This window comes from Nelumbo lutea, chromosome 2 (genome assembly GCF_056320005.1).
Source record: "Nelumbo lutea isolate HS-2025 chromosome 2, American lotus-T2T, whole genome shotgun sequence".
In the NCBI taxonomy this organism is placed as follows: Eukaryota; Viridiplantae; Streptophyta; class Magnoliopsida; order Proteales; family Nelumbonaceae; genus Nelumbo; species Nelumbo lutea.
Window position 1 is genome coordinate 105,177,067 of NC_142685.1, and position 66,888 is coordinate 105,243,954.

A 66,888-nucleotide genomic window follows, 5' to 3' on the forward strand; every position below is an offset into this window, starting at 1 on the left:
CCTCCTCCCACAAGAGCCTTTTCCTAGCCCAACAAGTATTTAGAACTGCAGTTATTTTTAGGGTTTTAGTGGCCAAAACGTATGGATGTAGAACTGGTTAGGGTTGGATTGTTGGGTTTATGATATTGGTTGTTAAGGTGTCAATGAGTCATGGTTTGATAGTATAATGCTACAAACAACCTTCCTCATTCTCTCTTTTCTTATGCTGTTCCTTTTTAGTGTATATCTGTCCTATTTATGGTGGCACGTCAAATGGGTTTTCGTCATATCGTTATTACTTTTGAAATTGAAATGGTTGTTAGCATTGTGTTGTCACTCCAACTCTAGACAAAGCACACATAGAACTGATCATTTCCCTACCAAATCTTACATGGTGTTAATGCTCTTCCCTAAAGTTTGTTTAGTTGGTTGGAAAGAAAAGAACAAAATGAAAGTTATACTTGCACAACACAAGACTGGTAGATAGATCTACCTTGTCATTATGGGTTAGTTATTGAATAAGGATTAGGGTTAATGTGCCCTTTAGTTGGGAGAGAAGCTAAGAATTTATTAGTGCTTTCACCATTTCAGTTACAAATGAGAGTTATCCATAACATACAAGATTCGTCAGATGGTAAAAAACCGTTGATTTGGTCAAAAACTGTTTGACCCGGCCGATTTGACCACTGACCCATTCGGCCTGGTCATTGAGTCACGGGTTGCACACTCAATGTATGCAAACTTTTGGAGGACATAACTTTGCACTCCAATATACGATTGGGATGATTTTTTTTTTGGAGGGGGGTAATTTTTTGAGATCTATGCATTCCAAGGAGTCATAGGAACATTGCCCCGCTATTTTCGCAACAAAAAAAAACCCTTTTGTAGCCTTAAACTGTAATTTTTAATATTTTTTATAAATAAAAAGAATTAAAAAACATGAATTATATATATATATATATGATGTGGCACGATATGAATCGTTTGACCTGGCCGGTCGAACCAGTGACCCACGACCCAGAGGTAAAAGGGGTTCAGCCTCTCGGTCGTTTTTTAAAACATTCCTTGGAAGATTCCCAGGTCGTTTAATGAGAGGCTCAACTAGAAAACTAGAACCCATTATTTACCAGTCTATCCTAAGGGCCAAACCCATTTCCAAACTTCTCTTGGTCTAGCACTTTGTTCCAGGCTTGAGATCAGCTCAAAGCTCTCAAACCCAAGTACTAAGCCAACCACCAACCTGACCTAAATCAGGCACAGGGCATCTTTATAGCTCTACACTGTAGTTCTTCCCTATTAATAAATGAAGTATCCAATGGTGGACCTGTTCTTTGGCTTTGGACATCCTCTTCCTTAATGAGGTGCCAAAATCCAGGTGAAAATAGAACCATATTTGATGGTTAAAGGGGAAAGATCTGTCATGTGGTCTTAACATTGGTTGGAAATTTGACTGCGTAGTCCATCAGACCAGCTGTTGAAGGGTCCAAAGAACTCAAATTTGGAAACTTGGAATCTGCTGGGATTGGAGTCTGGGAGAACTCAGCGATATATCTGGCCTAATTCCAATACCAGTTCCATGTACAGAGATGGATATATTGAATCTCTATGTAGGAAAGATAATAATATATAACAATACATTCTATATGTTCACTTATACCAAACTGATACAGACAAATTACAAAGAAAAAATATTCAAAAGGTGTGGCTCTGAATCCATGGAGTGTCAATTTCCTTCTCAGCATGCCCATCGCATACAGTTTGCTGATTTCGAATAATCCAAGCAACACTGAATTTCATATGCCACACTTGATGCTAACAATAGGAGAGGAGACCACCAATTTCCATAAAAAAACAAGGAATCAAGCAAACTGTACCCTTACAAAGCAAAATCATGTTTCTTTCTTTTCTTTCTTGCTTTTTCTTCATGCTAAGCCAAGAAGGATATATCACAACCATATAGTAGGGCAAAAATCAACACCTTAGAAAGTGCCAAGGTCCAGTTCCAGTCCCTATCCTGCAAATGTAGGCCAAACCAAGTGTAAGTCCTGGGTTTATATAGGAAATTTTCTGAATTTTACTCACTAATTTAAACCTCTAGTTCACGATGTTGGCTTTCTAACATTTCCAAGTTCAAGAAACACTTGTATGACTCTGTTTGCAGTGTAAATCTGAACCAGATAAGATTTTTGGTTCAGTTTTGCATACATGTGTTTGTAAATATCATTTTTACTCCTACCTAATGCAAAATTTGCACCTTTTGTCTCATCCGCACTCATTGGCTGTGCAAATTTTACATCCATAAAACTAATGCAAAATTTGCACCACCTTCCTTCTACCTTAATTATCTCTCTTATACTGTGGGGACCACATCAGTTTGCTTCCTACCTTAGCTAATCTTCCTAAGAAATAACCTTCCTCCATTCTCTCTAATATAAAGTACAGGACTGCATCGTTTTACTTACCATTCTATTTTTGACAAACAAATAAGGCAGGCAAATCTGAAGCAAAAGCTAAACCAGAATTTACACTCAGCCAGTTTGCACTCCCTTGCTTTTATGCCAGTGCAAATGAAAATCACACTATAAAAACTATGTAGATCATGCCTTTTAGCATAGGACAACCTGGTTCCTACCTAAATAGACGCTAATCTTCCAGTGCCATCAAATGCCACTTCTTGTAAGGTCATTATTGAGATCCGAGTTAATGGTTTCTGTGGACAACTCTTGGGCCTGAAGACACAATAATACTAGAGATCAAGAACCACCACAAGATGAATCTTATGGCCCTTCTTGGTAGATTATTTGTGACAAAAATAAGCATAGACAGAAGAATATAATTATCTAATTATCTAAGTGGTGGGAAAAACGAGTCCTGTAAAAAATGGTGAAATCAAATGGTGTGTATTATGTTGACCTTTGATAGGGATGTGTTTTAAATGGAACCATCTAATAATGGATTCTGAATCTCTTGATCCTAGAAAACATGGGACACACAGCAAGTTATGGGGTCTAAGACACATCTATACTGCAATTAAGTTATGAATTTGAAAACCTCATTATGAGGTAAACAAGAACCAATACACGATTATAACTTTCCTTTTCCTTATAATATATGCACGAGGGAAATTACCTCAAAACTCCAGCAAGTGCTCTAAGAGTTATGTAGATGGTCAAACCAACCCAGATTCCAATAAAACCATGACTTGAAGATAGAAAAAATAAGCACAGGATACTTAATATAGCCACCACTACCTGAAGAAGGAAAAAGAAAACATTTACTCAAAACATAAGAATGACATATGGGTAAAGCAATCCTACTGATTCTTAAAGTTCAAACCCAACTAACCGACCATCGAGTAAGCAGAATATGCAAAATCTGATACTCCAAAGTTGATGCCATCAAAAACAAATGCTAATGCATTAATGGGCTGAGTAGCTGCAACAAACTGATGGATGAAGGGATACTTTAGTTCTAGTATCATTTTGAGTGGCATAGTAACACACTATATAGTAAAACAGTAATATTCTCTTTATTGTTTATAAACATAAGAAAGAGATACCGGGGTGCCTATAATTATGAGGTGAAGAACGCTTATGTCCTTTGTAAACAGTCTTGCTGCAAATGGCATGCCAATTCCAATACCAGAAAGAAGCACCAATCCTAGAACTAAACTCAGCTGCAAAATAGATCCAATAACAAAATTTAGCGTGGTTTGTAGCATTGCAAAAGTTGCTAAATATGATTTTGTCTAAAAGCAAAATACCTGCAACACCCGGGCTGTAGTGGCTGTTGCCTTGTTGTAATCCTTTCTAGCAATTGAACTTGCAAGTATTGCCTGAAACCATAGTTGTATAATATGGCTAAGAACTGGAAAAAATAAAAGTAATTTTATATATGTATCTAAATAAGTTTATATTAAGATTGAACTATTTCTAATTGATTGCTTTCAGGTTCATGAGATTCTTATGTTGAACTCTGACCACATCATAATTGTACCCAGTCAGAATGGTGCACTTCTTACCTGTCCACCAACTGCCAATCCATCAGCAAGAAGAGATGTGGCCAACCAAATCTGCAGACAGACCTGGAATGCAGCCATGGGTGTTGATCCATGACGTGCAGCTAGTGATGCAGCCAGGGTAACACAAAATGTTACAGATATTACCCTTACTAGCAATAGACCACCTGAATCCAGATGCATAAATTATTAAATATAAGTCAGAAACTACTAAAGCATTTCAAGCATATATTGGTACATGGGTTAAAAACTTGGAAAGCACATGAAACTAAAATAATAATCTTGCACAAGAAAGACAAAAAAAAAAAAAGAGAAGAAATAAAAGGATAGTCATCTTGGCTCAGTAGCAGTAAGACCAACAAGAAGGTGCACAAAAATACATCTAGTTACTTAGCAATTTAAACATCATAAGGTTTGTATGATGTTCATAGAATAGGATCAATAATGATAGAGGCTATCTTCAGGAAATTTGGCCATTATATGCACAGTTCATTAATAATGTGTGTACACGTTATCTCTATCTGTTACTATTTAGCTTCACCTTAATGCTAAAGATTCTTCATGAATTAGGCATTTGGGTTGCTTCATAGAAGATACATAGTCCTGAGATGCTGTTCCTTGGTTGGTTAGTTGTCATAGTTAATTTTGTCATAGGAAGATTGTTAATTTGTATGATTTCAACCCCACTAAGTTGTTTTAGGATAATACTTCTCAAATCTTAACAGCTTCGACTCTTAAACTGCACCTGATCATCCCCAAACCTTAACAGCTTCGACTCTTAAGTGTCTATTGTGATCCATATCTGATAAAACCCTTGTATTGTAGATCATAATGAAATAAAATAAGTCCTGGCATCTTCAGTCATGGTATACTCCTACACATGCATAATTTTTTACCACCCCCAAGTGAATTTCCATTCCTCAATGACACCAATTTCCTTTCTTCTTGGCTTATCAGATTGATAAGGTCATGGAAGGAAAGGAATCCAAGGGATGTGTTACATAGATTTTTTGTATATTAATTTTTAAGGGTGAATTGTGTACTCTTGGGGAGACAGGGGGTTTGGTTAGGCAAAGGTGAAAAATGTCCATCTTTGTATAGGGATATTCTGGGTCGAATTAGAAACTAGGAGAATCTAGGACTGTAACAGGGGCCCATTAGGGTTATGATCGACTACATTAAACCTTGTATTGTGTGTGTATGCTTTCTCATTTTCATGGTTTTATTCACTCTTAGTACTCTGGAAGAGGGGAAAAAGGCTTGAAGCTATTCTCATTTCCCAAAAGGCTCTTATGAGGTGCATATTCTTGGATTTGTCACCATACCTAAAGGGGAGACCACGTCATTTTACCGAAACAGAATTCAAGGCTGAACCTGTCCTGGGAAGAGGGTATGGTGAAAGGAAGTAAAAGTTGGTCACTTTGGCATAAAAAGATTTGTTGAACAAATCCATGGGAATTAGTTAATAAGTGACTGCACATTCATGTAGCTTATGAGTATTTACTCTTGTTGTAAATGCACAAGCTTTGCAAGAGACTGAATATGTGCATTTGGCAAAGATGGATTCTTAGGGTGAAGCTTATTTGAGATGGATTGAATTGAATTTAGTGGGACACTCATCTATTACTAGACAGTAGGGCATTTATCTTCAGCTTGTGTGGGTCTTCTGAATCCGATGCATGAAATTCAATGATTTTTCTTTTATGAGTATCTATTTAAATTTTATTGATAATGTGAAAAATTGTACAAACCTGTGCAACACTGACTTCTTTTAATGTGGTTAGCCATGGTTAACCACCTATATAGTCTCAATTACAAATCCCCCCTTGGGGTATTCGACCCAAGAACATCTGATTACTTTTTGCTACTTTTCTGATGCATGAAGTTAATGCTTCTAGTAAATAACAATTCATTGTCAATAGACAGTTGGGCAATGTGGATATTTACTCAAAATTAAGTCCAAGTGCAAAACATTTCTCAACTCAGTTACTTTTTCTCATATATGCAGGGTTATGAGGTAGTTATTTAGTAGATTTACAAGCTTGTTTCCTAAACTATAGATTGTCAGAACTGAAATACTATGCTTATGGTGTCTCAGTTTTTTCTTATTTTCTATAAAATTTACTTAATTTGTCAAACTTCTTAAAGATTTTGAGCTTCCCAATTAATGTTGGAAAGAATTACATAGGTCCATCCGTCCAACTATCCAACTATGCACATCTTCAGTTCAGAAGTTACATCCTATTAAGAGTTTCAGTTGAAAAGTCAGCTGCAGGTACTGTTCATCTAAAGAATTCCCACTCTTCTCAACAAAATGTAAATAAAATTAAGGAAATTGTCTCCTTTTCCACCTAACAACAACTCAAAATTTGGGTTTCCTCTCATGACAAGGAGAACTTGGAAACAGCCTCTCTGTATATGCAGGGAGGCTGCGTACATCTGTCCTCCCCAGACCCCACATTGGTGGGTGCCTCATGTACTGGGTTGCGCTTTGTCATGACAAGGAAAAATAAAATTCTAGATTGTATTATAGTTGGCATTTCAAAAAGGAAATGCACAGATTGAACCCCTTACCACTTTTAAGGAACCTCCAAAATTGTAGGTCTTTTGCACTTGGAGGCAATAGGTCAACTTTTTGCAGTAATCTCCACAATAGTATCACTGAAATCAGGTACCTAAAAGGTCACAATACATTATATGAGACACCAATCAAAATACTTGTAAATTCTAGGATATCAAATCAGTGGCTAAGTATAAGATATCACATATCTATTAATTAGGAAACACTGATAATTTCAATTGGTACTCAGATACAACTTACTGTGAAATAACATGGGCAATAGCTGCACCACTGACGCCCATATGAAGAACAAATATAAATAATGGGTCTAAAATTATATTTGCAACATCTCCTGCCACTGAATTGGATAATAAAAACAATATGAGCTATGGTTAGATGCAATACACTTGAAACCCACCTAAGAAAGCTGAAAGAGTAAAAAGTAACGTTAAAACTTGTCTTGTCTTGAAATATTATGAGTCCACACACAGAGGCATGCTATCATGCAACTTCATATGAACGGGCAAACTTGCATGTAATTACTTTTTAGAATTAAAATGAAAGAAACAAAATGAGTATAAAGGATTTTCACCAGTTGCATATAGAGGAGTTTTTGTATCTTTAATTCCACGGAAGACTCCTTGCATGGCCAAAGAGAGAAGAACCGCTGGAGCACCAAGCGATCTCAATGTCAAGTACTGTCTTGCTGGCTTTAGCATAGGGGAATCCTATTATAACAGATGTCCCAGATGTTATTTAGCATTTTGCAATAACTCAGATATTTAACAACCATGCCAAAATAGGAGCTAGGTTGTTTTCTAGTAAAAACAATCACTAGATAATGCTTTGGTTTAGACAATTCTACAATTACAGAAATATAAGAAATCAGATGCTTTACCTTCCAAATTCGGAACACTTGCAAACAGTTACAAAATGATTTTAAGTATTAATTGTGTTCCAATATTGCACATGACAGAGGAAAGTTAATGATAATAATCAACAATGAAGATCAGAGTATGATGAATGCTGGAGTTGCTTTAGGGTTGAAAACAGAACTGACATCTTAGGTTGCTGGGGATATTACTGGGTCCATAGCTGGCATTAATGCTCTAGCCTGTATAAATTCTCCCCAAACCAAGAAAGCTACAACTACAAAACTCTAGCTGGAATTAGTTGGACAATCAGAAAAACTGGATTGTTTGGTAGGAATCACGGATGGGGCATTTCCTAATGCTATCCTGGTTGAAGGGATTCTCAGGATAAGGTAGTATACTGTTATACTGATCCACCACTCCAGCAATAAAATTGAAATGGCCATGGTGAAAGTTATACTTATTTGAGTACTAATCATATTAGACCAAAATGAGGAGCAAAAAATATATAATCTTAATTCTTGAATGCACAAAAGATGAAGATAAGTTATAAATTAGACTCTCTGTCATTCCAAATAAAGACACTTACAGAGTGAACACCCATGAATTTCAATAGTGGCTTTGCTGTAAGAATAAGGAATATGGTTTGGAAAAGGCCAAGCACCCCGCCAACAATCAATGCCGTGGATGCTGATGCAATATTCTTTCTCTTGCCCGCACATTTGAGCATAGTTGAACTTCCTCCAGTAATGGATGGTGGGTTGTACCCACTTGTATCAGAATCTGATTGTAGAGAATTTAGAAAACTTGAGTTACTTGGTGATCGAATTACTCAGGATGGTACATATAAATTGACAATTTCAAGTGTGTCGGAATATAACACTCTTAAATAAAGTGAATGGAGCAATCTACAGGCTGAAGTTTTGTTTCCCACTAGCTCTTCAAACAATAAACAGAAAATCAACTTACCAAACTGCACATCTTTTGTATGGCTGTTGATGGGTAAATCCTTGTCCAAGTTCTCACTTTTTTCTTCAGAGTTCACTGCTCCACCAGTATCTTCATTGCTCAAGTGACTATCTTCAGTTGAGGTTTCAAAGCCCTCTTCCTGTTCTTCAGTGTTCGATGTACTTTCAGAAGGTGTAATGCTCAATTGGCAGCATTTAGAAAGACCCTTTTCCAAATCTTTACTTTCGTCTTCATCAATTGCCACTGCTTTGATAGCATCTTCTTCCGCGACAAAAGAAGTAGTGATGTTGACAACTGGATATATTGTAATCTTTGATACCTGGTTAAACAAAGCAATTGAAACCCCGACAGCAGCAATCTGCACTGTACCTGTAATTTAAAGGACAAAACAGAAAGAGTGTTACAGCTTAACGATGGATAGCTTTCCAAAAAGGAATTCATGTGACAAGTTTCCACTTTCCAGTTCCACTACTAAATGGGCCAAAACAGAGCCTCGATGCTGTGATAGGATCATATTCATAAGATACATTGCTCTCTTTTATTCCAAGTTTCCAAATGGGTTTGTTAAATGTTTCTGAGACGTATTTATTAAGAAAAACTGTAATATTTCAATTTTTTTGGTTAATACTTCAATTAAACAGACGTACCCGTGTCCAATGATCATGGGATGGGCCTAGATCGAATTGGGATATCTTCCCAATAAAACATTCCAACTACCTATTAACATGATCCTATTCCAACTCCCTACTAACATGACTCAGCAACTAATTGGTTGTGCCTCCCTTTTTGTGGGCTAAGCCTTAGGTCAGATCAGACCGTAAATCGGATCAAAGTTATTTATTTAAAAAATAAAAAAATTAAAATTTTTATTTTTTATAAATTTTGATATATACAATTATTTATATATATATATATATATATATATATAATAATTAAATAAAATAGTATGATAAAATTGAAAATAATTATTTATTTTATTAATATACTATATATATGGGGCTCACATGCTGGCATGACCCATAAACCATCACGTCAGTTTAGGCCACAGGCGGCACAGCCTGATTTGCACCTCTAATGGCACCAGACATCTCACCATAAAATTAAGACCTACCATAAAAATGGGATCGGCCAGTATGATATATGCAATGCCAGATTATATTGGTAGGGGGTTGAAACGTGTTTTTGCTGGCAGGTGATGTGGACTCACCTAGATTGGGCTCCACATGATGGCACTAAGGCTGTAAATAAGTTGTATCAGATTCAATTGGAAACTCATTCAGTTTGAGCCAGATTTGGATATCACCCTTGATCCTATGAAATTGGGTCGAATTGGAAGAATCGGTTCATTTAATTAAGAGATCAAATTCGAATATATCTTTGATCCAATAATCATAAAATATTATATATGATATATTTTATATAATTATATATAGTATATTATTTATATTATATCATTAAGTTTTTAATTGTATCTAATTGAATACCTAATAAAATATTCAAATTTGCATTTGAATCATAATTTTGAAAATTCGGTGGATTTTTATACTCTTTATCGAATCCAATTTGATCAATTTGCAGCCCTAGGTAGCTCCTATGTTAAGACTTAAGAGACATAGTTCGGGCTTGGGCCTGGCCTGCCCCTCAGGCATGAAATATAGGTCCAAGCCCGACAGGGCTCCAGCTAGGTCGGGTTGTGCTTGCTGCAGGCTTACAAGTTACAAACCGTTGAAACATGTATGTGTGTTCCCGCTGCAGACTGGGCCATCGAGTATTGGACCGAATTTAACCAGCAAATTCCCTGGTCCTGGTGCAAGTCCACGTTTGGGTTTACATTGGACACAAAATCTAGGCCCAAACCCAGAAATTTGTAAAAATCTGGGCCCACAAGTTGTGTTTGGTGAAAACCTGGAAAGCCAATCACTATGTTCTAGACACGTTAAATACGACTAAAATAGGAAGCAGGTAGCTTCTCCGAAACAAAAAACACGGGTGCTCAACCACAGCTGACTCAACACAATTCACCTCTAACACAGAAGCCCTTCCAAACGGGCTCTAATTTTGTTGATTTTTTATGGGTGATGGTGCAACAGTTTGATGAAATTAAAATTGGAAGCAGAAGCCAGCAGAAAGACATAAAGTTGAAATGAAAAAGATATATATGTATGTATGTATGTATGTATAGATATAGTACCCAAACGGCCAATGAATACAGTATCAATAAGAGAAGCAATAGGGTCGGCAGCCAAAGCCAGTGCTGCAGGGATTGCAATCCGTGCTATCTCCATGCCAAGCTCATCCTTCTTGAACACAAGCCTGCATGCCCATTGATAATAAATTAGCTATTGCAAGTTAATTCTAATTGGGGCTCGGATCTTCTACCCACAAACTGTTCTCACATCTCTCCTACAGTGAGAATATTTCCTTTGTCATTCATGGAGAAATGTCCCAATACTCTGTGGGAATAACTTGTGAGCAGCAGATCCCGGGTGAAATAATTGCTAGGCCTCCTTATTAAAATAATAAAAGCACAGTGGGTAGTGCAGTCTCCACTGACTCACTCATTATCTCAAACACCTAGCAGCTCAGCTAGATTTTCAAGCAAAAGTAACTTTACCTTGCATCCTTGAAGAAAATGCCAATGGGCATCTTTGGTTTGTTTGTGCAATTCTCCATATTTTCAGCCTTTTCTTTGTCACTTCACTTCAGTGCTCTGTGAAATCAAGCAACACCGAAATCTGCTTGGCTTATTGCTTTGAAACTTCCTCAAGTATATAGAATATATAGAGCAGACCTTGATCAGCTGAATGGGTAATCTAGAACAGACAAGATGGGGTAATGCCACAGATGATGAGCAGACAAATAACAGAGAAAACTGATCTATGAAACCTTTCAGAGGCAGCAGAGAGCAAAGAAAGAAAACAACAAAGAAGGCTACAGTGGAGGGCTGCTTAGCATCCAAGTTGTCTGGGTTCAATTAAGTAAGAGTCCAATTCATTAATAACCTCCCTCAGTTATTGAAACCACCAGACCCATCAGATCACACACACCCAATTCATGGTTCGAAATTCGAACATACCCACTTATCAAAAAGGTACCAACCTACCACTATCCCCCAGCCATCAGATTTTCTGAGATTAAACCACCCTGCACAACAATCAAAAAGATTTTTTTTTTTTTCTTTTGGCAACAATAAAAAAATGAACCACCTTTATCTGCATGAGAGAATAACAAAGATAGGGCTACACCCGTTGGAGTAGCCTAGGGCTATAACAATGAATTACGGCCCTCGATGTATTCCTGTCCCCTACAGGCGCCCCACAGTTCATCCCTCCCATGAATGAATTAGTAATATCTCCCCATGACATATATGAGAGATGTTTTCAATGCACCATGGGATGAACAGGAACTCATCAGAACTGTGGCCCACGTTGGATTCGATGAAGTGAGATAAGGTGGGACCTTTATCTGCATGAGAGAATAACTAAGATAGGGCTAAGCCCGTTGGAGTAGCCCAGGGCTAAAACAGTGAATCACAGCCCTTGATGTATTCCTGTCCACAGGCGCCCCACAGCCCATCTCTCCCATGAATTAGGAACATCTCCCCATGGCATGCATGAGAGATGTTCCCAATGCACGATGAGATGAACTGTGGGGAGTTAATCAGAACTCTGGCCCACTTTGGATTGGATGAAGTGAGATAAGATGGCCCTCGGCAGATGTTTTAAGAATTAACTATGCCATTCGGTTTAAGTCATAGTCTGACTTGATACCACCTCTGTAGAAGTGTATTAGTATGATATATATCTGCTGATATGGATTAATACGTATCAATATTTTGAATCTTGGTCCTGACCACATATCCCATATTATTTATGAGGAGATGTTTCTAATATACAATGGGATGTGGTTGTGAAGTCGGTATGAGAAGCATTCTGTTCTTTATGGAATATTCTTTGCAGCCACATTTCACGGTATACTGAAAACATCTCCCCGTAAATAATAAATAACAAATACAAATAAGAAAAATGTTCCTAATATGCAATCAAGATATGCTGTGAGGTGAATGTGAGGAGCAGATCCGGACTCTTAATATGAAGAATGCATCAAAGACTGATTTTACGGTTTTAGCCCAGTGCTACTCCTCGTGTCCTAGCTAATTTATCCTACCCTGATAACAGCATTAGGGACACCGGAAATAACTACCTTTCCGTTATAAAGTAATTGGTTGTTAAAAGTTTCCAGCTCGATCCAGTTCATGGTTTAACTAACGAGTATAAAAGTATTAGAAAAACACCGACATGATTCAGCTCTCGGCCCCCAGAAGAACGGGAAGGAATTAAGAAAAAACAACGAGAAAGGAAATGACAGAGGAGACGTGTAGGATATTACGTGGTTTCACAGAAAAGAATGTAAGGATTTGCAGATGAACCTGTGGGAGGAAATCGCCGGGCTAGATGTAACTGGATCTCGACTCTCGAGCTGTCACCAACCAAAGGCACGAATTCAAATGCAAGAAGACGAAGCGAAGCGAAGTTGCACTTCTTTTGACGTCTCTGCAGTACGGTATCCTAAACACAGATCTATCTCATGAAAGCTCCACGTGCCCAGAAATGTCGACCTCAGGCTCAGAGGTGAAGATTGATGGAAGCCTCACCTCTCCAATATCTTCGAAGAAGCTGCAGGCCTACATCGATCTTTCAGAGTTTCAGTGGGTGTAGTCTCTCTCAGTACCGTCTCTATGGGAAAGCGGGCAAGTCGGTGCAGAAAGATTTATGAGCAGCTTATAAGCTTTATTGGTCAAGCTCGTTGCTTCCCCTTTTTAACTATTTATAGATAGATTACAAAAGAGCATAGGGTTCGATCCATTCGAGATAGATAATTGGAACGATTGAGTTTTAATTAAACCCGATCACCTAACAAAGATAAGGTCAGGCAGCAAAGGACACAGAGAAGCTGCTCCACTGCTGGTAGTGTTTCTGATCTGAGATCTCTTATGTCGACCCATCATTATCTTTGATCTGAGATCTCACAGACGTGCAGAGTTATTGAATAATAATGGTAATGGGTGTTTCTTTTTCAGCAATTTTTAGTCATGGATCAGTGCAAAGAAGGAACAAGAAATCATCACTTGAAAGGTAATATTATATGCACTTGCATTCTTTACATGGACTAATTGCCCTCTCCAGCTTTAAATAAGCTTACCCAATTGCCTTTATTTATGAAGGAAGAAAAGGTGCAACAGAAGCAGAAAGCTACACTTAGTATAACAGAATGCCCACTAAAGAGAGGTCCCCTACATGGGTGGGAACTAAGTTGGCGTGAGAAATTCTTATATAGACCAATTGCAAGGTGGGTGTTTATGGCCTATCATCAAGTAAAAAAGGAGGAATTGTATTTGTGGGTGTTGAGTAGATCCCAAGCTCATATCATATATTCCCTAGTTAATTCATTTGTTTAATTCAAATGGGTCCATAAAATGGATAGATGAGCATGCTTAAATAATTCCAACCCATTTGAATCACATCATATGGAATGATGATGGAAACAAGGATTATTCCTATATATGTTTTGCTCTCACCTTTTTGAATATAAACAAGTTGCTTATAATTTTTATTATGGTGCAATTCTGTTTTTTCTTTCTATGTGTTTGATTCTGTTGGCATCTATAGATAGGCCGTATTGTACGATTTTTGTTTTAGTTGTTTGGTTGAGTTTTACTTTAAACATTTTTCTATTCTCCACTTCAGATTAATGCCCATTAGAATGTGTCACATCAGTATTTGGTTTTAAGAAACGTTGGGGCATTGGAAGAAACAAGAATTTGACGTTTCCTCAAATGCCTCATGTACAAAAATCAAAGCCTTTCAATGGTATTTTTTAATAAATGCCCACGGAACCAAATACAACATTTATCTTTCTCTTAAATTCGATTTCATTGTAATCAGGGCAAGAGAGAGATGCGGAAATAAGTATGAATTCCTCTTCTTCTTATAGGTGCAATGCAAAAAATGAGGAGAGACAAGTGGAGGAGTTAAGCGTGCATGCATGGACAAATTAAACAAATTAAGGTTGCCATCAAAGAAAAGGTAATTGATGAATAAATAATGTGGGTGGTTTCTGCATCTTGGTGCGCTTCATTTTTCTAAGGGATTGTGATATGGGTTCTCATTGGGTGGAAAGTTTAGGTTAGATTGCAACTTTTGGGTTTATAGGTTCAGTGTATATTGTTGCATTATTTATATCGTTTATTGGTGTAATGGGGTTACAGTATGACTATAGAGAAATCGAATAATCAATCAATGTTTGATACTATAAATCTTGATTAAATTGTTACCAGAACGAAGAATAACACCAAGGCATCCGTGGCTGCACCTGCTAAAACCCAATCAAGAAAAGATGCATCAGTATGAGATGATGACAACGACTTCGTAGCCCATTGTACACATCTTGTTTGTAGCACATAGCAGATGGTAGTGTCTATAAGTGCCTTGAAGTTGTGATCATTGCGTAAAGGTGCAGTGGTTTGTGGGAATCGCCAAAGTATGATTTCAATTTAAATTCATTGCACACTAAACCCTAATAAATCAGTTACAATTACAAACCCCAATTTTATATAATTAAAAACAGAAAAAGTTTGTTTGTTTGTATTCTCTCTATCATGTTTATGGAAATCAAAATAGATAAACAATTAAATAAATAAGGAAAAGAAAATTTGTGGCGTCTGCTTTGTATGAACGAACGTACAAAAACAAAAGAAATATATGTATAAAAAAGAAACTCACTTGATATATAGTTAATAAATCTTTCCTGACAATGATAAAAATCAATAAAAAATTGGTTGTCTAAAGACATAGTGGTCACCATTGCTAATTTTAGGGATGGCAATGTTGACCCCAATCCATTTGACCCACACAACCAATCCACTTAAAAACCTATCTATTGACGTTGGAATTAAACACAAAGGTGGAGATGGAAAATTGTTGGAGTAGGCTGTTAAGAGATATTAGAGGCCCTGGGGTGATACCCCAATTGAGCATGGGCTCCATCAGTTGAGTCAGTAACTTCAAGGGAAGAAAAGATGAGCGGGAGAGCTTATTGAGATGTGGTGAGATGTGTGTTGAGGTGTCTAGCATGTCTTGTGCATAGTAGCGTAATGTAGTGTTATGTTGTGTGTCTAAACGAATGAGGGGCTCAGCTATTTATAAGAGAGGGGCTTCATCCAAGAATTGGCATATCACTCACACATAGTTGGAGTTCAATCCACTAGTTACTTCCTTGGTTGACACATTGTGTACACGTAGCATGCACGTGGTAGGCCATGGGCTTTCATGGAATGATCTGGCATAATTGATGTTCTAATCGGCTTGGCCACGTGTTGTTTGTGCATGTTATGAGTTGCTACCAAGTTAGCTTGACCAAATCAGGTCAACTTGTCTATGTCAACATGCTTTAGGTGAGCTTGGTCAATTAACAAGTTTGCCCCCAACCTACTGCCACTTGGCGGTTTTTGACTGGTGGTCAGTTTTGCCTCCCAAATGCAGGTCATTATGGGTCGAGTGACCCACTAGGTCAAGGGAAAAGGGTCAAAGTGGAGTTGGATCGAGGGTACCGATTGGATCATAAAGAGTCAGGGTTAGTTGGGTTAAGGGAGGGCCAAAGCTTGTCTTAGCCTCAGAATCTTGGTTTTCTCATCTTTGTTCCATTTGTTGCCATTGAAGTTCAAACTTTTTCTCAATCTCAGAGTTGCCACTAAGGGAGGGTCAAAATCTTCTCTCAGTCTCATAGTCTCTCATCTCTCATCTTAGAGTCTTGTTTGGTTGAGGAAGGGTTAAAAGTTGTTAAAGTTTCAAAATTTTCTCTATTAATTCCACCATTAAAGCCATCTCTTAGCTCTCTATTCTACTAGTCTCCAACTCTAAAGGCAACATCCTTATTGAACGTTACATAAAATCTCTACCATATGCTTTGTTTATCTATTATCTCATCAATAGATCTCCTCTCTTTCATTTTGTGTGTATAGATTTCATTGGTTGTTATTTCATTGTTAACTGTTTTTCTTAATTTCTATCAAGATCAATAATATAATTGATGATATTCGAAAGTCACCAATGAAGATAGGGTTGCTTGTTGCACACCTTGAATGTGGACAATGCCTATAACATAACAAGTGCTAGATGGCACAGGGTGATATCTCGGGCTGGTGAGTGGTGACTCTGATAGCCTAGTCACTACAATGAGAGAGGAGATAAGGTCGAGTTGTGTGAGGTGTCTCAGTAGTGCGGTAAATGTGATAAATGAATTGTGTAAATGCTACCTTTATATAGGTGGGTCACTCACTTCTTGAGGTTAAATGGATCGTAAACATGGTCAAGATCTCGAGACACCTGTGTGGCGTGTTAACATATCTAATGTACATGGTGTACTCTGGTGCCCCACTTCTTACTCCAATTAATCACGTGAGGTTGTGATGCTATTAGGTGGTTTTCAAACTACTACCACTTGTCATTCCTTAGCTTGACATGTTCTCGGTTAGGTTGTGTTCCTCAGATGCCAAGGTGATCGAATCTCTGAAAGGGGATGAGGTGATCGAGTGAAGTCAACAAAGGGCTACCCGAGTTGAGGTACCGAATTTGTGTAGGTTGGTACTAGATGTCCAAATCTGATAGGTCCTTTGTTCTGGTCATATAAGTTGCCCCCACTTCTGATGCCAATGTGCTTTGTCACAAAACACAAGTGCTCAGTTCAAGTAGAGTTGTTCATTAAGTGCCTTGTCAGACGCTTCGGTACAAAGTTTCTCCTAAGTGTTGGATTCATACAATTTAGGGGTACACCATCTAGGATTGTTAGAATTCGTGTCATCCCATATATGCATGAACATTATGCAGCCTATTAACCATGGACGACCGTGAAAAGCACACTAAACGATTTTGGTTCTCAAGAAGAGGAACTATTGTGACTCTACACCATCAAATCTAAATTGATCTAGATCGTTGAAGTTTTTGATAAATATTAGTAGCAAGAGGGATATTTGCCACTTGCCTATCTTGTTACTGTCTTGAGTTTATGTCAAAGAGCTTGGTTAGATGCAAGGTGGAAGTGTCCTTTACTAGTCTTCAAGTTGGTATGGTCCTAGCTTTTCCTTGAGTGAGTCTTCTATCTTGTTCCTTTGTTTTACTTTCATATTTAGAGTATGTTGGACTCCCTAGGGTCTAGTTACTTAGAGCTAGAGTAAGAGGAAGATGCATTTGTTCTGATTAGGGAAAAGGGCTCCTCAACCTCCGAGCATAGGGAGCTAGCCAAAAGGTGTCTAGTTCCAAATCTAAGAAGTCCTATTTTAGTTCCACCCAACTCATCTTAGTTGATCTCAGGCAAATTAGGAAGAAATAACAGATCTCTGATGCCTTTAGGTTTATGCTCTTAAGTCCTAATGCACTTCCATGGGAACACAAAGAGAACGAGGTCTATGTGTATGAGAACGACTTCATTGTAGGTCTTAGGCTCTTTCTCCACCCCCTTATCATTAAGATTCTAAACTACTTCAAAATCACTCTAGGTCAACTCTCCCCAAACACCTTCATGGTGGCCATTGGTTCGATGTCTATAAATCACCATTTTAATTTTGGCGTTAATATTTAAGGTCTTTGGTGCCCTTTGTCACATAAAGCTCCAAACAAGTCAAAGAGGGTCCTATGATTTTTCTTTTCATCCCTGATGCAAGATTCTAAGTTGACTTCCCTCTAAAGTCTCAAACTGGAAGACAAAATTTTTCTTTGTGTCCATTGAAGAGGATGAGAAGCAATTGGTCGGGGCAATAATTTCAAGAAACTTAAAGGTTGAGGACTACTTGACTTAAGTCGCCCTAGTGAGGGCAAGTCTAATTCCAACTTGACTAGGTAGCTAGTCAATCCCTATTTCCTCACAAAGTTATTCCTTTGCTTTTTTTTTTTATTTCTACCATTTTACTAACCTAGTTTCACATGTTCTCTTGACAAATGAGATGGGAGGCGTAGACATTGTTGATGTGCTTGTTAGAAGTAGGGCCAACAAGAAGAAGTTAACTAAGGACTCGTGAGAAGCTCAAATCGTGGCCGCCCCTAATGAGGACACGAAGGGTTCTCACAAGTACATCCCAGCTAGGAGAACCACTCCCTTACACCCCAAGTGATCCATGAAGATGGGACCTTCCCCTCTTCGTTTAGGTGCCAGGATAACAAGGCACATAATGTAGGTAAGCCACCTTCTCACTTTCACTACAAGGTTCCTCCATCTACACAGGACTTCCTAACTAGTTGTTCTTGTTGTAGATCAATACTTTGTCCTAGGGGTTGCTTAACCGAACTAATGCACAAGCCCTTTGTCTTGAGCAATTGGTAAAGGCGGAAGAGAAATTGTTAGCCAACTTGGAGGCTTTCAAGCGAGAGAATGCTAAATTGAAGGCCGAGATGGAGGCCCTTTGTGTTGAGTTAGAGGCAAGGTTGGTCGAGATGGACAGCAAAGTCAAGTTTGTTGAGGAGAATACGACTTCTTTGAAGAAGAAGCTATATAAGGCAAAACACTAGGTCAACTATATTTTAATTGATCGAGCAGGAGAAGAGGGAGGTTGAGCATGTGAAGATGTTAGAGGCTATTAAGGTTATAAAGAGGATTACACTGCTTCCAAAGAGTTCTTGGACAATTAAAATGACTACGCTTTCTCTTTTCTCAGCAAAGGCTTCAAGTTGTGCCACATGTGGTCATTGCTCAATTCCATGACTTGGACCTCAAAGAAGTCAAGATGTTGACTCTCACCTAGGAGATGGTCAAGAAGGTGGACCAAGAAGGCAACAAGGATGAGGAGGAAGAAGACGAGGAGACTAGGGTGGTTGAGAATGCATGTGAGGACATGCCCCCTAGTGATGCTTGAAATTCATTAGCCTCTTTTCTTAGCTCTCACCTTGTCAATGTTCAAATCTCTCACTAAAAGGATCCCATCTCAAAGAGCATAAGCCTTCACCATTAAGTTGGTAGTGATGTGGTAGGAAGCATGGAAGGCTCTGATTAAACCATTTTGGCCATCTTTAATAATTCCCTCGCCACTAGAAGGACCCAAGTTTTCCCCTAGATGCATCATCAACATTCAATTTAACATACCCATTCAAAACTGGATTCATATGCAGCACTTTGGCTGGAATAATTTTAGGAGGACAAACTGTTGGTCCCAATCCAGCCAAAGAGAGTTGTTGGTCCAATTTGAGAACACTTGTACTTATCTTCCATTCTCTAGCAATTCTGTTCTTTCCATATATCCCAAACTAAGATGCAAACGGTCACACCAACTAACACCACCCACTGATTATTAGCATGAGCGGATGGTTGAAAGAAATTCACTAGGAAGGCTCTCATTGGTTCTATACCATGGAATTCCATACCCAAAAGTATGCTGATGTAATTCCACACGTTCTTCTCTAAGCAGCTTTCAATAAAAAGATTATTTGTATCCTTAGTTGTAGGATATTTATAGCCACACAACACCTTGATCCCAAAGGTATTCCCACACTTTGAATGTTTTTACATGTACCCATCTTCCCTCCTAATTGTTTCCACACAAAGAAACTAATTTTAGTAGGGGAGAATTTTGTTCCAAGCAGCCTTATGCCAACACACCACCAGCTTTGGGGTTCAAATGTGATCCCACGCTGATTTTGTGGAGAACTTTCCATTTGATTCATGAATCCAAACAATCAAGTCCTGGCGAGGAGATAAGCAAATACCTGAATTTTTTATTATGTCCATGGTCAGCTGATCCAACCTACTAAACATTTCAGTAAAGGGCCATTCACCATTTTTATCCAAAACATCCTTGATTTAGTATTTGCATCCACATTATCAACTATGGGAAGGAGACCAATCAGAGGGCCAATATCAAGATACCTGTCAAGTCAAAAGTTCAAATCACCTTCACCAATTAACTACCTAGAATTTGCAACCATATCCTCTATCAAACCCAGGTTTTTCCTCCAAGTTATTGTGGTATTAGATGGGAAAGTAGAGATATGAAAGTACTGGTCATGAAGATATTTAAGCTTTGAAAAAGGATGGTGAAAGAGAGTCTTGAAAAAGTGTCCTCCATAGGAATTTGAGTCTTAGAGCATGGCTAACATCCTTCAACCCCCTTATGTTTTGGTTAAAACAAAAACCTCCCCTTCCTTCCGTCATCTAGTCAATAATGGAGAAGACAAGGAAGTTATGAAATTGCCCCCATTACACATTAGAGTATTATTCTAAATAATTTAAATCCCATATTTACCCTTCTAAATTTTAGTTAGCTGGAACAACTCAGAAACCACTATCCACATTGTTTTCCATTTATTCCCCGATTCCCTCGTAGCCACAATAGGGTATCAATTTATTATGTTTTCGTTTCAGTGTGCTTCACCACCAAACATAGAACAATGTTCAATTCATACAAGAGAGGATCCATGCTTGCACATTGCAACTAGTGTTGCCACAACCCATAATAACTAACCATTTCTCATCCATGCCGGATTTGTACACCATTTTAATCTCCATTGTTTAGTCCCTACAAGACATTAGCAACGATTGTCATTTTTCTTTGCTTTGGTCAACTCTCTATGTTCTTCCCATCAACATAAGGGGACCCAAATACATCCAGTCTCTGCTTTCTACCAACCATGATCAAATACTTGAAGATTTAATAGATCTTCTGTAATTCCTTTATTTCCATATACACCCACTTCCATCTCGGACTGCAAAGACACCACACTTGCAATAGAGTACATGGTGACCACTCCGTGGTATACTATAGAGATGCCTTAAACATAACTGTCGAAAGGTCCTATTTTGGGTATATAGCCCTAACAGCTCGAAGTGATGAGATCGCTTTAGCAAAAATAAAAAGAGCACACTATACTTAGAAGAAGAAAGGAAATTTCATTACTGTTTAAAAAAAAATGAGCAAAACAACTTGAGAAAGTTCAGTAGCAGGAAAAAAGGGCACAACCGCTCAACAATGATCTTTTCAAGACCGGGTTTATGGCACCTGGGAGCCACCAGAAATCAGAAGTAGAAAACCAACGCCGCCAGCCTCAGGGGTCCACCTCCTCCACCTCGTCCTCGTCCTTCGGGGAGTCAGGCTCTTCCTCCTCCGCCTGGTACGCCGTCTCGGGAGATAGGCCCTTCATAGTAATGCCGTCAAGGTTGAGCCCGGAAAATTTCTTTCAGACCAACCAGCGGCAAAGCTTGAATCCAGAACGATACGAGCTCGAGCCATACTCCACTTGGAGGTCGTGATATTCCTGGGAGTCATTGAAGTCCCAGACTGCCTTCTCTCGCTCGACCTCCACCATGTTGTCGAAGTTCCGAGTTCGATCCAGAAGAGTGGACTCCAAGTCCCGGACCTGTTGGCGAAGGTGCTCTCTCTCCGCTGCCACCCTCGATGATTCCTCCCTGTAGCGCGCACTCTCTTCAGAAAGCCTGGCAATTTGCGCCTTTTGGTCTCGGACGAGCAGCTCTTGGGACTCGCTCCCCTTGCGAGTGTGAAGGAGCTCGCCCCGGAGCTTTTGAACGTTGACCTTCTGGTTACGAGCATTGCAGAAGTGGACTCTCTCTCTCGGAATTAGATATGAACTTTCACTCTTACTTGCTCACGAGCTAATCTCGAGACGTAGTGATCTAGTGCGATCTACACTCTTAGCCTTTTGTATTCTCTCTTCTTCCTCCCCATTGTTCTAACTTAAGCTTCGGAGTATTCCCACCGGGCAAATCCCCGGGAATCCTTGTTCTTCATCTTCTCAGGTGTTGTTCGTTGCCAGCAAGGAGCTAGTCAGCCGCCAGCTAGGAGTGCCCGGATCGTGCCGCATCAGGGACCAAGCCACCCCTTATTTTTTCTTGTGCAATAATGAAAGAGGGTTGCATTGCCTTCCTTGGTTTTCAAGCATAGAACAAAGCCCTCATCCATTCTTAGAGAAGAAGAAGAAGAAGAAGAAGAAGAAGAAGAAGAAGAAGAAGAAGCTTATTCACCATATTCAGATTGTTGAGATTTCCTATCTTCTTCTTTGGTTGAGTAAGATACTCTCTTTAGAAGAAGAACAAAAGAGAGTGAGAGACAAGAGTGTGAGAAAACGAAAGGGGATTTTGTCTCATTAGCATGGCTTAATAAAGGGCAGTTTGATCAAAAGACATAGACTTTTTGCCAAATGAGCAAAATTGCTCATTTTTTTATGAAAAAATCCCAAGTATATATGTATATAAATATAAAGTATTAAATTTATCAATTATAAATTTTATATAATTATACATAATATCTATATGCATACATAATTATACTACATATATACATAAAATAATAATTTTTATTAGACTCAAATTTTAATCGAATTCAATGTGGTTAAATCCACATTCAATCCAATTATTAATTGGATGCAAGTTTTAACATCCAAATATGGGATAATTGGGTTCAAAGTCTTATCGGGTATCAAAGTTTCAAAGTCTAATGATAACCCTAACGGACAAGGTCCAAACTAAGCAACCCTTAAGCTTAGCCTGGAAGTTATATACACATATGGTAAATATTATTATATAATCTTTAGATAACAAATTTTATATTAATAAATACATAGATTTAAATTTTTATATGTTCTTTATAATAGACTAAAATTAAATACCGATTTTAATTTGTAAAAAATATAGAGTTTTATAATTAACACGAGCAAGCCAACCCTTGCCCTAGGCCCAAACACATATTATTACACTTAAGGTGTGGGTTGGGTTGGGCTAGGCAATCTTAAAATTTGTTAATACATTATCAAAATCTGGCCCAAGATCTTTTATTTATTTATTTTTTGGTTCATTGGGCTACACAATGGGGTAGCCCATCCCCCATCACTCATTCAGCTTCAATATTATTTAAAAATAGTTAAAAACCCATATACATGGGTTGTACTTAGATTGGTTCAATCCAATTACAAATGTTACATTGCTCTTAGGGGTTACAACCTGGGTGGGTTGGGTCAAGTTGAAGATCAACCCAAGCCAAACCTAAATTAAACCTTGAGCTTAGGTTTATATTAATTTAATTATGATTAAAAAAGTTAATCTATAGATTAATTTAATTATGACTATAACCTAATTTATATATTTACTGATATTTAAGTATTTTAATTATACAAGTAGTATTTACAAAAATTGGAACATTTAATCATTAATAATGTAAAATAGAACACTAATGGATAATATGGAAAAACTAATTATTTTATTAAGTAATTAGCATCAATTTATTGTTTTTGTTAAAAATTATTAATATAATTAATAAATTATTTTTATAACAAATTACTAAAGTAAAAGGTTAATTATTTGAAACAACATTGCATTCCTTCCTTACAATAATTATCAATTTCTATTGTTTCACTTTCTCTTGGCAAATTCCGTGTCCGTATATATGTATTTAATGTGTTCACTTATTTTATATATATATATAAAATTATATGTTATGTGATATTTAAATAGTACATATCCAAAATGTAAGGATGTTAATGTATTAAGTCTAGGTGAAACTAGAACTAACCCGATAAGAAATATTAAGGAATTGGAACCAAACTATACCTGTTAGGGTTTGTAAATTTAGACCTAGAGTAGAACCAATTAGTTCTTGGGATAATCAGGACTGACCTGATGAATTCAATTAAATAAACCTACTGTAATTATTATACGTTTAATATATATATGTTAATTTATTTAATATAATATACATTTAATATATTAATATATATACCTACCATATATAATTTGTGTAATATATTTATATAATATATGATATATAATAATTGGATCTGAATCGATTCGGTACCGAGTATAACCGGTTCCAAACCAATAATAATAAGGATAAATTTCTTAAACTACCCTTATGATTTAACTAATTGACTAAGTATACCCTTGCTGTTTGAAAATTGACTAACACTATCCTAATTGTTTTTGATAATTAACTGACTCTTCCCTTACCCTTATGATTTAACTAATTGACTAAGTATACCCTTGCTGTTTGAAAATTGACTAACACTATCCTAATTGTTTTTGATAATTAACTGACTCTTCCCTTACGTTTGCTAACAAAAATGTGAAAAAGACTATTTTACCTTTTTATTCTTCTTCAAAATTTCAAAATAAAACAGAAAAAAAAGGAAAAGAAACACTGAACTCAATAATTTCAGCAGCTGCACAATGATCCAAAATGCAAAAATAAATGAGGCGAACCAGCGGCACCCCTCTTTGACCAGTGTTCCGTAGATCAATGCGGAGGTTCTCAAAGAGATTTTTCTAGTACAATTCTAACCTGGACTGTACCTATACAACAACAACAACAATTTGTTCCTCATCGAAGGCTCTTGCTGAATAACCCAACACGTCACCTACTTCTCCATCGGTTGTGAATATCAACAAACACAAGTAGTCAGGTTTCAAGAGATAAGATAGAGGCTTTATGGGTTTTCTTGCGCTTTGGACTTCAACTTTGTAGCAGCAACTAAAGAAATTCATCCCCAAATCGAGCTTCAACTTATTTTATCTTGAATCATTGAATCTTCGATGCTCATGTTTTCAAACAAGCTTTTGTGTTGGGCTTGAGTTGTAGAGCTAGAGTTATTTTCAATCTGGTGGGCCAATCCATAGTTGGTTGGCCTTTTCCGTATAAATGAAACTCGAAGGTGTTGTTTCGTAGCAGTAGCCGAAGAACCAAAGCTCGATTTACAAGTTGAAGATAGAGGTTCGCTTCTCAGGTTCAGATCCTCCATTAACGATCCAAAGCAAAGTTTGGTGAGGTGGGTTGGGTTCAATGTAGCAACTAGACCGGAATCGCCTGCGAAAACCGTACTAGGAGAGTCGTTTCCATCAATCTCAGATCATTCAATCTCTCCAGACTGATCGATTCCAGTTTGTGCCAATTAGAGCTTTGTCCTCCAACATCCTTTCCTCTCCTCTCTGCTCTATGAAACCCACTAAGGGTTCTCGAGGATTCTTGTTATCTCAATCTTTTCTAAATGAAAGGAAACCATAGGAAGAAATTAGAATATAGATAGGCCTCTATCTCTCTCCTTCACTGCCTTAAACGAAGAAAGGATTTTAATGCTTTATTGAAAACTTTGTTGCTGACACAAAACCTAACCTTTTGATCCTTTCTTTCCTCCCTCCTGTTTTTTTTTTTTTGGGTATTAGGCTAGATGTTATTACAAGGGAGTTCGAAGACGGAAATGGGGAAGAGGAGAGAGAGATCGGGAAAGAGACCTGGCCGGAGGTGGATAGGGTCGATGTTGGTTCGTTGCCGCTGTGCATAAAGTTGAAAGAGATGATGAATAATGTTTTTTCCGTTCTCTCGAAAATGAACTTGGGACGAGGTATGGGTAATATTGGGTTTTAAAAGAATTTTGAACAGGGTTTTGACGGAATAGTAACGGATGTTAAGGGTAAAGGTAGAGTTAATAAATTGTCGGAAAAAGTAAGGAGAACTGACTTTTTAAGAAATTTACCGTGGAGAATGTATAAAAACCGTAACGAGAACTGACCCGTCGGTACCGGATCTGAAATCAAAGTCGGCTCTATCGGTTTGGACCCGACCCATTGACAGCCGTACCAAAAATGTCACATAGGGTTTTCTCCATTCGACCGAAAACTGAAGGGTCTCTTTGAACTTCTGCAGCTCACCGGTTCTCGTTGAACTTCTGCGTTCCCCATTCGACCGACCGACTGAAAACGAAAGGAGTCTCACCGTCTCTCTTCATCTTCTTTGTTTTTTGTCATCAATTACGCTGCGTAAACACGAGATAGAGGTCATGGCGGAAGAAGAGATGCTTCATGTGAGTTCAAAAGCAGAGCTGAAACGAAAGGAGAAGCAGAAAAAGAAAGCCAAGTCAGGAGGATTCGAGTCTCTGGGTCTGAGCCCTAATGTTTACAGAGGCATCAAGCGCAAGGGTTACCGAGTCCCTACGCCGATACAGAGGAAGACGATGCCTCTCATACTTTCCGGCGCTGACGTCGTCGCCATGGCAAGGACCGGGTCTGGAAAGACGGCAGCATTCCTGGTGCCGATGCTTGAGCGGTTGAAGCAACATGTCCCTCAAGGTGGTGTTAGGGCTCTTATTCTCTCTCCCACTAGAGACTTGGCACTTCAGACATTGAAGTTCACGAAGGAGCTTGGTCGATTCACAGGTCAGTTTTGGACTTTTGTGAAGTCACAGCCCTTTTGCGCAAAACAGGATTTGGATTTTGAAATCACTGAAATAGAACTAGAATTACTTGATATTCAAGTCTCCGTGGTGATTTTTTTTTTTTTTGAAAAAGCTTCTTCCTTGTATATGCTATTCATTCACATGAAAATAGTTAAGGAAACTCTGATAAACCATTTATCAAAACGAAATCTTTGCTAATCAAGTGAGTGTGAATAGAAAGTGCAAGGCACACACACATTCACAAAAGACATATAGAACATTGTAATTAATGGTCAATTCGGTAGAAAATTGTGTATTTGTGACACTGGAGGCTGATTATTGTTTTATTCATTTGAAACCTCTGAGGCGAGACAGAATGATAACACTTTTAATTCCCATCTATGGAAATATGGAAATTTTAACTACGCATTCATAAGAATTCTATTGAATGGCCCTTCGAGTGGTAAAATCTTTGTTTTTCATAGCGACAGTTCATCAAATCTATAGAAGCAGGAAGACTCTAAAAAATCATTATATGTAGTTGCTTTTAAACTTTTGTCTTTTGATATTTGGTTTAAGGAAAATAAAAAAAAGGGTAAAAGAACAATATTGTAGCTTGTCAATTGATAACCCATTTTTCCCCATGCAGATCTTCGTATTAGTTTATTGGTTGGTGGAGATAGCATGGAGAGCCAGTTTGAAGAGTTGGCTCAGAATCCTGATATCATAATTGCAACTCCCGGAAGACTCATGCATCATCTGTCTGAGATTGATGATATGTCCTTGCGGACTGTGGAATATGTGGTGTTTGATGAAGCTGACTGTCTATTTGGTATGGGGTTTGCGGAACAGTTGCACAAAATCCTTGCACAACTGTGTGAGATCCGTCAGACCCTTCTCTTCAGTGCAACCCTGCCTAGTGCCCTTGCTGAGTTTGCTAAGGCTGGACTTCGAGACCCACAACTTGTTCGGCTTGATTTGGAGACTAAGATTAGCCCTGACCTGAAGCTTACCTTTTTCACCTTAAGGCAGGAAGAGAAGCATGCTGCATTGTTGTATTTGATCAGGGAGCAAATTGGTTCTGATCAGCAGACATTGATATTTGTTTCCACAAAGCATCATGTGGAGTTCCTCAATATTCTCTTTAGAGAAGAGGGTATTGAGCCATCTGTATGTTATGGTGATATGGATCAAGATGCTCGTAAGATTCATATATCAAAATTTAGGGCAAGAAAGACAATGTTGCTAATTGTTACAGATGTTGCTGCGAGAGGCATTGATATTCCATTGCTTGATAATGTTGTCAACTGGGATTTCCCTCCGAAACCTAAAATTTTTGTCCATAGAGTGGGGCGAGCTGCTCGAGCAGGTCGGACTGGTATGGCGTTTTCCTTTGTCACATCTGAGGATATGCCATACCTCTTAGATCTCCATCTCTTCCTTTCAAAACCAATTAGACCTGCTCCTACTGAGGAGGATGTTCTTCAAGACATGAATGGAGTGTTATCCAAAATTGATCAGGCAATTGCAAATGGTGAAACTGTCTATGGGCGTTTTCCTCAGACCGTTCTAGATCTTGTTTCAGACAAAGTCCGGGAAATCATTGATTCATGTACAGAACTAGCTACTTTGCAGAAGACCTGTAATAATGCATTTCGCTTGTATTCAAAGACAAAACCTTTACCATCAAAGGAATCCATTAGAAGGGCGAAGGTTTTGCCCCGTGAGGGATTGCATCCAATTTTCAAACATTTATTAGGTGGCAATGAGCTAACAGCACTTGCCTTTTCTGAACGTTTGAAATCTTTCAGGTTTGTGCTCTACAAGTTTAGTAAATTGTTATTGGGTTTATTTACTTTCCAGCATAATGCAAGTTAATTTCTTGTTCCAGACATTTATGTCTTAAATATCTATTCCTTTCCACATTTAGGGGATTATTGTGTTCTGTTTTTTTGGTCTTAGATATTTTAGAGCCTAATATCTTGATGTGTTTTGCTAATTTTTAATTATCCACATGATGGTGTGTGCTAGACCAAAGCAGACTATTTTGGAAGCTGAAGGTGAAGCTGCGAAATCAAAGCATCTACAAGTAATTTCCTTTACATGATTACCTTGTATATGTTTCTGAGGATTTATTAACATTTAATTTATGACTGCAGTATGAGATCTCTTTGAAGTTTTTTTTTTTTTTTTTTGTTATTTATCCACTTGGTTGACATTATACTTCATTGTTGCTGTAAAAATTTGTGACAACTTTGCTCATGGAAAATATCTGGACTTTTTTTTGGTTGTTTCTAACTTTCTATAATTATCCTAGAATCCAATTTCTTCTTAGTCCATTGGCTTGTTAGAGCCTTCGACTTGCACCCACTTAATCTTTTTAATAACATAGTGCCAGCATCTCAGTCCTTTGTTCACATAACTTGATTATCTTACTTAACTATCCCTTGTATTCTTTAGTGGGTGATACCCTCAGTTTCCTTGAATATGCTGATTTATAATTTGATTTTAGACTTTTAGTCTTATTCTTGTTATCTGTCTCAATAGTCTCATGAGTTTTTGAGTAAGGAATACAAATTCAAGCCTTTTACACAAAAGGATACTCTTGAAGGCTTGATTAGTTTACAGTATCGTCTAAGCGGATACCAAGTTAATCTTGACTGATCAGTGATAAAGGATAGGATAAAGGTGTCTGAGATACTAAAAATGATGATCCTATTGTTGTTTGGATTAAAGATAAATGGATTGTTTAACAATTATATTAAGTCTCGATGTCCAACCTAGTTTTATGGTTTCATATCTTGGAAAGAACCAACATGATCTCAACCAACTGGGTTTCAATGAAATAATGATTCAGGTGCCATGGATAATTTTCTTGTTGTTCAATTGGGGAGAAGTGAACTATGTATGTAAGGCCAGTTAAAAATTTCCAGTAGATAAGGTCACTTTAAATTCTCCATTCCAACCCTTATGGTTATGGTCATATTTTTTCAGCCAATATGCCAAGGATTATGTTGTCTTAAGGCTCTCAAACATTCAAAAGAAATGTGTAGGAGATTTATGGTGCCTAAAAAGGAATATAGATTGTTGTCATATAGTTCAAGGCATATTAAGAAAGAGGGGAAAGGTGGTCTGGAGAACTAGCTGCTATCATCTGGTCAAAAGAAACTCAAGTGTCATTGACAACCTGTTAATGAAGGAATGCAGCTAGAGAATAACCTATGGTGTATGTCTCTTGGAGCCTGAACCTCTCCCACCTACTTGTTTAATGTTGTTATTCTGATAGTGGTAGCCCCATTGTATAAAGATGCTCAATAAATAGTTGCTACTCCTGGTTATATCGGACAGGTTATGGCATAAAGTGGTTGCTAGTATTCATAGGCTCTCAGAGAATGGGTGGGATGCTGGAACTTCTAGCAGGGCCTCTTGTTCTTCACCTTAGAAAGCGATTCAGAAATGTCTCCCAATTTTTCTCAATCACATCAGACTTGATATTAATTCAGGTAACAAAATCAAATTCTAGGAGGATCTTTGGGTGGGTGAAGTCCCTTTGAAGGATTCTTTCCCTTCGTTGTTCACCCTATCTGCTCTCAAGGGCAAACTAATTTCTGAGTTTTTGCTCCCTTCTCCTTTGGTTAATGGGTTCAGGTGGAATCTAGGCTTTTGCAGAAATGTGAGGGACACTGAACTGGGCCATGTTTCTAACCTACTACACATTCTTGAGGGGGTTTTCCTTGACCTAAATAAACAAGATGATAGAATTTGGACTCTCCATCCTTCTGGGGTTTTCAGCTGTGCTTCCTTTTTCAAGTCGTTGTCTTTGCCTTCTAAACCAGTTGTTCCCTTTTCAGCCAAAGAGATTTGGTGTCATCCATTTCCCCCAAAAGTGAGTGCTTTTTGTTAGGAGGTCTTCCATGGTGCAATCAACACTTGTGATATTCTACAGGGAAAGAGACCTGGATGGTGCCTTTCCCCAAATTGGTGCTGTTTGTGTGAATCTAATGGTGAATCTGCTCATCACATTTTCATTTCCTGTCCGTTTGCTTGTGGTATATGGGATTGGTTTTTCTCTCATTTTGGGTGCATGTGGAATACTCCGGACAGATTGGACAGGTTGTTTGATGGTTCTACTTTCAGCTGGCCAAAAACAAAGGGAAGACTAATGTGGAGGTGTACAAGAGCTGCAGTAATCTGGATCTTATGGGAAGAGAGAAATAAACGTATATTCGAGGAAAAGAAAAGGAGCAAAGAGGCATTAATTGAAGGGATTATAGCAAAAGTAGCTTTCTGGACAATGACAGTGGAGTTGTTTTCAGCTTTCTCTATTGATGACATAATAAGGAACTGGAGAACAATTGTAGCCTCAACTTCCGCCAAGTGGAAGGCACTAAAGGGTTGGGAACCCCCAGAGTTAGGATGCCTGAAATTAAACTGACGGAAGTAGTTTTGGGAATTCGGGTCCGTCTGGAATTGGAGGGATTTTAAGAAATGAAAGTGGAGTGATCATGGACATGTACTCAGGCCCCATTGGAGTGTGTGATTCTGTAACAGCAGAACTGAATGCAGTGATTTATGGGATGCAGAAAACTATGGAGATGGGGGTAAGAAAGCTAATAGTTGAAGGTGACTCCAAAATAGTAATAAGTTGGCTAAAACTGAATGAGAAGGCTCCTTGGTTTTTTAAAAACAAAATCAAACAATTCAAGAGGTTTTCAAGGGATATGCAGCTGATAATTCAATGGACTCCTAGGTTTGCGAATGGTCTAGCTGACCAACTAGTAAAGCAAGGGGTAAACAGGGCAGTGTGTTTCTGGGCTCGGTTGTAAGTCTGAATATTAAATTGTCTTTGCATTTTCTTGGTGGTAGCTGAGGCTGCCTTTGTCTTGTACATTTCTCTTTATCTAAGTAATAAAATTTGTTGTTGATGCTGATAAAAAAAAAAGAAAAGATTTCAGTCCTTGTGGAAACATCCTATGGCAACTGGTACCTCTTATTATCTGTTGGTTGATTTGCTAAGAGCACAATAGATGGATGTTTAAAGACAAAGCTATGACCAAGGAACACTTAATTGGAAGTTTGATAGACCCATAATGTATTAGTCTTGCCTTCCTAAGGAACTTGAAGGAACTGGATGCCACCTGTAGCCTGTGCGGTGCATGACCTGAATCTATCCACTATCTTTTGATTCACTGCCCCTATACCTATCAGGTTTAGTTTCATTGCATTAAGCTGTTCCACTTAGTTTGGTTTCCTCCTTCCGCTGTGGTTGATTTAATCTCAGGATGGAGGATTAATTGCTTCTTGGACAAAGGATGTTTTCTGTGGAAAAGCTTGCCTTTTGCAGTTTTTTGGATGGTGTTGAAGGAACACAATCAAAGGATTTTTTAGTTTAAATCCGTTGCAGTGGGGGTAATCTTAGGGAAGATGGAGAGGTTGCTTGTGAGCTGGACTAGGTGCTCGGAGTTTTTTGTGGATGTGCCTGCCTGCTCTTTCTCTAATCACTGGTGGTCCATCTTTTTTCGATTTTTCTATAAAAAGCCTTCATTGTACATGATTTGTGCATGCTTTAAGGCAGACTTCTTTTTGGATATGATTGAGGACTTCTTACCCTCTTTATTATTAATACAATACATTTCTTACCACTTATCAAAAAAAAAAAAGAGGAACTTGAAGAACTAAAATGTCAACATTTTTGCAATCATTGGGAGCATATAATTTCTGATGTTAATTTCCTAGTTCGATTTTGTGCTTTCGTTTATAGGAAATACTCTGACATCTATATTTTTTGTATGTGTTTTGAGCAAAAGGGAACCTCTCCCTCTAAGATTAATAAAATACTATTACCAGGTGTTGTAGGCAACAAAAATGATAAGGTGAGTGCCTTATTAAAATATCCTCTATATTACTACATCTTACTAATTACTAATATGTGTTAATACTTTTTATTATATACTACATATGTTATTAATACATTATTTTAAAATTTTACTATTGAAATTTAAAAGGTCAAAGAGCCTTGAGAAGAGAAAAAGAAAGAAAGAAAAGAAGTATAGAGGTGCTTCTTTTTTTTTGTACTCTCTTACATTAAATAAAACAGCTCCAACCTTGTTCTTTTCTCTTTTACTTTCTTTCTTAAATTTGTATAATATAAAATTGTAGTATTCTTTAGATGCTAATATATATATATATATATATATATATATATATATATATATATATATATATATTAAAACAAAGCGGTCAAGAAATTTTTTCCTTTTTTTGAATTATTTATTTCTTTTATTCCATGTTATTTTCAAGATAACCAATGAGATGCACTTTCCCAATAACCTAAATAATCTCTTCTCCTAAAATTTCTCCTAAACTACCTCCCCCACTATCCCCTACTTTCCCCAAAATTATCTCTAATTCTTATTTATCTTATAAATTATCTCTAATTCCTATTTGTCTTATAAATTATCTCGAATTCTTATTTATCTCTAAAGTTATCTCTAATTTAGTAGAGTTTCTCTCCTAAATTATTTCTAATTCCTATTTATCCTCTCCCCTACTTTTAATCTATATCTATCTAAAGAAAGTTTAGATTAAAAAAATTAAAAATTATTTAAATATTCTAACAAAATTATATAATAACTTTAAAATATTTATTAAAAACACAAAAAATAATTTTATATTTTTACAAAATATATCACGAAATTATGTGCTAACAATTTAAATTATGTTTTTTTGGACTATCAATTTAAATGTTTTTTTAAATATTTAATAATATGTAATAGCTTTAAATAAATAAAATTCAAATAACAAAAGATTTCAAATATTTTATAGATTATTTAAATATTTGAATAACTAAATATTTATCATAACTAGATTTTAAATAGTTAAAATAACGATATTATGTAATAAATTTAAAAAATTTCTTCAAAGTAGAAAAGCATTTAAAACATAATATTGAAATTAATAATAATTTAATATATTACAAAATTAATAATGAATTTATGTAATAATATTATAAATTATAATTTTATGAATAACTAAATTCAATAAATAATTAATATTTAAAATTTATATAATTTACATATGGTTTAATTATTTAATTAAATAAATATTTTAAATAAAAAATATTTAATATAACTAGATTTTAAATAGTTAAAATAAAGAAATTATATAATAAATTTAAAAAATCCTGAAAATTAGAAAAATAATTATAACATAATATTGAAATTAATAATAATTTAATATTTTTACATAATCTTATAAATAAATAATTTTAATTATATCAAGTAATAATTCAAGAAAATAAATTTCAAAAAATAATATTTATTCATAATAATTTTAAGCTCTTAATCTGTATTTATTATATAATTATATATACTAAAATTAATATTTATTGTATTTCAGTAATTATTTATTGTTTTTTGTGATAAATGTATTTACAATGATTATGTATAAATTTATTTTGTTTTGCTATTTAACAGAAAACTTTAATAATTATTGGAGATTAAACTACTATTATTGAAAATTTTAAATTTATTTTATTAAACTTATTGTATTTATTATATTTTTGTTATAAATTATTGAATTATTTTTATTAGATATTAAATTATTGTTTTAGATTATACTATTTATTGGCTAAGTTAATATATTTTTAGTACTTATTGTATTTTTGTAATTATTGTATTTTTTTCATTATCAATATATTTTCAATAATTGTGTATTTTCGCTATAAATTTTCAATAATTATTGGAGATTAAACTATTCTTAATTATTTATCAGAGATGAGACTATTAATTTAGCTGAAATTATGATTGTTCGTGACTTGGTTTGGTTCGGTCATAGGCTATTTGGCCAACTAATATGACTTTGTTAGGTTGGGGAGTTGGTTAGCTAAAACCAATTAACCTTTTGTGAAATCCAACCTTCTCAAGTTGTATCGGTTTGGGTCGATTTTTGCTTTGGCCAGTCGGTTCAAAAGATTTAAACTTAAAATTAAATTTAGTTTTAAAAATTATAGTACAATTATTAAAAATTAAGTTTAAAAATTAGATTTATGATATAAAACATTTTAGACTAAGAAATATGGGAAATTTACCACTTTTCCATATTAAAAATTATATTTAAAATATAAAATATTAATATATATCCATGGTTAGGTCGCCTGATTTTGGTCAGTTTACACATGGCTTAGATCGCCTGATTTTGGTAAGTTTACACATGGCCAAAGTGAAACTGATCCAACTTGGTTGAATTGAGAAAATTTTGAACCAAAGCCGACCTAAAATAGTAGAAAACTGAGCAACTCAAGTCGAGTTGATCGGGTTGGTTCGTTTCATCAGTTTGATGAATAAACCTAACTGAAAATAATTATTGTTATTTTGTATTATAAAAAATTATTAAAAGTAGTATATAAAATATGAATAATTATTAATTATTTAAAAAGTTGAAAATATAAAACAATTGTATACTCTTATGTGTTTCTATTAGGGTCATTTACCAGAACACACCTTTAGGGATCGCAATTTTTCCCATCTCTGACGGGGACCCGACTTCCCCGATCCGATGGGGCCGAGGGTGGGGATTGTTTTGGAGGAACGAGACAGGGACGTGGACTAATAGGAATCCCCAGTCAGGGTCGGGGATGGGGATTTAGGTCCCCGCCCCGCCCCCGACCCCGATTGTAATATTAAATGTTATTTATATTAAATATACTATTATATTTTTTACATTATATATATTAAAACATATTTAAAACATTATTTATAATTTAAAAATTTCATTTATTTTAAATAAATTTATTTAAAAAAATTATTTTTAAAAAATACTATTATCTGAAAACATTTTGGGGATTTAGGTCCCCACGGGGAACCGATCCCCGCCGGGATCAGGGATGGGGGTTAATTTTAGAATCAGGGTCGGGGACGGCGAATATGATCCCTGCCCCGAACCCGCCCCGTTGCCATTCTTACACACCTTATAGCTTTACATATTTACTTAAACCTACCTTATAGTTTTCATTTTACTAAAAACATCCCATATATTTTACAACTTATTTACTTAATCAACCTTTCATTAAGGAGTGTTTGTTTTGCCATTAGACCCATGATTTTTTCTTCCAAAAATACCCTTATTAAGGGAAAAAATAGTATTTTTATTTTTTTCTTTTGATTAAATTTATTTAAATGAGCATTAGGGTCAATACTATCATTTTCCACTGTCATCTAATGAAAGATTGATTAAATCCATTGTAAATTATAAGTGGTGTTTTAGTAAATTGCTAACTATAGGGTAGACTTTAGTAAATCCATGAAACTATTATTTAACTTTTGCTTAATAAATCCCGTGCATTGCATGGGTCCCCGCTAGTTGATATGAAAGTACTTTATTAAATATATGTTTAAAATATTTTTATCTTTTAGATATGATGATTTGCCACGTTTTAAGAGGAATCTTAATGTTTTTAATAAATTGGATTGCTATTTTTTTGCGATTAACACGTTTGCTGAATGGTATATAAAACTAAGGAACTAGCTAAAAGTTCTTAGTGCCTAAGTGACTAGGTGCCCCTCTGTCACCCAGAATTGTGTAGATGCGTTGGCAATTATTTCCATTATTTATAAAATAAAAAAAACTGTGGTGGTACTCCTCTTAAGGAAATGAGGACTGGCAAACTTTGTTGTCCTTTCTTCCCTTTCTCTTTTTGTTTTGTTGTTACTAATCTTTGTACCTTTTTCTTTCAATAAAATTTCCTTATTCAAAAAGAAAATTAGTTTAGTACATGTTCATGTACATTAGCCAGTGAACATCTTTTGGCAATAAGAATTTTTTGATCAATAACCACCTATAATTAAATTTTCAAGTTAGAAAGAAGTACAAAGGGAGGGGTAAACTCTCTTAACCCTCCCCAAAGAAATTAATTCAATTACAGAATAGCCCAAAACAGTTGTTCCCTTCCCATCCCTTTTTAGCAAGGGTATCAACAAAAGAATTGGCACACCTCCTTATCCATTGAATCTGAATCTCCACACCTTGCGCTAGCTGGTTGAACATTTTCTTTACATTAGCAAACTTCCAAAGGCCTTTCTTTTCTTCTTGAAGCCATCCTATAACCAACTTTGAATCCCCTTCAATAATAAGTTTGCTGCAACCCAGCTCCCTCGCCTTCTTCATTCCTTCTATCACTGCCAGAATCTCAGCTCGTAAAGAATCACCCACACCAATAGGACCAGAAAATAGAGCAAGGACTTTCCCATCTTCATCCCTAAAAGTTCCTCGAATTCCCGAAGGCCTTGGGTTACCTTCACTACTCCCATCAAAGTTCAGCTTGGTAAAAGCCAAAGACCGGGGGAGACCGAATGGGGCTAACCTTGGTTTTAGTAGGTGCTGAGTTGGCCACTTCCAATTCTTCTTATCATATCTGTGGAGATATTGCCAAACATATCTAGAGATTTCACCCAATGCACCACTCTAATAGTAATTGTTTCAATAATGACCTCCTTATTCTTCTCCTTTTCATTAAATATCCTTGAATTTTTTCCTCCCACTGTCCAACATATGGCAGCTCAAGGATAGGCACCAATTAGGTCTTTTTCTCTAGAGAAAGTCACAAGTGTTACATCTTCCCAGAATGGCTTCCCAATAAAAAGCACCAATCCTTGGAGGAATCGGTTTGCCCCAAACTTCCAGGACTAGAAAGTCTATGTTGGAGCTACTCGAGGATTTTGTTAAGGCCTTAAAAAAGGAGGCACAAGAAAACTCTCCATCAGGGATCAGAGTCCAAAATCTACTATCCCTTCTCCCTAGGTCCAAGACCACCCCACCAAGGTCTGAAATTCTGAATTAAGGCTGAAACATGGTTGACTTCAGCATCCCTAAGGCCCTTTCTTAGACCCAAATACCAATCAAAGCTGAGGAAAGAATTTGAGGGTACCGTAAAAAAGTGGAGATTAATTTTTAAATATAGAGATAGAATACAAGGAGGGGAACTGTTCTCTCAAAGTTGCATCTCCCACCCAAGAGTGTTCCCAGAACTTTACCCGGTCTCTAGAACATAGGTCATTCCTGATGAATGGCAAGAAAGAAGGAAGAATGGCGTGTATAGATTTCCAAGGAGAAGCTCATTTAGCCCTTGCCAAAACTCCAACATCCCAGCCATATGCCAGTTGCCCATGAATGCTCACAATCATCTTAGCCCATAGTTTATTCCCCTCCCTTAGCAGCCTCCATAACCATTTTCCAAGTAGTGCCTCATTACTCCTTTGAATACTTCCTATCCCAAACCACGTGCCTCCTTACCATAGTTTTCAAGGTGCCAAGGCGAGGCTAGGCGACCATGGGGCGTCCAGGCGCCTAGGTGCCTAGGCGATGGAATTTAAAACTAAGGCTTGCTGATGTTTTCTACCCCTTTTGAACTAGTTTTTATTGGTTTTATGTATTCTGCACTTACTTTTGTGCTTGTATTTCTTGCAGTGTTGCTTCAAGTAGGCAAAACAATATATTAGAGTTGCAACTTACAAGTTAAAAGTTAGTACTTGAAAGAACTGAAGGGGGCAGAGCCCCTATTTTAGATCAACAATACATAGGGAACGGATTCTAAAATAAAAGAAGAAAATGAAAAAGAAAAATAGGAGGCAGAGCCCCTGTTCTAGACCCAGAAAATCTGGTGAAAAAATATTAAAACAAAAGAAGAAATATGAAGAAGAAAAGAAGGGACAGAGCCCCTGTTTTAGACCAATGATGTGAACAAAAAAAAGCTGAAAAAATGGAAGAAATTAAGAACAAAAGAAGGGGGCAGAGCCCCTGTTCTAGACCCAGAAAAGATGGTGAAAAAAATACTAAAATAAAAGAGGAATATGAAGAATAAAATAAGAGGTGGAGCCCCTGTTTCAGACACCAGTAATGAGAAAAAAAAGCTGAAAACATGCAGAAAATTTAAGAACAAAAGGAGGCGGAGCCCCTGTTTTAGTCCAATAAAATGATTCAAAAATCTTGGAGCAAAGATACAAAAAGGAAGAGGAGAAAATGGGGCGTAACCACTGTTTTAAACCAGGAAATATGAAGAAGAAAACTGATTATCTCACCTCGACTTTAGAGGACTGTGTGGGAACGATGGAGGCTGTTGTTCTCTCGTCTTCCTCAGTTTGATACTTATTCTATTGCCAATGTGAAACCCTCGAAGATTAGCTTTTTTTTACTTACCTCAAAGCATGATAACATGCAATAGGTTCTATTATAAAAACTAAAACAACCAATAAAATACTATGAAGAAGAAAACTGATTATCTCACCTCGACTTTAGAGGACTGTGTGGGAACGATGGAGGCTGTTGTTCTCTCGTCTTCCTCAGTTCGATACTTCGATTCTATTGTCAATGTGAAACCCTCGAAGATTAGCCTTTTTTTACTTACCTCAAAGCATGATAACATGCAATAAGTTCTATTATAAAAACTAAAACAACCAATAAAATACTATATATTTTATATTTTTTATTTAAATAAATATTTGTATAATATATATTTGCTTCAGCCCACTAAGCATGCGCCTAACATAGTTGGCGTTTGGGAAAGGCATTCTTTGAAAAGCGCCTAGTCGCCTAGGCGAATAGGTTCTATTATAAAAACTAAAACAACCAATAAAATATTATATATTTTATATTTTTTTATTTAATAATTATTTATATAATATATATTTGCTTCAGTCCACTAAGCATGCGCCTAACATAGTTGGCGTTTGGGCGAGGCGTTCTTTGAAAAGTGCCTAGTTGCCTAGGCGTCGCCTTGACAACTATGCTCCTTACTTCTAATGACCACCTCCCACCCAACTCTGTGATCCCTTTTTTCCCCTAGTTCCCACGAAAGTCTCTCATCAATTCTTCTAACACCCTACTCTTTTGGCAATAAGATTTGGTTATTGGTTTTCTAAATGGCAAGGACAGATTTTTAGCTGTGCATTAACAATCAAAGAAAAAGCCTTATTTATCCTTGGGTATGTGGATTTTTTTTTGATAGGAACTTGGGTATGTGGATTTTTTTTTGATAGGAACTTGGGTATGTGGATTTATTTTTGATAGGAACTTGGGTATGTGGATCTCTGAAATGTTTAGGGGAAAATGAAGGCTTTGATTATTTGTCAAAGATCTATATCTTTAATGTAGTTGCTTGTATTCTATGTGAATAATATTTTTCTGAATTACAGGGTCCTTCTAGTCAATGGGTTGATGTAATGAAGAAGAAAAGAGCTGTCCATGAAGAGATCATCAACAAAGTACATCAGCAACGCTTTGTTGATCAGGTGTCAAAGGTAGCAACTCTAATGCCCATCTCCCCCTTTTATACTGTTATTTTTAATTAATAAGAAGAATAGTTTAAAAATAAAGGGATAAAGGTACAAAATGACTCTTTTCTGAAGACAACAGGAAAATCAAGAGTTCACTACCACCAAGAATGAAAAGCTACATTTTATGCTCTGTTTCTTTCACTTGCAATTCAAAGTTCATGAGCCAAAGTTGGTTATTTACATTTCTTTCACTTAATGTGATTAATATTGTTAATCATATCATTTTTCCAAAAAAATTTTAATATCATATTCACCTTCTTGACACAATTTATTCAGTCCATATGAATTAAATGCTTGACGGCTATTGCTTGGTAAAATGGTAAAAATTTTATTTAACAAGAATTAGACATGGGTGTGAGTTTGAGAGTGGCCAGGTTTTGCAAGAAAATGCCAAAGGTTAGGTTGATATCCAGTGCATGTCTTTCAAGACCCTGGATATCTTGGATCAGCAATCCGTTATTAGCCCTTGAGATTGTTCTAGTCAAGGCTCAAAATATCAGTGTCCGTGGAAATGTCAGTTGTCCAAATATAATGAACATGTCGGAAATATTGTAAAAATTATAGATATAGTGGAAACTTTGTAAAATATGCAAAATATAGAATGGTATTTTATGAAATGATAAAAGAAGCATAGGCACACTTTTTAAAATTATTATATTGTTTAAAATCATCAAACAAAGCTAAGAAACCAATGTTATAATTAAAAGAATACGATCTGAAGTTGTCATGTGAACCTTAAGATTCAAAGCATCATGATAGAATGAATTAAAGTAAAACTTAAGCTCATATAAAATGTAAATGGTTGTAATAGATCAACCAAACAATCTATTTCACAAAGAAAAACTAATGTTTAACTTCATGTTTGAAATGAATATTGAGCTAGCTCAGAGTGGTAATCATGTAAGTTTTGCAATAACATTGTTATTCCACATATCTACAATATTGTAACCAACTGATACTATAATACTATCTATTGTACTCCACATAGTGAGGGTGGGCCTTGGTGCAACAGTTGTGTTGCTCCATTGCAACTTGGGTGACTAATGTTCAAATCTTGGAAACAACCTCTGTGTATGTTTAAATTTTGCTTCTTGGAAACAACCTAATCCATTCACCCTAATAAAAAATATTTTTTGAAGACACTTGAAGTTTTAATTTTTTTTTGTAGGGATTAAGAATTTAGGACCCTGATATGGACTTGTTTGGGCTTGCCCTGAGGGGCTTGCTACAAAGGTGGCTTGTAAAATTAGGAATGCATAATATTTAACATCACATTAGCTGTTTGAAGTAAAGCAATTGAGAAAAAATAAAGAGATTAAGATTTTACATGCTTGAATAAGTTTTAAATGTTATGATTGATTTTATTTTTGAGCTTTTATTTTAAATATGTTTACATGGTATGTTTCTGTATTTTCATTTATATAATAGCCTTTTTAACCAGTTATTTTAAAATTTAAGTATATTTTTAATTAATATTGTGTGTAATAGTTTTAGTATTTTGCATTGTTTTTGAAAATTTTCGTTTTTTTATTTTTATTTTTTTGCATTTTTGTGCCTTGCTTCAAAAAGGTGCACACCTTGCTTTGCAACTCGCACCTCAGGTGCAAAATGGCCCTTGTGCTTTTTTTTCTGCCTTGCATTTTTAAAACACTAGCTGCATAAATCTGTCTTTCCCTAGATCCCACATTGGGGGAACCTCATGTATTGGGCTGCTCTTTTTTCTTGTACACCACATAGTGTTGATAGTGGTCACTAGGGAAATGTCAATTCCAGTAAAATTTCATGTTGCTACCCCTGGAAGTGGAAATGGAAATATGTTATGAAAACTGTATTTTGTACTCCACATAGTGCTCGTAGTGGTCATTGGGGGACATATTGATTCCTTTAAAATTTTGTGTTGGTATCCATGGAAATGGAAACATGTCATGGAAATATTAGGGAAACTTGGGACATTTTAAACCATGACTTCTAGTTTAGTAGCAATGTAGACAAGTTATAGGATGTGCATTGTTTCCACTAATGCATTTTTTTTATCAGCATCCACTACTTGTGCATTTAACCAATGGTTGTTTCGTAGAATAAACCAGTCTTGATAAATTCTGTTTTTGATAAGCAGAAGAGGATTTTGTATTAATTTAAATAACTGGTTACAAGTACTTTAGCTACTCTGCAGTCCAGAGTATAGCAATATACAAAAGTCACGATTGATAAACTCATTGATTATATTGGAAGTATAGAACAAGCTGTACAGAATGGGCTAAAAAACAAGACAAAAGCATAAAGGCTGGAGTTGCCTCATCTAGCAAAAGGAACTAAATTTAGACTAGATAGAGGCAAATGTTTTTGACACTGTCCAGAGGAATCGATAACATATATAAATATTGTTGTTCTTTTTTCTCTAAATATCCTAAGAAATATCTAAGAAGTATCATTCTTCATATTTTCCTCTTGAAGATGGCTTTGATTTTCCATGTAAGAGAAACCAATGGGGCACTCAAGGATGGCATTAAGTTACACATGTTGCTCTAGAGAATCTGCAGAGGAAAACAGGAATAGCATTTTCTCCACTGCCCTTTAAAACCATGTTTTCTGCATTATTTTCACCCTTCCTTTCTTCTCCAATGTGTCTTTTGTACCTTTTCTCTATTGTCTTTACATCTAATGTCTTTTCATTGTGGTTATACAACTGCTTTATCTTTCTCTTTGATCATATTAGTAATCAGGAAGGGGAATAAAAGAAGTTTGTGCAGAACCAACAAAGGAATATAACTATCTTTTGATATACTGGAGCCCTATGTATAGTTAAATTTTTCCATGGTAGGGGCTTAGGTATTCATTGTAGTGGCTGTGTCTCTGTTGTGAAGCTACGGTAATTATCCCATTTACATGCCCTTTTTTACAGCCTATAAATGGATAACAGTTATCTCAGAAATTGGTCCACCAAGCAGTTAGTCTTTCACATTTTTACTTTTCTCATGAATCCAAATGAAGCTTCCTCTATGCCAGTTTCTCAGATATAGTAATTCCTGTCCTGGCCAATCTGTACTAGGTGAGTATCTCTTGATTTGTTAATGATCCAAAAAGACTATTCCTCCCAAAATATTATATTACATTTAAATTTCATGGAAAAGAATGCGTTTTGAAATCTCAGTATCTCACATAATGGCACTTAGTGAGTCCAAAAAGTTGGGCTTGAGGACACCAAGTATACTTTAGTTTTTCAATTTTATTAATGATGTTTGGTTTAGTAAAAGAAACAGATTAAAATAGAAGTATGAATCTATTACAAACAACAGTAGATAATCTATTATGGGGTGGGTCCTGATTGTGGATATTGGATTGCACTGAGATCACTTTGTTTTAAGTACCGAGGCATTGCACATAAAACGTTTGCTATCATACCCAACTAAATGCTTTTTTATTTTTTATTGAAAAAATATAAGTAAATTTCCATCAAAATGCAGAGTATACTTTGGCTTACATTTTAGATTCAACTTTATTTTATAATTTTGTAGGATTTTCTTTTCAGTGGTGATTGTGACACATCCTGTTTTTTATAAACCAGGTTCATCCCTAATGAACAAGCTAAAAGTTTCTTTTTGTCAAGACTAAAAAACTCTATGTTCTAAAAATTTGTCCTATCACAATCAATGTGCCCAATTTATAGAAAAAATGTTCCTGGTGAGATTAACAAACTATCACTATCCTGTTTTATTTATTGCAGGAAGTCCAATCAGAAAGTTCTGTTGCAAAGAAAAAAGAGAAGAAAGGTTTTGCTTTGTCGACTTCTCTAATTTAATTCTCTCATTTTCCATAAAGTGCTTTTTCCTCTATTAATATTCAGATTGTTGGAGTTTGTTTAGTATTTCTTGTCACCTCTCCTAAGTTCTAAACAATAGTTATTGTGTTATTTTTTCTTTAAATTGTTCATTTGAAAAATTCTGGCCTTCATCTTTATGGCCTTGTCAATGAACATAATCACCTCTAGCTACATGTTTCCTGTACTCAACATCAAGTGTTTTTAAGCTTGATGGCATTCCACTTGGCATTTGATTGCACAGAATCTGCTCATTGTCTCCAATTTCAGACTTGTCTGTGAAATAAAATGAACTCTAAAATGTGCATGGATTTTGTCTGTTTGTGGTCTTCTTTTGGCTCTTCCTGACTGAACTTCTGAACCTACTAGACTCTTGAGAAAGGCTGAAATATGTTTTACCTCACATTAGCTACTTGAAGCAATGCAATTAAGGAAAAAAAAAGATTGTGGGTTTTACATGCTTGAAAATGCTTTATATGTTTGCTTTTATTTTTAAATTTTCATTTGAAAATGCTTTATATGTTATGTTTATGTACTTTATTTTTAGATAATAGGTTTTTAAAACATTTATTTTAAAATTTAAGTTTATATTTTTATTAACATTATGTTTAATATTCTTTGATTTTTTTGCATTTTTTGGGCATTTTTTTTGAATTTTGACTTTTTTTTTTTATTTTTAGCTTTTTTTTTTTGTAATTTTGCGCCTTGCACCTTAGGTTCAAATTGGCTCTTGCGTTTTTTTTGTGCCATGCGCTTTTAAAACACTGATTTTAGGTGAACTCAGGGGTGTAAAGGATTTTAAAAACCTGAAAGTCGTCTTTTCGTTGGTGGTAAAGGTATTGAGCCTGAAGGTATATCTTATGAAGCGTAGTTTGGCAGGAAACAAGGAAATGGAGTCTTGTGCTTCTGAGAGGTATATCTTATGAAGCGTATGCCCTTGGTTGTAAGGTGGCATCATGTCTCCTTAAATATATAGACATCTTCTGAGAGGTATACCAAGGAACATGCCTTGAGAAATAGTCATTGGGAAATTGTCTAAGAAAGTTTCAGCTTGAAAGGGGTTATATCTCTCCAGGTGGCCTGATTACATTCCATTTTGCAAATTTGCCCACTTTTTTTCTTGTTGGTGTTTGAAGCCCCAATGAAACTAGTAGAGAATTAAAAAAATCATTTGAGATTTCCTTTGTCATCACTATCTTCTTTTTTTTCTTGATTTTTATTTTGTTGATGCATAGTGTGTGCTGTGAAGCAACTTTATCTTTTCAAATCAAAACAATATCGAGTGACACATCTTTTACATTTTCTGGTTACTATCATTGATGTTTCTGCATCGACTGTAGAAGTTTGTGGTTCTAAAAGAAAGGCAAAGAGCTTCAAGGATGAAGAGTACTACATAAGTTCTGTACCCACAAATCAAGTAGGTCTTTTATTTCCTCTGAAGATACTATTTACACCAATGATCTTTCTCTCTCTCTCTCTCTCATATTTCTGAAGATCCAGTTTGGACAACTTAACATTCTGGTATTGCTTGCAGCATTTGGAAGCAGGACTCTCAGTAAAAGCTAAGGAAGGCTTTGGCTCAAGTCGGTAAGTACAAAGACATTGTATATTCTTCTTTTTCCGTTCATTCTTCCTATACATTCATACCTTATAAAAAGGTGATAAATGAATAGACAGAGAAGGTGACTAAATTTTTTGCATGGTTGTCTGGATGTAAGGCCAAGTGCTGGTATGTGTCACAAAAAAGAGTTTTAGCAGTGCTGCAACTTAGCTTATGTTATGGTCTAGCAAATATAATTATATATTCTTGATTTCTGTGCCATAATCAGGTATTTGGCTCAGTGTTTTAAAAGGCGTGGGAGGCGTATGCCTGGAGGCGCACCTCCAGGCGAGGCGCTCCCAAAACGCCCTGAGGCGTATGCCAGAGGCGCTGACACCTCTGAGGCGTATGCTTCATGCGCTTTTTTCATGAGGCGTGCTAGAGGCGTACGCCTCATGCCTCATGCCTCATGCCTCATGCACATCTCATGCGCCTCCTATCCCCCCTCCTCTTAAGGAGGCTTATGCCTCCTTGTGTTCGGGAGGCTTAAGCCTCTTGTGTTCTGAACTATGCCTCACGCCTCTTGGTAGTGGAACACCTTGCATCATGCCTCCACGTTTTAAAACATTGATTTGGCTACATGGTGGAGTCAACCATATGTTATATCATATTTGATCATTGTATGTAGATTGAGAACAAAATATATGGTCACTTTTCTCTTGCCATCAGGAATGAATCATTTTATAGAGCTCCACAGATTGAGAACAAAATATATGGTCACTTTTCTCTTGCCATCAGGAATGAATCATTTTATAGAGCTCCACTTGATTTGGTTGACATATAGGCATGCTTATGTCTGTGCACTTGCATCATATGTAAATCTGTAGTTTGAGTGAGAAAGCTCTGTTGTAGTGAAAACAATGAAAACAAGGGTGAGAACGTTTTGCTTCTCATTTTCTGATATTATTTTATTATAATGCTGTTCTGGAATCTTTATGATTTTTCATCAGTAATGGATAATTGAATTAATTCAAAATAAGCAGCATAAGCTGCCAAGAAACTAACAGTGCATTTAAGTGAGATTTGCAGCAATGCCAGGCCTTGGTATTCCCCCTAAAAATTGTTCTCCAATCTTTCCAGATTTAGCCAACGTGTCAGCTACTGAGTTAGCTGAACGAAGGGTACAACTGAATGAGCAATTCCGATTGGGTGCTGAAAAATGGCTTCTCTAATTATAGGGTGGCTGTTGCAGCCACCAAGGACCCTTGTCTTTGTTTTCCAGCCATTCCATGGTCACCTTTCAGTTTCCTTCAATCATCAGCTCTAACCATCCTTGAGATTGGGCTAATTTTAATCCTTGTAAAAAGTGCAGCAATCTCAGCATTGAGTTCCCTACACTAATTGGTCTTGAAAAGCTAGTTATAATATTTCCAAGATGGTCCCTTACCACTCCTACACCTGATGAACCCAGGTTGCCAAGACTTCACCCATCGAAGTTGAATTTCAGCTTCCCTGCCTCTGGTGCTAACTATGGAGTTTCAATACAGTTTTTCTGGAGGAGAACCTAGGCATTTTATATCAGCCCTAAAGTATATTATCGGTTGTTAAACCATTAAACTCCTTGGTGGTGAGTACCCAATGGGCTGTCTTCACTATAGAGTTTTCTACAATACTGCACATCTCTTAATGTATTTCCAAAAACTCTTGCATTCCCACTCCCATGAAGAGTCCACAGCACAATATGATTGCCTCCATTGTGTTATTTGGGCTGGGCCATCTTGCTCCAAAAAGGATGAAGAAATACACACTACAGAGTAGGGACAAAAAAAAAGAAAGATGTTCAACACTTCTCCTGCACCATAGCAGAGAACACGCACATGGCAAGGTACCATGATTTGCTTTTTCATTGAAGAGAACACACATGTTGATTTTGGGAGCAGCTTCTCATTACAAATGCTTTTGTTTTTGGTGGTACGGGTCCATTCCAAATCTCAAGGAAGGGAGAAGGATCAGGAGGGGAATTGTTGAGGGCTCTAAAGAAGATTAACATGTGAAACGGACCACAGGATCTGGTTACCAATCTCTACTGTCATGACCTTCTGATTGGAGGAAAACTTGATTAAGGTTTTCAATTGGCTGACAGACTTTGTAACTTCTCCCTCCCCCAAGTTTTCATTTGAGTCCCAAATTCCAAGATATTCTGTACTCTTTATGATGGACAGTTAACAATGTCTTCTTTGTTGTTATTTGGTGTTCATCATGATTGGCAAAGATTGACAGATTTCATACTTCTTTCTTTGCTTTTAATCCTGTATAGATTCCTTTGTCTTTTTGTCTATTCTCCTTCTAAGAACTTCTTATAGAACTAAAGAAAGGTTGGAGACCAATGTTCTGAAACTTGTAGTCAAATAAAACCTCACAGTAGCTTGGCATGCTTTAGACATTATATATTGTTTTAAGTTTCTAGTCTTGTGATAGGTGTTTTTCATTTTCTTTAGGTTTCTACAGAGGCATAAAGCATGCTCATTTGGTGCATTATACAAGATTTTAAGGAAATTTCCATTTCTTTATTTTTTAAATGTGTATCTGTATTTATAGGTTGGATGCTGCTGTGCTTGATCTAGTTGCAGATGATAGTGTTGGTTTGCAGAAGCAAAAGTCTGTATATCATTGGGATAAGGTATTTTCAGCAATCAAATATTGATTTGTTATTATTGTCTTGACAACATTCTCTAGTTTTACAAGCTGTGAATCTGCTTGGATGACAGAGGAGTAAAAAGTACATCAAACTGAACAATGGCGAGCGTGTGACAGCCAGTGGGAAGGTATTATGTTGAATCCAGTTGTAAATTTCAAGGAAATGTTTACTTTATCCTCATGTTTTAGATTGGCAGGTTCTAGTGGAAAAATGCATTTTTTACAAGGTAACAGTGAGCACTCCAGTAATTCTTTTTCAGTTTGAGGCAGGCTGTGGACAAGTCATTATTTTGGGCCTGTCTCTGGGTTTTAGAGCTCAGATCTTGCTTTTCTGTTGGGTCTCATTATCCATTAATCATGGAAAATAGAGAATTTACCTGGAATACTTTGTAAACCATTGAAGTCATTACTAATAAAAAAAGAAAATTAGTCATAAGAAATTACATGGTAATCTAATAAAGACTAATATCTACACATATTGATACATTGTACTATCATAGCCATAACTGTTGTTATCTCCACCTATTACATCATTCACATGTACTACTAGCTGCTGCATGTAGTTTCAATGCTATTTTGTATGCTCACCCCTTGGTTGTACAATCACTGTATATTTACTGGATCCTGGTCAATCTGGATCGTGGACAGTATCCCTAGCTAATGTGTATCTGATAATGGGTCATTACCATCATGTGGATAATCACTTTCATGTTTAGCCTAATCTTGCCAGACAACAATTAGATTCTCTTGCGTGCATTATTTTGGTTAGTTGTTTTGAAATATTCTTTATCCTTCTGTCATCACATATGGTGCTCAAACCTCAGAGTTTCTTTTGTATTTTGTGCATAGAAAGGTGTTCCAGTTTCATTTACATCTAGTTGATGAGGGCATGTGTGTTATAGTATGCAAATAGATTCTTTTTGGATCAGGTGCAACAATTTTATATAATAACCCATCAGTAAACTAAATTCCATTTAACAATCATCAGACAACCATTTACTTTGTTTTTCCACGGCTTTTTGTTTTTTGTTTTCCCCAGTAATACCAATTCCATTGTTGATCAGTAGTTGTCTTTACATTCAGATATAGATTTATATAATGGTAAACCATGTAAATTTGTATGTTTCTGTTGTCAGGGTTTTCTATTAATTACATTAACAGGTTGGTTGAGTATGGGATTATTGGCAATGGGGCTATAACTGTTTTTTCCATTGAATAATCTGAAGTTTTAAAGGTCACATATTCATTCTTGTTCTATATAATTTAATGAGCGTTTCTCTGTATCCTTAAATTGTTGTGCAGGTAAAGACAGAGAGTGGTTCCAAAGTAAAAGCGAGCAAGACTGGGATATATAAGAAGTGGAAAGAACGGTCTCACAATAAGATCTCTCTTAAAGGAACAAATGCTGAAGGGACCCCAGGTTCATCAGGTGATGCTTGGAAATCAGTGTTTTACAATTGTGAACCTCTCTCTCTCTCTGACTCTCCCAGTTTGGCATTTTGTATCGTTGTTTCATTCTTTGGCATGTTAGTCTAATCAAATCCTTTTCCTTTTCTAAATATGCTTCTTATTTTATTTTGTCACTTTTTTTTTTTTGTTTTTGAAAAGGTATTATATTGTATTAGTAGCCCTGTGTTGTCAAAGAGCTCTTTATGATTTGTAATGCATTGAGAATTTATTTTTTATTGCATTGTGAGGAAACACCAACGTAGCTTTTCTATTATGCATATTTTATTTATCTTATTTTTATCACCAATAAAAAAGTTCTTTTTCTTTATGTCCCCCTTTTAATAGAAATTCTATTCCTTGTTTGTTGAAATTTCTTCAACAAGAAAGCCAAATCTCCTAATCTAAAACTATGATTTCTAAATCGAACTTTGGCTTTTCACCATCAAAAGTTCGTGGCCTATCACTTACTGGATCACCTTAACTCAAATTTGTTGCAATTACTAACCTTGCGCAATTTCAATGTATATATTGCTTAAGAAAGTTTTCCATGGAATAACAATTTAAACCTGTTTCAAATTGTTCTCTGACATACTTATCAAAAACAAATTGTTTCTCTGACATCATTCCTGTTTTGCAGGGGATCGCCAGATGCACCAGGGATTCAATAGAAAGTTCAAAAGGGGCAGAGGGCATTTCTCTGTGCCCAATGCCCATGTGCGTTCAGAACTTAAAGATCCTGAACAAGTTAGGAAGGATAGGCAGAAAAAGGCAAGTAAAATCTCCAGTAGGAAGAACAAAACATCAAAAGGAAAGAAGCTTGGCAAAAAAGGGAAAGGAAGAAAATCATAGTCGTAAGAGTTACGATTGGGTTAATCGTCAACAAATTGAAGGCGCCAGCTGAGCCAGCTAGTAGTAAAGTCTTGCCGGGTGTAACGAGGACCTGGTATGTATCCCGTCTTCATCAGGGTTTACAGGCGTTTTGGGATTTTGGGGGGCAGGCCCTTCCATTATAAAGCCCATTTGCCTAGCACACACCAAATGGCCAAAGAAAAATCTCATGAATTTAGAGCACTTAAATACAGGTTTCAAAGCGAGTGAAGGGGGAAAATTTGAGTCGCAAAGACTGGCTCCGTTAAGAGACTGAAACTTTTGTGATGCCTGTGCAGTTTTACAACAGACTTGTAATTCATTACGAGCCTTGAGTTCTCTGTTTCTTACTCTTCAAGGTTTATTCATTTGGTTCTTTTTATTGTCCTTTGTTGGAAAACTTTTGATGCAACTTTCCAGTGAACTTGTAATTCTGAGTCATTGTAGACTTGCTTATAGTTCATTTTTTACCCTTTTAACTCAAGTTCACCATGTTCATTGATGTGATGTAAGGTACATTAACATTGAAGTTATTTTATGTTCATCCCCTTGGCCATATTACTGTTAAGTGAGTGTAAATATCTCGAATTTTGATGCAAAAAACGCGATTGGCCTCAGCCATCTGTCTAGGGCTATCTTACTTCCCAAGACCCTTTCATATGTATTAAGAATTTAGGAATAAAGATGAGACATGGTAACAATTAATACCGGTTTGAGGCTTGATAAAAGATGAAATCAACAAAGATGGAGTTCACACCTGCAAGGAAATGGCGAAGACTCGTCAAGGTGGAGGCAAAATAGCTAATCCTGGAAGAGAAACTCCATCAAAGGGAAACGACGGTGAACCAAAGCTTCCCCGATGGAGCAGTGCATGTGAGCGATACCTTCAGTCCCTTCAGAAAGGACAAAGGAGTACGTTGCAGAATGAAGAAACTTTAAAGGGTGGTTAGACTTTCGAGGAGAAGTTTGAAAAAGGAAGGAAACAACTGATCGTCATCCCAGGAGGACCATCCGCAGGAAGAAAAACTAAGGAGGAGATGCTTGAAAGAAGGAGATTAGAGAAATTGGGGATTGCACACTCCACGTTGATACCAAAACCAATGGTAGATGGGGATAAAGGAGATTGGGAGAGAAAATTTGTAATTTCAGCAGAGAAGCCTATCAATGATGGAAGATGGTGTTAGAGAAAGTAACTGAAAAGCTGGAAATCGAATAGACAGCTATTCTCATACCTTTCGATGGAAAAAAAAGGCAGTATTGGATGTGGGTAGGGTAGCTATCGATTTTACCATCATAGAGACTAAAGAAGGATCAGTGAGGGTGGAAAACTGGTGTCCTTCCTACAACTCGAAGGAGATCAGTGACGACAGTTTTCGGCTGAAGCTCTTAGGGTTACCTTTCAACCTTTGGAAACAATCTATCTTTGAAAAAATAGCAAAAGCATTAGGTGGAGCTCTTATCTCCTTCAAAACTTTGGATTTGAGAGCTGCTAGGATGCAGATTGCTGGTGTAAAGCCTAAATCGATTCTACGCTCCTTTGAACTGTTTGCTGAAGGCTATTGGAGCTAGGTTTGGATTGCTTCAGAGGCAGAAGCAAGACTGTGGAGTGGTTCAACGAATCTTGAAGAAGATGATGATGTGGCAAGGTGGATGGCAGTTGGCAGAGAAAGAGTGGCTCTGCCTGAATAGGTGGGTAGACAAATGGGCCGACATGTGGAAGGAATGGAGGATGTGATACCAAAGAGAGTCAAAGAGATGTTTCAGCTTCCTATTAAAGAATCCATTTCGAATGAAAAGATTATTAACGCGAGAGTTTACTCTTATAAGGAATCTCTACAAAAAGACTTTCCTTTGGTAGAAGATAGGGGCCCACATTATCCTACGGTGCAGGAAAAAAAAAGTTTGGGTGAACCAAAAGGACAAATTGACAAGGTTGTTGAGAAATCGGTTAAAAGAAGTGCGGTTAGTAAGCCACATCTTATTCTAGTAATCACATGACAATTTTCTAGGCCAATGCTGGGTAGTAGTTGTGGTCTAGCATTGCCCCCAGGTAGAGAGGTTCGTCAATGGAAATCATAAAAAGCGGTGAGTTACAGTGGAAGACAAGAAAGTAACAATTGACTGAGCATCCAAATATGAGGTTTGCTAGGAAGAGGTAGGTGTGGAAAGAGGATAGTGAGATAGATTGGAGTAGTTCAGATAAAGAAGATGATGCCTATAGTTCTACTAAGCTGTCAAGTCTTGGAAGCATGCAAGATTAGGATCCTTTGTCCGATGCTGAAGACCTGAGTCTAGAACTTCTCTTCAAGCTTTTTGTTGACGACTGTGTAAATCTGGGACTTTCAAAGCTCTTGGCTGATGATTCTACTTATTAGCCGCTTCAAGGTGTTGTAGTGTGGCCAGAAAGAAAGAAACTAGATCAAAGACAAGAGCATTCATAAGGGATTAGTTCATTGTTAAAGGAATCTAGCCAGAAGATTAGCACAGGTTCTCCACAAGAGGATAAGGCACCAGACCTTGTTTCCCCCCAACCCCTTGCACCAAGGAGTAACCAATTTAAAGATTCTATGTTGGTGGGAGTTAGGTTCAACATGGACTCATAGCCTTGGGATTTCTCCTTTTCAGCGTACCCAACCACCCAAAGTAACCCAGTGTCTTCAGTTTTGAATATTATTGATATTGGCTCTGATGTCTGTGCAGATTCTTCCTCTCCAAACCAACGACTCCAACAACCCATGACTATAGCAGGAGCTAGGGTAGAAGGGATAGAAGGTAATGCAAGTATTGTAACAGGGAGGACAAATATGAAAGAAGTACAAGGGGGAGAACAATCAGTGGACAAACAAGATGAAGAAAAAACTAGGGATCAGGGGGAGTTAATGTTTAACGAGGAAGTTACCTTAAGGGAGTGGACAGAAAGGTGAGTGAGGTAAACTCAAAGTTGATTTGGGGTAAAAGAAAAAGAGGAGTGAGATGATAGGAAGGGGAAAAGGGAGTAATTAGAAAGGGGCAGGAGTGGTTCAAGCCTTGAAGGGATTATATAGTCGTTTAAGCTGGAGGTTTTAACTTGGAATGTAAGAGGTTTGGGAAGTGTTAATAAGCGATGGATCATTAAAGAAATGGTGAGGAGAGAGAGGCCAGAGGTTCTACTGATTTAGGAACCTAACCTCCAAGACTTAGGCAAAATATGGGTTAGGAGTGTTTGGGGAGGAAGAGGCATTGGTTGGGTTCAGGCCCCCTCATGGGTTAGCTTCAAGGGGTATAATTGCCCTCTGGAATGAAGAAAAAGTGGTGTATGTGGATGAATTGATAGGCAAATTCTCAATTTCTGTAAAATTAAAAAGCGTAAGTGATAATTTTGAATGGGTTGTAACAAATGTTTATGGACCTAACTCTTGCAAGGAAAGGAAAGAACTGTGGGATGAATTGGCAGATATAAGGGGTTTATGACAAGGACCATGGTGTGTGGGAGGTGATTTTAATGTGATCCAACATGTTGCCAAGTCTAACAAACCTAGGAAAAAGGTGATAACAAGCATGAAGAATTTCAATAGATTTATAGAAGCCTTTGAGCTAAAGTAAATTGTGACGGGGCAAAGCAGATTCACTTGGTCAAATTGTGAGGAAAACCCTATTTGTTCAAAATTGGATAGATTCATAGTTTTTGTGGATTGGGAGGAGCATTGGGATTAACTTGTTAGGGAAAGTCCTGCCTAGGTTAACCTCAGATCATTGGCCAATTAGTCTCTACCAAGGAACAAATGGAGGAGGTCCGATGCCTTTTAGGTTTGAGAGTGTGGCTCAGTGTCCCTAATTTCATGTAGAAAACAAGAATGTGGTGGGAAAAAGATGAGCCCCAGGTTGAATGGAAAGGGATTAAGTTCTATAGGAAGCTGCAGAACTTAAAAGAGAAAATCAAGGAGTGGCATTTGAATCATTTTGGAAGAATTGAAGAGAAAAAAAAATCAAATTTGATCCGCCAAATTCAAGAGTTGGATAGGAAGGAGGAACAAGGACAAATGATAGAAGGGGAGAGGATATTAATGAAAAGAAAGATGGAAATTACTCTCTTGAGGGAGGAGATGACCTAGAAGCAAAAGTCAAGAGTGAAATGGATTAAAGAGGGGGATGGGAATACAAAATATTTTCATAAGGTTGTGAATGGAAGAACTTCATTTCTTTGCTAGAAACTAAGAATGACACAGTTACACATTAGGAGGAAATTGAAAAGGCATTTGTGGACCATTTTAAATCTATCTATGGAAAGCCAACACAAGGAAGATAAAAATTAGCAGGCTTGGAGTGGCCAACTATGGAGTTTTCATTGAAGAGGGAACTGGAGAGAAGATTTGATAGGGAAGAGGCGAAGGAAGCTATTTTTTCTATGAATAGGACTAAGGCTCTTGGGCCTGATGGATTCTCTATGGATTTTATTAAGATTGTTGGGAGTGGTTAAGTAGGGATTTGATGAAAGTTTTTGAGGAATTTTATAATAGAGGGATTATCAACAGAGATGTTAATGCTACATTCATTGCCTTAATCCCTAAGAAATCAGGAGCATATCATCCCAAGGACTTTAGACCAATCAATTTGGTAACCAACCTATACAAGATTTTAGCCAAAGTTCTATCTTTCGGTTAAAAAAGTTTATCCATTCAATTATCTCTTAGTTCCAAGGGGTTTTCATTCAGGATAGGCAAATCTCAAATCAGATACTCATTGCCAATGAATGTGTGGAAGCTTTTAAGAGATTTGGAAAAAGAGGGTGTGGTGTGCAAATTGGATTTGGAGAAAGCTTATGATTTTGTAGATTGGGAGTTCCTACTTGAAGCTTTGGTGAATTGTGGTTTTGGTGTTAAATGGTGCAAATGGATAAAAGGGTGTTTGCAATCTTGCTATTTCTTAGTATTGGTGAATGGGGTGGTAAAGGACTTTTTTTGTGCCATTAGGGGTTTGAGGCAAGGGGATCCTCTTCCCCCTTTCTTATTCACTCTTATAGCAAAAGTGTATAGCAGGTTAATTTCAAAAGCTGATGAAGTGAGATTATTAAAGGGGTGGAAGATAGGAAGGGATAGGGTAGTGGTAACTCATATACAGTTTGTAAACGACATTATCATCTTTTGTGAACATGAAGATGGGTTAGGAGTTAGGGATGTTAGGATGTTGGTGAGTCTTTTTGAGAAAGCAACAAATTTAAAGGTCAATTTAGATAAGTGTGGTGGCTAGGGTCAATTTGGAGCAAGAGGATTTAGATCTGTGGGCGGGGAAATTAGGGTGTCTATTTAATGAGTGGCCATTGAAGTATTTGGGTCTTCCTCTTGGTGTAAACTTGAGAACTTTGAGTTTTTGGAAATTGGTGGTGGAGAAGTTTGAAAAGAAGTTGGCTGTGTGGAAGAGAAATTACCTTTCTCTAGGGGGTAGAATAACACTCAGTAAGTTCACCTTAACAAATCTCCATGTGTAATACTTATCTATGTTTCACATGACCCAAACCATTATTAAAAGATTAGAAAAACTAATGAGGATTTTTTTTTTGTAGGAACCATGGGAGGCAAAGAAAGATCATCTAATTAGATGGGAGATAGTGCAAAAGGAAGGAGTCGGGAGGTTTAGGTTTAGGGAGATTGAAAGAGAAGAACTCGACACTCCTAGGAAAATGGCTTTGGAGATTTACATGGGAAACAGATAAACTATGACATAAGGTGGTGGCTAGCATTCACGGGCTTTTGGAGAATGGTTGGGATGCTGGAGTTTCTAGTAGGGCGTCTAGTGCCTCTCCATGGAAAGCCATTCACAAAGTTCTTCCCCTCTTCCTTGCTCAAATAAGGTTTGATCTCAACTCAGGCAATAAAATTAAATTTTGGGAAGATCTATGGGTGGGTGAAGCTCCCCTAAAATTCTTTTCTTTCTATTTATGCGTTGTCTGCATTCAAAGGCAAACTAGTTTCAGATTTTATGATTCCCTCACCCTCTCCCTCTAGTTTTGGTTGGAATTTGGGTCTGCAGAGAAGTGGGGTTTTCTTTGAAACTAGTAAAGGATATGATAGTTTTTGGACTTTGAATCCTTTTGGATCCTTTAGTTGTGCCTCTTTCTTTGAGTTTTTGACTTCCTCCACTCCACCTCCTTTGTTTTTCCCATGTAAGGAAATTTGGTGTCGATCTATTCCTCCTCAAGATACGTGCTTTTTGTTGAGAAGTCTTACATGGGGAATCAATACCTGTGACTTATTACAGAGAAAGAGACCATGATGGTGCCTCTCCCCAAACTGGTTTTACCTATGTGAATCTAATGGTGAAATTGTTTATCATGTTCTTATCTCTTGCCCTTTTGCTTGTTGTATTTGGGACTGGTTTTTCTCACTCTTTGGGTGCAGGTGGAACACTCTAGGTAGTTTGGACAGGTTGTTTGACTCTTCTACTCTCAGGTGGCCAAAAAAGAGAGGGAGGGTAATGTGGAGATGTACGAGGGCAACAATCATATGGACCATTTGGGAAGAAAGAAACCTGAGAATCTGAGGAAAAGAAAAGAAGCAAGGAAGCTGTGATAGAAGGGGCTACGATAAGGGCGGTACATTGGGTTAAGACTTTAAGTCTATTTTCAGCAGCTTCTTCTCATTCAAAGAGGAACTAGAAGGTAATAGCAGCTTCTTCTCATTTAAAGAGGAAATTGATAAAATCTTGGGGACCCACCAGTGAATGGCTTCCTTAAACTAATTTTTGATGGAAGCAGTTTGGGCAATCCATGGTCATTTGGAATAGGAGGGGTGATAAGAGATGACACTGGAGCAATTTTGAGACTATATTCCTGCTTTCTTAGCCCAAGGGATTCCATAACAACAGAATGGAATGCTATGGCATTTGGGATACAAAAAGCTATCGAAATAGGAGTCAATAAATTGATAAAAAAGGAGATTCAAAGGTAATCATTAGCTGGATGAAACAGCCTGGAAAAGCCCCATGGTACTTTTAGAATGAGATAAAAAAGATAAAAAAATTGCTAAGTAGACGAAACAGCCTGGAAAAGCCCCATGGTACTTTCAGAATGAGATAAAAAAGATAAGAAGATTGCTAAGTAATAGGCAGGTGGAATTTCAGTGGGTCCCAAGGTTGGCTAATAATATTGTAGATCAACTAGAAAAACAAGGGGTTAACAAGACACAATGCTTTTGGGCTCATTTGTAATGATTTAGTCATTCTTACAGTTGTGTTTTCTTGTTGCTTATCTGTGTAATGGGGTGGCCAAGGCTGCCTAAACTAAGGTTAATTTGTTTTATCATAAAATCAGAGTCTAAAATTGAGATCTAAGGAAAGTTTCAATTTTTAAATAAGATGAAATGATGGTGTTAGGATTAAATGGGTATTCTAATACTAGTTTGAAAGGGAAGGGTATGGGAGAAGTGGATGTATTTTGGTCAATTAAGTTATTTAATAGAAATCAAGAAGGTGCTTGACCTATATTTAAAAAACAAGGGTTTGATCATGATATCATAAAAGTGGTAATCAAATCCCTTCCTGTAACATGTCTTTCTGGTAGCATTGATTTTTGATAAAAACAAAGGTAATATACAATGTTATATTAATTAACATGGGATAATTCACAAGCCAAACTTTTGGAAAGTGATTGAGTAAATGAAACAAATATTTTAGAAACCAATTTGCTTTATGTAGGAAGATTAACTGTAAAAGTTGTATTTTTATCAAGATGATTGATAGAAAAGCTTAGAGAGAGAGAGAGAGAGAGAGAGAGAGAGAGAGAGAGAGAGAGAGAGAGAGAGAGAGAGAGAGAGAGAGAGAGAGAGAGATCTTTTCATGATATTCATTGATCTAAATAGGACATATGATAGAGTTCTTAGAGAAATAATATGGCAAGTTATAGAAAAGAAATGAATGTTAAAAGTATATAAATTTGATGAAAGGCATGTATGAAGGTGAAATAACCAATTTTAAAATTCTTGTGGAGAAACATTGAAGTTTTAGATTTGCCAAGTCTTAGAATTCAATCCTTCTTTCTTTTATTTTGAAAATGAACTCAATCCTTCTTCATTGTACAAATCATGAACCCCAATTGATATAGTATTTACAAGGAGATTAATTCTATGGTCAGGGACGGAACCAAGCATATTGGTGAGGGGTCCTTGGCCCCCCAAACTTTGTGTTAAAACTTAAAACCATTATTTATTTGGTTATTAAGGGGAGGCAGGGTAAAAAACATAATAATGTGGGTATTTGGAGCCCCCAAAACTTAAATTAAAATGTAAAGTATCACTCTTTAGCTCTCTTCCAACTTCCAAAATTAAAAGAAAAATATCTATCTTTTTCTGTAAAAAATCTGTAATAGACCCAAACTTTCTCAGGCTATTTTTCTCCAAACCCTACCTCTTCAGCTCTTCTACTCCCTATCTCATTATCTTGTTTAACTCCCTCCTTGTCTGTGATGTATATTTTTCATGGATGCATGATTTGATATAGTATTAATTTGACAAAACTTTAAAAAGGATAAAATGCAAAATCAGATTTTTGTAGAATAAGAAAGAAGGAACAAAGTAGAATTTGTGCTATGTAAGTTTAATAATAATGTGAGTGAAAAACAATATACACTTAAGGATTAGAAACTAAGAGATCTCAATATGATCTCTTTTCATTATGTTGGTTCCATAAACAATAACAAGGCATCGAATGAGGATGCTGCTCATAAATTTAGAGTACTAGGGTGCATTCAAAGTCCTATATGATAGGAACATGCCACTTTGGTTAAAAGAAAATATTTATGAAATAACTATAAGGCCAACAATATTAGGAGCATACCACTTTTGTAATTTTTGCATTTCTTTTCATTTCATGCATTTTCTATAATTTCTTCAATTTCTCTGCATTTCATGCAATTTTCTGCATTTTGATTTTTTTTTCAATTTTCATGCATTTTTTTTGCAAACTTCTGCATTTCATACGTTTTCCTACATTTTCTGCAATTTCATGCAATTTTCTGCATAATTTCATGTATTGTTTTTGCAATTTCTGCATTTTTTTTTTGCAAAATATCTACATTTTCTGAAATTTACCCAAATTTCTGCAATTCCTATCATTTTTCTATATATCCATGCATTTCCTGCAATTTGCAGCAAAAGTTTTGCATTTTTGCAAAATTTCTACAAAGTTTTTACATTTTCTACATTTTATTTTGTATTTTTTTTTGCGAAATTTATGTATTTCTACAATTTTCGGATATGCTGATTGAACCAACCCGTATCTATAGATACAACTACCATGTGACGGTCATGAGAACAAAGCATTTCTCTTAAAATTGATTTCTGTATATATGGGTTACAAGATTGTTATGAACAAGGCGTTTATCTTAAAATTGATTCCCGAGTATATGGATTGACCTGATCCGTATCTGAATAGTTCTCTTAACTTAGATTTTTTTTTTTTTTTTGGTATACAATTTGACCCGACCTCGTTATGACATTTGATAGAATAATGTAAACAAGAATTTATACTTGGTGAGGGTCAATATAGTGATTCAATGGGTTGGCGGGTAAGGGTGGGTGAGGGTCAGGGTAGTTGTGAGTTATGACCCAGTAACAAGGATTTATACTGACTATAGTGGGCTAATGAATTAGGTGGGTTGATTCCAACCCAACCCACCAATTTGCCACTCCTGTATAAATGGGTATGTATGCAAAGATAATTAAATAGCGCCAACCCATTGAATCACATCATATGTAGATGACCATTTGTTTAATTTTTATTATGGGCAATTCTGTTTTTGTTGCCTTTTTCTGAAGGTTCTATTTCAGACTCTGGATCTCCTGCCCACAAGAACTCTGTTTATGTCTATTCAAACACACTATCCCCTGTGAATTGGGAACATTTCCCCCTGCATAATAATATGCAGAGGATGAGATATTCTCAATGTGTGGTTGCGATAAATATGGGCAGAATTTGCATGAACAGGAGATCCAGACTCTCTATTTCATTGTGCTAAGAAGATATACCTCAAGTCCAAAAAGGCAATAGAGAGAGAAATAAGTATGAATGCTTCTTCTTATAAGTGCACTCAAAAGGTGAGGAGAGACAAGTGGAGGACATAAGCATGGATACATGGACAAATTAAAATTGCTATCAAAGAAAAGGTAATTGATGGATAAATAATCTGGATGGCTCCTGCATCTGGGTGTTCTTCATTTTCTAGGATTATGATAAAAGCACTTGTTTAAATCAATCTTTTGATCACTTGGAATATCTCAAAATTTCCTTATTAGGGGGCCATACCATTCTTATAATCTTTTTGTAGCCATGCATTGAAAACCTCTCTAATTATATACGTTTTTATCATGAGAATATGAACGAAATGTGAGGATGATTTTGAGGAAAAACCCAATTCGAGAGGGCTTCAATCTCTCTCCTCCTTTATTAAATCCCATGTGATATTGGTGCATTTGGGCCTTTTTGGTGTGGGAGTTGTGCTGGTTGAGATAGTTCTCTGCTAGAGGCAATTTTGTCCTCAATTTTTGTAGCTTCCTTCCATCTATCCAAAAAATAAAATAAAATAAAATAAACCTCCATTTTGACATTTTTTATAGGTTAGCGCAGTTTGCAGAGAACTCTTGGTTGGTTTCCCTTCTTGGGAGCTCAGTTTTACAATTTTTTTTCACCAGCATCTATACTTGTAATCAACATGAGTTCATTTATAATCTCTCTCATGAGTATGTATGAGAAAATTTATGATACTGGAAAGACATGATATTAGAAGAGCTTTGACTAATCAAAGCACTCTCATGTCATGAATTTTGATGAATATCTCCTGATTGGTCATAGTCAAATCCTGTATCAATGGATTTTGATATCCTGTTTTTGATATCTTAAGTTTTTCAGTATGGTTTATAAACCATCATTGACCCGGACAGTCCATCCGTTTAGCCTGAAAACTGTTTATACAATCAGTTCTGTTTTACCCCTAATCTGGTCTTATGTCAAAAATCATAGACTTGGTCAATTATCCACTGACCCAGACGGTAAAACTGCTGACCCAGAAACCAGTAGCCAAAACCAGTCTTATTCCGAGTCAGTTTTTAAAACATTGATTTCCAATGTTATAGTTGAACCCTGTGGCTGTACACCCCATATTTAGTGTATCTTATCTTTTCGTTAGGTGTTTGAAATATGAATAGTTTGCAACTTTTGTGCTTCTTTATGATTTTATGGGATGTGATGGTACACCCACAAAAGAACAGAAAAAACAGTTACAAGATATACAATTTGACCCTCTGAAACTCTCAACAATACACAAATTTGGTATATTGAGAATACCCATACTTTGAAGCATGGTTTTGGTGCAATGGAATTAGACTTAGGGCTTAAAAATAGATGCACCATAACGGATAGAAAATATAAAAAGCTATGCTTTTATAGTTATTTTTGTGTGCTCTCTCTTAGAGGTGGGGTATCCACTTTATATTTAATAAGCCATAAATGAAGTCTTATTTTGGATAAATTGCGCAAGTGTTTGAGGCTAACATACTTTACATGAAAATCCCTACTCCACCATTTTTTCTTGTTTTTTTTTTTTGAAACATTTTCTTAACCTCTTCCCATTGCAATTGAGAATTGCTTTTTTCTTGGGTTCTATTTACTTTTTGGATTTTTAGAGGGAGGGAAAGAAATTTATGTTTTTTGTTCAGATTTATGTGGGAATCATGAAAAATTTATTTTCTTGGGCATCTGGAATAAGTGATACTCATCCCCTTTTAATAATAAATTTTTATGGATAAAATGATCATTATCTTACTTAGGAAATAAAGAAAACATGGGCAAATGTACTTACCCGGATAAATAACTTACTGAAAAACGAACAGGGCCTTCTGTAAAAATTCGGTAGATTCTAATACTTATATTGGTGGGCCAATGTCTGTTGAGGGACTGAGTTGAAATTTCTTGAAAGATAAAATTGAAAACAAACTTCGAAGGTTGTTTGGGTAATGTTTTATTTAAAGGTTGTAAGTGGTTTGGTGGGTGATGGATGGAGTATTGATATTTTGTAAAACCCTTAGCTTATCACTCATGTACAATTTGTGAATAATGTTTTTATGCCTTTTCAGAATTGGGATCTCCACCAACAAAATACTTGTTGGACGATTACGTTGTATATACAAGTAAGGGTGCCAATGGATCAGTTTTGGATTGGATCCGTCCAAACCAAAGTCAATTTGGACGAATTGGATAGATCAATAAGACGTATTGAATTAGATCAACCCAGACTTAATGGTCCAAACTCTAAAGTATTTATTGAACTGGATTGGATCTGATTCGTCCCTAATGAATTTATATTGGACTGGGTTGGGTTGAGCCAATATCTGACCCATTAGTATGAGATAAGAATATAGATGTCAATGGATCGAGTTTGGGTTAAATCAATCTAAATTAAAACGAATTTGGACAGATTGGATGATTCAGACAATGAGTTGAACCGATCCAAAGTGGTCTAAAATATTTATTGAATTAAATTGAACCTGATTCATTTGTAATGGATTCATATTAGACTGGACCGGATTGGACCAAATCCAGTCCAATTGACACCCCTGCATACAAGCATTATAATCGAATAATGGGCAGTCTAAGTTAGCTGATCTGCTAATATACTTTACACATCATTATCGAAAAATCTTAGTAGGTTTACAACAGATTACTTGATATGTTTCACGTGTCAGTCCTCGCCATCCTCGTCATTGTATTCTCAAGGCATCAGAAAAGAGAGTTACAGAACATCAATTCCATGAACGAGCTTCTGTAATTAAGGCCATGAATCACTGTCCACCACCGTTCAGCTTGGGAACTAGACGAGGCCTTAGATGCTTCAGATTTCTGTCCACAAAGCAGAAAATTATCGCAAGTTAATATGATGAAACCTGTACCTACAACAGTGCCCGTTGTTGGATCAAAGGAGCCATCAACAAAATCCTGCATCTCTATTGTTAGTGGATGTCTCGTTGTTAATCATTCTTCTACTTGATGGTGACATGTTATAGCTAGGGTAAGTAAAGGGGTTTGCTCTTTCTAGTCGGGCCCAGATTTGTACTTTCTCACTTTACATGTTTATTTATATATATTTTTATTTTAAATGTTTTTTACTCTTTATCTCTGATTAATACCCATTAAAGTGTGTCGCATCAGTATTTTGTTTCAAGAAATGTCGAGGCGTTGGGAGAAATAAGAATTCGACGTTTTCCCAAATGTCCCATAAACAAAAATCAAAGTATTTCAGTTTTCTATGTAACGTCAGGATGGACTATCTATCACAAATTCATGAGTGAATACGCTAGTGTTCAATACAAGTGGGGCCCAGATGAGGCCCACATGAATACTGGTGTGTTCACTCTTGATAAATAGTCCAGGTATGTACAATTATCTCCAGCTCATCCAGACTACTAAGCATAGTTTTTTTTTTTTTTTTAATGGATTTTTGTGTTTCTCATGTCCCAGATGAGTCGGAATAATATGAGAAAATTTGGCTATATAGGGGGATTAGAGTTCTGGATCTACACTATGGGATATCATCTATAGGATGTAAGGGATCCAAGGATCTAGGATATAAGTAATCCACAACTTTTTTCCACCAACTGGAATAATTTTCTGTAACTTGAAGATTGAGTTATTTTTGATAAATTTTTGTCCAATCACTAAAGCCCAAAGCTCATATTTGGCTGTCAAGAGTCTCCAAACCTGTTTGAAGAAGAGATCTTTACATTATGTTTGGTTTGAAGGAAAAAGTAGGGAAAGGAAGAGAAAGATAAGGAAACTTTTACAAACCTTATATAGGTTTTCATACCTTTTCCTTCAAACCAAACATAGCAATTCATTTATTTTCCTGAACCCCAATCCCCCCCGTTTTTGGGTTTACAAATTTGTTTTCACGAAATTGTGTAAACACCTATTTGGCTTACCCCCTCCCACTAAAATCTTTTCTGAATTTTCTCAATTTCAGTGAGCTTCTTTTTTCCAAAGTAGTGGAAGACATAACATAAGTAGGTATTGCTTGTAGGACAGCTTTAACCAATGTGGTTCTTCCTGCTTGAAATAATAGCTTTGCTTTTTAGGCTGCTAGCTTATTATTCATTTTGTCTATAGTATCTTGATGAAAACTGTTTATTTTACCCTAAAAACAAAGATTTGCCCCCAAATATTTTTCTTGAAATTTCATTTCTTTTATTTGGAGGATGTTAAATAGGAGTTTTTTCTTTCTTCTATGTATGCCCCTACTGAATTGAGCTCCTGATTTGTTATAATTTATTTTCTCCCTAGACCACTTCACACTCTGCAAATAATATATGAGTGATTGAGGTGCCATTTCTACTTTTTTTTATTCTTCGGATCTCATTGTTGTCTTCAACTTTGTTGAAGAGGCAAGATAAGGTCTGCATCTCAACGATAAATAAATAAGGAGATAGAAATCCCTTTGCCGTACCCCTGTCTAAAAGGAAAGAATTCCTTCATAGTTTCATTTATTTTGATAGAGAATTTTGTTTTCTGCATATAGAAATCCCCCATTTTGCACCATTTCTCCAGAAATCCTATCTCTTTCATTATATCCACAATAAAGCCCCTAATTAATCAGCCTATATCATAAGCATTTGATATATTAATCTTCAAAAAAAAAAAAAAAAACCCATTCCTTTCCTCTTTTCTGCTTCTTCATTTTGTTTGCAATTTCCTAGGCCATAATCATATAATTTATACTTTGTCTTCCCTTTATAAAAACTTGATTTGGTGCAACCATTCTTTTTTTAATTTTTATTGCATTCTGAGCACCAAACATTTGGAAATTATTTTGTAAATGACATAAACACTTGTGGGTCTGTATTGGCAAATTTTCTCATGTTTTCCTTTAGGAATATAGACCAGGTTTGGTCCTCAGGGCAGAGGGAATTTTTAGGGAAGCTACTATCAAGCCTATCTCCTCTTCTGGGGGGTGGGGGTTAACAGCTCATTTGCCTCCTCTTCCATTAGTTTGTGTGTTATTAGATCCTGAAGCTCCAGGGCTGCATCTTCTTGGTTATTGCTGATTTGACATGTGTGTTGTCTAATGGCTTCGGCTATTTCTTGCAAGTTCATTGTTTTCCATTCTCCTTAATAATTGGAGGGATTGAAATTTTCGATTTGATGAAAAAACTTCATATTTTGATCTCCTTCCTTCAGCCGGTTTTTTCTGGACTTTAGACACCAAAGGTGTCTTTTCTCTTAGTATTGCAATTTTTCATATTCTCTCCACAATCTCCATTTTTTAGTGTTTTCCGTAGTTGTTTCTTACCCTTCTACCTCATTGGTTTATCTTCAATTTGTCTTAGAATTTCTTCAATTGTTCCAAAATTTTCAATTTGTCATTTGGTATTATTCCAACCAAAGCATTCCTTCATTAGCACTTCAAACTTCATGATACCTTATGTAGTTTTTCATTAAGGCTATCAATGGACCAGATATTGGTCCAACCCAGTCTAGTCCAATATGAGTCAATTACAGGTGGCTCAATTTCAGTCCAATCCAATCTGATAAATATTTTGAAATAGATTGTCTTATTAGACCCTCCAACTTCAACTTGTTTAAATTGGTTTTAATTTAGATTGCATCTAACGCAAACTTGGTCTATTGACACCCCTAGTCTTACTAGTAAATATGCGTGTGCATTGCATGTGGTAATTTCATCAGATAACAATAATAATTTCAATATCCTTATTAGAACCATTTAAAAGGGTAAACAATCAAAGCATAGTATGCTAGTGGATTTAGATTTTATATTTCATTTTCATTATTAATAAAAATGTTTCTTATTTATCATATTTATTTTTTATTCAATATGATAAATATATAATATTAGAGATGTGCACAAATTTTATAGACAAATTTTTGTGTTTCCTATATTTTTATTTTTATTTATTTTTTGAAATTTTATTATATAATTATGACATCATGTTCTAGCCTATTTTACTTGAAAAAAAATATCATTTTTGGACAACTTTATTTTTTATTTCATTTTCATAATTAATTCTAAAAATAATTATTGTTTAACACACTTATGTTTGTTTGATATGATAAGTTTATAATATCTGAGATGTGTAAGAATTTTGTATTTTGTATTTTTTTGTGTTTTTATCTATTTTTTAAACTCTTATTATTTAATTATGGCATCACTGGTTAATCCATTTACTCAAATGATTGGACCATTATGGTGCAAGTCGAGTAGGTTGGGCTGAATTTAATTTTAACCCAAACCCACCCTATGCATTGGACCTAAGGCTTTAGACCAAAGTCAAACCTGGTTTGTCCAACTTGGGCCCAACTTGTATTGAAATTTGATACACTTGGGTTAGTCTTGGACTTGTTCTCATAATTAGTCTCATGACAAAATTTGACATAAAATATATGTGCATAATTACATGTACATGCATGCATGCAAATATGTTCTATATATGTATTTATGATTATATGTATATAATTAGGCTTGACTTTAGCTACCTAAGGGTTAGGCTTGGGCTAAACAAAAAATAAAAAATAAAAAATAAAAATAAAAAAGCTCAAACTTTGGAGATTAGGTCTAGGCCCAAGTC

General features: G+C 36.2%; 2 protein-coding genes across 4 annotated transcripts; one reads left to right on the top strand and one right to left on the bottom strand.

Moving 5' to 3' along the window:
- Positions 1 to 1,574: 1,574 nt before the first annotated feature.
- On the bottom strand, positions 1,575 to 11,731 carry LOC148872503 (protein DETOXIFICATION 42-like). Of its 2 annotated transcripts, none has more exons than XM_088969296.1 (13): positions 11,013 to 11,731; positions 10,590 to 10,711; positions 8,399 to 8,767; positions 8,019 to 8,212; positions 7,150 to 7,285; positions 6,819 to 6,915; positions 6,572 to 6,672; positions 4,001 to 4,164; positions 3,743 to 3,814; positions 3,539 to 3,655; positions 3,329 to 3,424; positions 3,109 to 3,230; positions 1,575 to 1,993 (listed from the first exon to the last, which is right to left on the bottom strand). In XM_088969296.1, exons 1-13 carry the CDS (start codon positions 11,069 to 11,071, stop codon positions 1,951 to 1,953), a joined length of 1,692 nt encoding a protein of 563 aa, XP_088825422.1. In that variant the 5' UTR covers positions 11,072 to 11,731; the 3' UTR covers positions 1,575 to 1,950. The 2 variants fall into 2 exon arrangements, with proteins under 2 accessions (XP_088825422.1, XP_088825423.1); XM_088969297.1 differs by having other exon boundaries at positions 3,325 to 3,424.
- A 13,035-nt stretch (positions 11,732 to 24,766) lies between these two features.
- On the top strand, positions 24,767 to 50,858 carry LOC148872504 (putative DEAD-box ATP-dependent RNA helicase 29). Of its 2 annotated transcripts, none has more exons than XM_088973680.1 (11): positions 24,767 to 26,593; positions 27,242 to 28,403; positions 28,624 to 28,681; positions 39,780 to 39,884; positions 43,645 to 43,690; positions 45,078 to 45,154; positions 45,272 to 45,324; positions 47,876 to 47,957; positions 48,046 to 48,102; positions 49,277 to 49,403; positions 50,061 to 50,858. In XM_088973680.1, exons 1-11 carry the CDS (start codon positions 26,218 to 26,220, stop codon positions 50,270 to 50,272), a joined length of 2,355 nt encoding a protein of 784 aa, XP_088829806.1. In that variant the 5' UTR covers positions 24,767 to 26,217; the 3' UTR covers positions 50,273 to 50,858. The 2 variants fall into 2 exon arrangements, with proteins under 2 accessions (XP_088829806.1, XP_088829807.1); XM_088973681.1 differs by having other exon boundaries at positions 24,819 to 26,593; positions 45,081 to 45,154.
- Positions 50,859 to 66,888: the final 16,030 nt, after the last annotated feature.

Bases quoted from the DNA above. Each gene is read 5' to 3' on its own strand.
- LOC148872503 (XM_088969296.1), bottom strand. From the start codon at position 11,071: ATGGAGAATTGCACAAACAAACCAAAGATGCCCATTGGCATTTTCTTC. The intron at 6,673-6,818 runs GTAAGTTGTATC...GTGACCTTTTAG, and splicing joins ATTGCCCATGTTATTTCACA to GTACCTGATTTCAGTGATAC. The intron at 4,165-6,571 runs GTAAGGGGTTCA...ATCTGGATTCAG, and splicing joins TTGGAGGTTCCTTAAAAGTG to GTGGTCTATTGCTAGTAAGG.
- LOC148872504 (XM_088973680.1), top strand. From the start codon at position 26,218: ATGGCGGAAGAAGAGATGCTTCATGTGAGTTCAAAAGCAGAGCTGAAA. The intron at 26,594-27,241 runs GTCAGTTTTGGA...TTCCCCATGCAG, and splicing joins GGAGCTTGGTCGATTCACAG to ATCTTCGTATTAGTTTATTG. The intron at 48,103-49,276 runs GTATTATGTTGA...ATTGTTGTGCAG, and splicing joins GTGTGACAGCCAGTGGGAAG to GTAAAGACAGAGAGTGGTTC.